General features: G+C 39.3%; 1 protein-coding gene across 1 annotated transcript; it reads right to left on the bottom strand.

Moving 5' to 3' along the window:
• Positions 1-25233: 25233 nt before the first annotated feature.
• AADAT (aminoadipate aminotransferase) lies at positions 25234-42888 on the bottom strand. The gene is made up of 14 exons (XM_050895691.1): positions 42869-42888; positions 41509-41577; positions 39676-39844; positions 38504-38636; positions 37777-37851; positions 36302-36511; positions 35718-35783; positions 34432-34514; positions 33059-33155; positions 32147-32208; positions 29744-29808; positions 28157-28263; positions 27384-27485; positions 25234-26185 (listed from the first exon to the last, which is right to left on the bottom strand). Exons 2-14 carry the CDS (start codon positions 41573-41575, stop codon positions 26144-26146), a joined length of 1278 nt encoding a protein of 425 aa, XP_050751648.1. The 5' UTR covers positions 41576-41577; positions 42869-42888; the 3' UTR covers positions 25234-26143.
• Positions 42889-72089: the final 29201 nt, after the last annotated feature.

Here is a 72089-nt window from a genome sequence, read left to right as displayed (position 1 = left end):
GGGTGTATCCTTGAGCAAATTGCTTAAACTCTTTGCCCTGAGCTACAGTTTGTACACCAGTAAAATGGGGGTAGTAGATTCATAATTAGCTTACAGAGATACTCTCAGGGCGTCATTGCTGGATGTTCTGTCATTTGCATATACTGTGTAAAGTATTATTATTTGGAGTTATTGTACAATTCGTGATAGTTACTGTAGGTAAGATTGTTACTTTTTTTTCAATGTCTCAGTGAAATTAGAGCCACAATTTCTATATATTAATAAATGCAGGTTTCAAAAAGTGCCAGTTTGCAAGAGAATTGTGTTTTGATCTCTTCATACAATGTCTCTTACAGTTTCTGACAGTGTCCTAAAATCCTGCTGTTGAAAATATAGGAAGAAGCAGATAAAACAAGTGTCACAGAAGAAGAGAAGCTAGAGTTGACTTAATCCAAATACCAGCAACTAACATAGTGACTGCTAACATCAAACTGTAATACTGTGCTTGTAAGGAAATGTAGGCAGTAATGTCATTTCACATGTTAAAAACCCCAGGCAAACTTTCCATCTTGCTCCCCTCCATGCCATTGCACTTGATGACACTTTGAGCCTTTGTTCTGTCAAGTCACGATTGACTTGACTCGCTTGTTTAGGATGGCATATAGGCTGATGTCTTATGCTTCAGAATTTATACTTTAATGCAGCAATTTGTTAGTGTCTGAAATGACCCTGGTCTGAAATGAACTGAATAATCAGTCTGAGGGAGCGGGGAAGAAATGGGCAGCACTTCTACTTGCCTGGGACAGTCTCCAACATCTGGAATCAGCAAACACAACAATGGTGTCTCTGAAAGCTGTCTGGTGAGATGCACTAATCGTATATGAGCCAGAGATAGATGGTTCAGCTCTGGAGAAAAGCATATGGAAGCAGTGAAGTATGTCAGGAAAACTGCACTGATTTGTCATGTTGCATTTGCTCCCTTCCCTTGGGCAGATGGGTGATCTTGCTCTGCACCTTCTGAGCAACGGAGCTTGGCACTGCGGACACCCAGTGCTGACTCTGTCCTGCTCATCTCACCTGCACTGTACGCTTTGCATCAAAACAGCTCAGAGAACTTTGCAATAATAATTTGTAGAGCTCGAAGTCGCCAGGCATTAACAATTACGAATTTGCCAGTATTGTAAAAATGAATTTGACTGCTTACAAATAACAAAAATAACCACACATCTGTGAGAGGTTAGAGACGGGTGGCTTTTTGGATGGGCCCATTAGGTAGAGAGAAAGCTAACCATGGACCATTATCTTGCTTTTTGGTACTCAGGCTGGTGTTGGTCAGTGTAAACAAATCCATTGTGTGCCTGGGCTGACTGACTGTGTGAATGGCTACGAGTCCATCGCTACCACATCTGGAACTGCTGAGATCTCCAATGCCTTGGCTCAGCTACTGCTAACCACTTTGATGCTCACACCCAAACATCCCCGGGACTTTCTGACCTACAGGGTGAGAGCCAGTAAGCATTTTCAGAGTATTCCTATGACAGAGGAAAGGAGGGTATGTGTTCTTGTGTGCTGTGTCAGCTGCCTGAGCAGCCTTGAGAGTTCAAACCTACCAAGCAGAGCTTCTAGCTTAGTCCTGAGAGATAGCCAGCCTTGCTAGAATGGTACCACCCCTGAGCTAACAAGCCTTCTCTTTCAGTTTATGCACGTCACCACTCTAATGTAGCTTCACTGCTGCCAGTTTCAAGGCGAACTACCTCTGCTAATTGGGGGATGTGCTCCATCCCCTGTGGCCATCATCTGCTCAATCAGGTTGTAGGGTTCCCAGTGTGAGGCTGCAGATCCCTTTGTGCAGCAACGAGGCATTGCTCCTAGAGGTGAATAATAATTATGATCCACTCTGGATTTTACTCCCTAAGCTCCTAACTGTAAAATGAAGATTTTATCTATGTAGTAGGCATATTGTGAAAATACCTACATCGCGTGTTATCCAGCATACCAATACTATGGTAGTCTCCAACAAGCAGAAGCAATGCTGCTTCTGATTTTGTTCAGGATACCACTTCTTATGTCTTTGTGACTTCAAGTAATTACTGCCATGCAGGACCACATACCAGCTTTAGGCTTTTAAGAGAGTTTTTAATAGCTAATCTCATCACTACCTGGGATATCCTTCCTGTCTCCTGGAATTACACTGATCCAGGCTCAAAGTGAACAGAATTGGCTATAACGTCGTGACAATGTCAGATGTGATTATAGGCTATAAATAACTAACTAAGGGGTTATCACAGACCCTCTAGGCTGGTGGACACAAGAGATCATGGCTAACAGGAGCTGGGAAAGCATATAATTTCTTCATTTAAATGAGTAAAATCCAAAGAGCAAATTTAGAGTAAATGAATGCATTTGTGATGGATGTGCAAGCCAACTCCAGTGGGGACATAAAACCAAAGTTGTTAATTGCATTTCAGTTGCCAGGTGATTGGAAAATGGATGTAAATATTTGACAGTGGTGCAGTGCAACCGCTGCTTAGTGTCAGTTTATATGACTTGGGCACTCATCAGTTGTTTAAAACAAATCATTTGCCTATGAAGGCAAAGTGAGGAGGACTTAACAGGATACAGCAGGATGAAAATTAAGCTTCTCAGTCATCAGATTTAGTTTTCTTCACAACACTCTGTATTGGGTTTGCATGGCAAGGTTTTGGTAGCGGGGAGGGCTGTAGGGGTAGCTTCTGTGAGAAGCTGCTAGAAGCTTCCCCTATGTCCGATAGAGCCAATGCCAGCTGGCTTCAAGACGGACCTGCCGCTGGCCAAGGCCGAGCCCATCAGCGACGGTGGTAGCACCTCTGGGATAATATATTTAAGAAAGGGAAAAAGTTACTGCACAGCAGCAATTGCAGCCGGAGAGAAGAGTGAGAATGTGTGAGAGAAACAACTCCACAGACACCAAGGTTAGAGAAGAAGGAGGGGGAGGAGGTGCTCCAGGCGCCGGAGCAGAGATTCCCCTGCAGCCCGTGGTGAAGACCATGGTGAGGCAGGCTGTCCCCCTGCAGCCCATGGAGGTCCATGGTGGAGCAGATATCCACCTGCAGCCCGTGGAGGACCCCACGCCGGAGCAGGTGGATGTGCCCAAAGGAGGCTGTGACCCTGTGGGAAGCCCCCGCTGGAGCAGGCTCCTGGCAGGACCTGTGGACCCGTGGAGAGAGGAGCCCACCCCGGAGCAGGTTTGCTGGCAGGACTTGTGACCCCGCAGGGGACCCACGCTGGAGCAGTCTGTCCCTGAAGGACTGCACCCTGTGGAAGGGACCCACGCTGGAGCAGTTCATGAAGAACTGCAGCCCGTGGGAAGGACTCACGTTGGAGAAGTTCATGGAGGACTATCTCGCATGGGAGGGACCCCACGCTGGAGCAGAGGAAGAGTGTGAGTCCTCCTCCCCCGAGGAGGAAGGAGCAGCAGAAACAATGTGTGATGAACTGACCGCATGCCTCATTCCCGTCCCCCTGTGCCACTCGGCAGGAGGAGGTGGAGAAAATCAGGAGTGAAGTTAAGCCCCGGAAGAAGGGAGGGGTGGGGGGAAGGTGTTTTAAGATTTGGTTTTATTTCTCATTATCCTGCTCTGATTTGACTAGTAATTAAACTAATTTCCCCAAGTCGAGTCTGTTTTGCCCGTGACGGTAATTGGTGAGTGATCTCCCTGTCCTTATCTCGACCCACGAGCCTTTAGTTTTATTTTCTCTCCCTTGTCCAGCTGAGGAGGGGGAGTGATAGAGCAGCTTTGGTGGGCACCTGGCATCCAGCCAGGGTCAACCCACCACACACTCTCATATTCTTTTCTGACAAGCTTAGGTATAAGGACTATCCCCTCTCTGCCATCTGTGGAGATTATGTCTCCTTGTGTCAGAAGCTTAATCTGAGCCTTACACAGCTTCAGAGAAGTAATTGCAAGTGTTTTGGGCTAGATGCTGACAAATAACCCATACAACTCTTTACAGAAATAACTGAGGGTTTTTCTATTTTGTGGAAGCATCATTCCTGTTCAGTAGTGGAGGAAGAATTAGGTGCCGCTTTGGTTATTGTATGAATGTCTCTTGCCAATACAATAGTGAAGGAGGATGTATTGCAGACCTAGAAAACTCCTGTGAAATCCTTTCTGCTAATTGAAAAGTGATCCACAGTGACTGTAGGATTAGGAATGTTTGTCTAGTTTTGTCCTGGAAAAAAGTAAAAGTCAGTGGCTTGGTTACAAGTGCAATTGATGTTAAAACAAAAATTGAAGACGGAAAGAAAGCTAAGACTAGACTATTGCCAGGATATTTCTTAGACTTTAGAACAGCTGGGTTTTTTTTCTCCACTCTAAAGGTTTTTTTTTCTAGTTTCCTTTTGGGTTTGGCATAATGTTTGTAAATTGCATAATGTTCCCAAGTATTTGTAAAGAAAAAGTAATCAATAAATTAATTTGGGCCTTCCAAAAACCAGCAAGCTCACACCATTTAAAATTCTCTATAGTCTGTGGAAATACATTTTTCATACTTACATGTAAGGTGCAGGCCAGGTTTCACTGGGGCTGAAAGAAGCCCATGAAAATGCTCTTATTGGAGACAGCTTTTTTGAATACGTGAGTGTGGTCACTCAGAAGACCTTCCAGGCTGATGGTGTCCTTATAATATTATATTCATATTTCTTCTAGTGTTTTATATTTTTTAGTGTAAAAACTGTAAAACTGCTAAAAGTTCACACCCTAGTCTTGCTAATCTTGTTATCTCTGTGGTCTTGCTACTTGCTAGTCACGTTACCTCTGCAAAGAATCAGGTAAAATAATTGGTAGAACTGACGTCACGTCAGTACATGAGAGAGATTGGTATAAAGATTCAACCATCCTGGCTTTTATACATGCCTGGGGAGACAAGCATTCTTCTTTGTGGACATTTTCTGTGTTCATCTCATGTAATGGAATCTTATTATATTACATTCCCAGACGAAACAACGTACAAATAATCAATCAGATCCAAATCATTATAATAACCATGTGATTCCCCCTTCCAACCCCTTGAAATTTTACTGTCTTCTGAAAGAAAACATCACTTGACTCACAGCATATTCAGAACAACAAAAATTGACAATACAGGCAAAACTACTTGCGGCATAGTTTTTTTTTTCTGAGTGAATAGTTTTTACTTACCCCTCTCTCTGTGGCTTCTTCCATGATCAGCTGTTGTGTTTTGGAGGCTTCCTTAATTGTAATCCACAAAACCATTCCAGTGGAAGGACAGTTCTACTCTGCCAAGCCTGGCAAAAGAAAAGATATAAAATGAATGTTTTATTGATCCCACAGCTCTCCAACACTGTCATACTGAAAGTAGCTTCAAGATGGGCAAGATTTCATCTACAATACTGTGGGTAATTTACCACACAATTTTTTTACAGCCATGTTTTATGCGATGATCAAGCAATTCTCTCTTTTTCTGGAGCCTGGGCTAGGTTTCCCTTTGTCAATCAATGATCATTCCAAATCAGTGATGTATGCAGTTCAGCATAACTTAATCAATGCTTGTTTTAAATTAAATATTTTTAAAAAATAATTTAAAAAGCATAATTATCCTCTATTACTACCGGATGTATACTAGCACAAAAGGTAAAGAAATGCAGGAATGCTGTCTTCATTTGCACTGGTAATGGTCATGCTAATTTGATCCTTTTCTGTGCAGCATATGTGTATGTATGCAAGGGTGCATGCGTAGACCCTCTGGACACATATTCAGAACCTGGCAATTTGGTACATTGCCCCTTTCCATCATTTCATTATGTGATCTGTGCCTGCTGCTAAATCATTATATTTGCAGCAAATCATGGTACCAGTTTGCCTTGTATTTCACTGTGAAAGCTGTAACTTTGAAACTATGCATCCTCTTGAAAAAATACTCCTTCCAGACAGCCTGTTTGCAGCTAGCACCTCTCAGTGAGAGGCCTGCTAACTTCATTTGCTACTATCTGCTTTTACACAAGTGGTGGGCTGTAGGCTCATTGACAGAGTCAATTTTAGGGAGAATTTTAGGCCCCTAGGTTTTTTTCCTAGCAAGTTTATATAGGCAATGCCTTCTGATTATCAGCATATGCAGCTGTTTGAATAACAATTATTCCCTCAGAGGATTTATTTAATTTTTGTCCATTTTCTGCTCATTGTCAAAGAAGCTAAATAGTGTTTTGTGGAAAGTCCAGCTTACCAGATCAATTTTACATGGCAATTGTTTTTTAAATAAAACAGACAGCATCACAAAACAACTTCCTGGGAACATACATGTCTCGTATAATTACCTTTGAGTAAATTTATGCTGTGAATGTAAATCTGAACTACAGGGTTTTTTTGATGCAGCTAGAAATCTTTCTAAATAGTTTTAATATTTATAGCAGTTCTTAAAAAGGAAAGTCCAGCAGTTTTAGCGAGACATGCCTTGCATAGCTTATTTACCCCACAGACAGTGACTACCTCTACAGTTTATCAGGTGAAAAAATATTTCCCTGAAGGAAATGAACCCACTGTACTCTGTACTATGCAGCTTGTAGACAAGCTCATAGTCTGCAAACCAGTATTCAATTGCCTTTGCAGTGCATTTCAGACACTGCTTATCACACAGACCAACTCTGAGGCAAGCAGCTCGTGGCCCCGAGGCAAACTTTCCTTTCCTGTTCTGAGCACAAGCTGCAGGGGTTTGTGAGTTACTGACCATTTCCTCTACCAAAAGCAGTAATCTGGATTTAAAAAAAAAAAAATAAAATATCTAATTAGCTTATGTTTTATGCTTTGTCTGGAAGTCATAACTTACCTAGGGAGAGATGAATGTAGCAAAGTGCAGTCACCTCTCATCACCAGAGTGACTCCAAAGTTAGGTCCCTCCAGGTGTTTCTCTCTCTGCGAGGCTCCCACTCTTGGCAGTGCTCAGAATATCTTTTGTATCCTCACTAGGCAAAAGATTTCACTGGAATGGCCTCAAGTCGCTGGCCTTTGACAGACAGCAGGACAACCCTTGGCAGAGCCGAGGGTGATTTGCCTTCGGATCCCCGTGATGTTCCTGCAGCAGATGAGTTGCCTGCTTTGTGAGCGCTGCAGTCTGATGGGCTTACACACCTAGCTCCTGCCTGCGCATTGCTCTCTGGTAGCTTCTGATAAAACCACAAGTATCACTTATAATCTGTGATGACCTGGGTGATTTAGGCTCTCTGCTCTTTGCCTCCGTCTATCCCAGTTTTTTGTGCGAGGAGCTCACTGAGGATGTGTGGCAGGGTGTCCCTTTCAGGATGGGCTCCCAGCTGAAATCTCCCTAAGTCTCGTGTTCAGAAAGTTGTGAAAATTTTCCTGGATTTCATCCGTGTGTAGTCCTTAGTGTCTACCTGTTCCTTAGTGTCTGTCTGCACTTCTGTGCAGAAGTGACTTTGTGCTCCAGGTGAAGAGGGGCTTCTCTGCCAGGCTAATTTCTGGTAGCCTGGCAAGATTTTACAGTGAGTGTAACCTGTAAGTTTAAAGCCAGAGATGATTATGCTAATTTAAACCTTTTCTACACAGTTTGGCTCTACGTGTGTGTAAGTGTACATATGCAGACTCTCACTTCCAAAGACAAGTGGAGGCTGCATCACCTCTTTCCCTCATTTGATTATGTGGCTCACCGCTGCTGCTAACGGATTACATTTGCAGCTATTACCAGCTGCTCTTGGTTATAATTTAGTCTTGTTAGATGCTTGCTATGATGTAAGCAGAAAACAAAACAAAAAAAGGCAATTTGTTATCAGATCATAATACTCTTGCCTCATAAAACCTTTCTGATTATTACCTTTAAGTTAGTCAATAATGTGTTCTGATGCTATAATGTAAGTGGAAATGTGACATCCAGAGTAATACAAGACAGTACACGTGCACAGCAGATATTGTCTCATCTCTAAAACATCACTGTATCCCTACTGCAAGAAAAATAAGTTAATTTTCATACAAACTCAAAGAAACTCTCTGATTCTTGTCAAGCTTTGAGCATTTTAATGTGTTTGAAGTTCTTTTGGCACTGCTTCTGCCTTAATAAAAGACACAGTTTTCTGCAAGATAGGCAGATCTGAAAGGCTGTTACTCCTGGCTGTATATTTCCTTCCAAATTAAGGTTACATGTCCTCCTGTAATTAGAGGTTGTTTATGTAAATTTATAAAGTCATGTAATTAACAGGGCCTGCTAAACTAAACTGAGAGCTGGTGCGATCCAGTGTCATTGTGAAATGAGCTCTGAGACGGGAGGTTGGGTCACTGGGTAACACGGTGGGGTAAAGTAGGGTTTGACCTCCAGAGATAAAAGAAAAAAGGCAAAGCTTGAGTTCATAGCAGGTTACCAGGGAAGCTTTTCAGAGTTCAGGCATAAAGCACTGAACTGTGTTTATGTTGGGATCCTAAAGCAGTTTTTAGGCTATGATCAGTTTTGGCTAGGATGAAGGTGAGGAGTCAGACTGAGTAAACCCATGATTTATGCAAACCTAAAAAGTAATCCTAAGCTCCACCATAATGCTAGTTGTAGTTTCTAGCTGGCCTAGAAGAGGTATGGGGCAAAACCATGTCTGGGAAAAAGAAGTGGGGTGCAAAGTCTGGAGCTAGAGTTGGGGCTCGAGCTCGCAGAGCTCCAGGGTAAATGAGAGTGTCTGCAAGGGGAAACTGAGCTGCTGTCCTGTGTTTTGGCTGGCAGGTTGGTGGCAGGCTAGGAAATTCCACTGCGAAAGGATGGAGGTGAGATTGGGATATATGTTGAGTCAAGGCTAAGGTGATGACTTGTTTCAGACTGACTTAAGAAATTCAGTTTCTGAGCCACCTTTTGCTCTGGGGCTTAAATGCAAGGTTGGGGAAAAGATTAATATTACATTTGGGGTACACGCTGGGATTTGCTTCTGCTAGTGCCAGTACATTTTGCTGGCAAGTTGGTTACACAGAGGTGGCCAGACTATGTTGGGTGTCAGTGCCAGTTTGTGTCACCGTGACGTTCATACATGTGGGACTGGACGGTGTCACTAGGTTAGGGGAAATGCTACGCTTGTACTTACTTAGAATTAGAGTGAGTCTGCAAAACAAAGAGTGGAAAAACTCAGATGCAAGCCTGTTTAAACTGATGTGGACTGTCCTGCACAAATGTAAAAATAAAAGTTAGCAATGATGGGTATTTTTCAGGAGGCTGAGCTAGAACTACAGGTAAACAGTCTTCAAATATAATTTTCTTATTTGAATTTGCTTGGATCTTGGCAAACACAGCAGCAGCACAGATGGTACCGATGTGCACTGAGCACACTGACCTTTCAGCCATTTGCCTGTGTGTCAAGCATTGTATCCTTCTGGGCCCTGGGGAGTCCCAGGACGCTGGAAGCAAACCCAAGTAAAAGTATAAAAAAATCAATGCTCTTGATTTCAAAGAACAGCAAAGACATGAGTCAGTCACAGAGACATCATTCCTTACTACCCTCTCTGTCATGTTCAGCCATAATCTCATTGGAAATCGATTTTAAGTGCTATCCTAGATGGAGCTTCTTCTGACTATATTTTTCCCAAGTCCTTTGATTTTTTTTTCATGCAAGCTTTAAAAAAAAGAACAAAGTTGATGGCTGACCAGTGGCAACTGATGAGTTAATTGAATGCCTGGCTTTGGGAGGAAGCAACCAGACAAAAAATGCAGCTAACTATTGCCTGATCACTGGAGAAACTGTCCAGCATGCTGGCATCTGGCAATGGAACCACACAACCCTTGGAGTATAGCTGTTTCTCGTAGTATCATCTAAAACTAAAATAAAAGGCAATGTCAAATTCTGTTGTAAATTGCATGTCTTCTGTAAGTGTAAGTTATGGTAGACTTTGGTCTATAATGCATCATTCTGATTACATGGTGAAGGAAGGTCTGAATCAGAGAACTGAAAGTCAAAAGGTCTAGGTTTCCATCTTTACCACAGGCTTCCTCTGGAACTTTGGACAAGTTGTTATTTTTGTGTCTCAATGTTCCAAACTACAGAATAAAAATATTTAAACTATGAGGTAAATGTACCATTTTTTGTAAAGAGCATCTTAGAAATAAAATGCTTTTTCTGGGTCTGCCAACATGTTGCATGCCTACATCCATCTGGGCTTGTGAGCCCTGGTATGAGATAGTTCACTTTCTTACCTGAAAACAGGTACTTTTCCCTACTTTTGCTCTGATGTTGTGCATAGAGAAAAAGCATCAAAACAAATGCATATAATCTGCAGCAGTTTATATTAGACTGCAGTTTTGCTTCCTTAGAATCTGTTAGGTAGATTTCATCATGTTTTGGGAAGCTAATGAGTCACTGCACTTGTGATGAGTGGATCTTTGTGGGTTAAATTATTATCTTCTATTATGTCATATGCGCATTGCACATTATGTGAAGTAGCTCTGCCTTAATTTGCTCTATCATCAATCATTACAAGTAAAAATTAAATATAGAAGGAGTTATCATGCACATGGAGTGTAAGGTTTTATCGACAGACTGAGAGGTGATGCCTATTTGGTGTTTGCCTTTGCTAAGTAATATAAAGCCTGCTTGCCAATGATGAGCCCCAAAGGAATCACAAATCTACAGATTTGTTTTTTTAAAGTATAATCAGTAAGAGGCCACTCTGTGGTCACTCATAGGTGAATCGAGAAAGAACAGTACTTGATTCCTCAAGGACTTGTCAGGGAGAAGGACTATCAAAATCAGCCAGGCTACTTAGAAGTATGGCAAAGGGCATACTGCTCAGGCGTGTGGTGTCAGGGAGAGAAGGAAGATGTTCTTAGACCTGTGTGGTGAAGCACTGCTTCTCCACTGATCTCGACTATCTAACTAGAGGTTTGCTTTATACAGCACATGACATTCCAGCTTTAGAACATTTTTTCAGCAAAGACTACTGAAGACTTGAGGCTCTTTGTTCATTTGAATAGTACAGAAATCATGAACATGTTCTGGAAGTTGGTAATATGAGAAAACATTTTGAAGTTGTGCTTGCCCAGCAGAGATGGTTTTGGAAAAAAAACTAAACCTGACCCCTTTACCATCAATGTTCATGGAAAGAAACGATAGCGTCTTAGGCTTTCAATATTAATTTAAAAATAGCCTAGATGGCACAAAAATAGCCTGGATGGCTTTTCTGAGATAGTGTAAGAAGGCAACCTCTTTGACTTTGTATCTCTGTGGAGGATTGGGTGAAGCTTAGAAGAACCTCACTGTGCTGAGCACAGTGTGGGTCTGTGGGAGCAGAGCTCCAGGGAAGCTGAATTTTAAGGCAAGTTCAGTGATGAGTCTATGGAAATTCTCCTTCTCCAGCTAGCTTGGCCAACTTCACCTGCTGGGATCTTTGAGGAAGGGAGTGGTGCATTCAGCATCCCTTACAGTGCGTGTTACTGACCCCCCACTGTCAAGTGCACTGCTGGGGCTACAGGAAGCCCTCAAGGAGAGCGTTGTGTCAACCAGCAGAATTGTCAAGGCAGCCTGATAGGATCAACACCCACCACCTACTTTTCTCTGCATAGGTCCATGCAGCAGTTATATTTTCCAAACATAACCACCAGTGAGTTTAAGCAGCCCTTGAGTTTGCGTATATATGATTGTATATGTTTCACTCTTGCAATAGTGTAAGTGGGTTTTGTGGGCTCAGATTTGACCACTGCTGAATGACAGCTTGGGTGGCCTCTAACTGTCAAAATATATTTAAAGCAAAGGATTCTTTCAATATGTTTTACTATTTGCATGTTTTAACTGGGGCAGATGAAAATACATTGCTCCTTGTGAAAGAAAAATTGTTCATGACAGGAATACTAAAAACCACAAGCAAGTACTTACCTATTCCTACTGAAGAATATAATATGGGTCACCCTCTGTCATAAGGAAATCAAAGTCTTGCAAGCAAAAAGGAAACTGTATTTAAAAAGGAGCTATATTCTACATTTCCTTCATATCACCGAAGCATACTGACAGAGGAGAAGTAGTGTGATCCATGACAGTGCAACAAGAACCAATGGAATCAAATTATATTGCTCCCGGAGCTATTTTATTCCTCTCACCATAGAGTCACTAGGGAAACTGAGGAATGGTTATGGGGTGGGCAAACTGGAGGGTTTTCTAACACCTGCACGTGCAGAACCAGTATTTTTCTCTCTGAGTTATATTCCAGTTATATTCCCCCGTAGGAGGGACAGAAAAGAAACTGAAGTCTGATCAAAGTTACATTACAAAATTGTCATTGACAAAAGGTGCCTTTCATTTACACAGACTTATCGCTGCAAGTTTTCTGTGACTCAGCAAACTGAGGGGTTTGGCTGTCAGAATAAAATAGTCTCTTGTGGCACAACGCCAGAGTTCAGTGTGCTTTCACTTAGTGTTATCAGAAACTGAAAGTCAATAAAATTTGTAGCAGCAAAATTTTCCAGCAACATCCACGACCTTGCTGGAGAAAGTTGTGCATTCAGCAGTGCCAGCAACCATCTCTCATTGTTCAGAGGTTGAGTCCTCGCTGTGGTTTGTACCTAGACTACCTTTTGTACGGGAGGAAAAGGATGCAGTTTCATGACATTTTAAATTCTAGTCTTATGACATGGTGCAATTTAAACTAGATTATACATTATAAAACCACTATGTACTGAACTGGTCTCTCCATCTTGCTTTATCAAGAAGTGCAAGGCAACAGCTCTCCATAAGAACTTCAAAAAGGGATAATTTTCCTTTCTGTTGGGGGAAGTAAGAAAAAGCTTCAGGGGGCAGAAATCTGGCTTATTTTTCTAGACACACTGTGTATTGCTTTCTAGCTGGAATAAGTTCCATTTCTTTATTATGAGCCCAGTCCTTAGGTTCATGAAGGCATTTGCTAAATTTTCTGAAAATATTCTGGAGAATTAAAACTGGAATGTAAATTCAAGAAATACTATTCACAGGTTGCACAGCCTAGAGAGTGTACACCTTTTCACTTCAACAGTCTGATGAAACAGACCCTGCATGGCCTCGCTTCGGGCTTCACGACATTGGCTATGGCTCACTGATGGGGTTTCTAAAGCTTACCATCATCTGGATGCTCTGTGCTCTCAGTATTCTGTTCTTTTTCTGTCTCTTCTCAATAGGATGATTCCTCTCTCTTGTTAATAGGATGATAACTCCTTCTTTTTCGATTAATCTAATACATTGCTCACAAATCAATTAGTGAAAAACGTCATACCTGTTTCTGCTGTAGAAATACTGCAATGGATGCTAGTGTTCTGCTCTATGTTTTCGGAACCTTTCCCATAAAGCATTTAATTATGTATTCTCTTTCCCTGATTATCTTCACCCTTATCTTGATAATTTTTTTCGGCTGCTTCATCTGTCTGTGTAAACTAGATAGCAAAATGGCATAATCCTTGGGCTGGCAACAGTGTTATATGTTGTTAAGTGACCACTTGTTTTGTAAATGTTGAACCTGGGTCCCGAAATGCATTCTGATTAAAAACCGTGCTGTTAGATATTAACAGATGATACTTGCCAGAGTTTGGCATTAAAAAGCAGACAAAGACAAGAATTAAAAAAGCACCAACTGCTTGTAAATTCACTTGAAAAGCCCCTGGAATAAGGTGGTCCCTTAAGTAGGTGAGCACATAATTTCAGTGAATAATAAAGGCAATTAGTACACAAGTGCAAAACCACCTTCCTTAAGTTATAGCTGTTGCAGTAATTGACTGATTTACCACCTCAAACCAAAGCAAGCCAGACCTGGTTTGATACTGTCTGGTGGAGAAAATAAAATCTTATTTTGCAGATAAGATTGAGTGAAAAAATAGGCCCCCAGAACATGATATAAATATGAACACCTTCTCCTGAACGACATTATCAGATGCATCTGTTCACCCAGGACTGTTCATATTCAGCAGCACTATGCCCGCTTGGTCCATCTGGTCTAGAGATGTGCTCTGAAGGAAGATTATACAGAATAAATGGGATCTGTGCTACCACTAAATACATAACAAGAGAACAACAGTACTTCAGAATTAAGATATTGCAATAGTTTTCTTAAGATGCACCTTAATTTGAGATAATTTGCTCTATAGAATGAGTTGTAAAAATAACGTGTGAGCTATAAAAATAAATTTAAAGGAATTAAAGTATATTGTTCTTTGACAGCATAAATACTGTTTTTTCTTATCTGCTGTTCTTTGCAATACCTCTTCAGATCAGACACTTTCTGAAGACTTGTTTTCTTCTTACACAGCCAGGAACAAACTATGTGAGAACTGAATTCTGTATTTGTGATTGCAGTGGGATTGGGCAGATTCAAGACAAGGGAAATTTTGAGCCTGTAATTAAAACATGCAAGACAAAAAATAAAAGTTTCTTAGAAATACTGTTAAGCAATTCCCGATGTAATTTTCATTTTTAAATGACAGGTAATATTCCAAACAGCAGATGTTTGGAGACCTCCCCATTGGGAAGTTTACATCTAAATCCATGTTTATTGTTACTTTGTCTTTTATGTAACTAATGCCGGTTTCAGCAATGGAAAAGGAAAATTCTGTATAGTAATACAAACACATCACTTACCTACATGCTTCAAGAAGCCTCATTTTCATGTCTGAAGAAGTTGGGATAATGGTACCCAAGAAAGAAGTACCATTATTACTGCTTAATAATTTGAGCGCTGCTTTGTCAGTTAGTGATCTTGTCTACATTTTGAATGGTAGGACAGCAGTTCTGTGGGCTAAGCTCTATCTAAATATTATCACCTGGAGACTTGCTAAAATGTTTTATCTTTCTGCTTCTTTGCTGGCGTGGTGAATGACATTTTAGTTTGAAACCACTCATTGCTTTCCAGCCCATTTTATCTTTTAATGTGAACACCCCAAGGCTCTACATATTCATGCTCTTCTAACACAGGTCTTGTGGACCGTGTGCTTAATGCTGTAAGACTTAACAGAAAAAGCTTTGCTCCTTTAAAATTTTCCTTTACTGGCACAATATTGTTTCCACATGTCCTGCCATTTTGACAGCTCTGTAACCCTGCTCCTGTTGAACCTCATGCAAGAAAGTGGAGCTGGCATGCATAAAAAGGAAAGGCATTTCTTTGTTATTTGCACGTTGGCGCTCCTCTATGTCAAAGTGCCAAGATATGCTCTGAGATCTGCATTCGTAGAACTGTGCTGATAACAAGAGCGTTGGGATCAGTTAAAAGGCCCAATTTTATTTTTAATAAATCTCAACTAAGTAGAAAAGTGAACTCTTTAGGCCTGCTGTAAAAAGGTGCCTTTAATTGCAAAGGTGACTGGTTGAGCATATGGACTTAACAATGTGACTGGAATAGAGTTGCACCTGTGAGAAGAATAATACAGAGTGCTGGGAACCACAGCTGTCTGCACATTGTAGAGTTATTTCCTGGTCGCTATTCTGGAGCAGCGCTTATCCAGGAGGAAAAATAGCAGACGTATCAGGCCCTCAGCTTCCACTAACAGAAATATTGGTGCCTAAGACATGAAGGGAAAAATGAAGTTGTAAATGAGCTAGTTGTATTGACACCAAACCCACAATTTTAATCGGCTTTCATTAACCATGAAAACAAAAAATATTGCAATAATTTCTAAAAACTTCCATTAGGCTGGCACTAATACACATCTCTAACACGAGATCCACTGTGCCACGAAACAACAAAAATGTAATGTCATGAAAAGAACTATGGAAGATGAGATTCTTCTCACAGAGCTTTTGACTGCTAAAATATAGTCCTCTATAATGAAGCGAGTCACTGTCTACAGAAGGAAAAGGAACCTTAGAAATACGATTCATCTGACCAATTTTAAACCTCAGCTATAGAGAAGATGAATTGCATTGACTGATGTGAATAATTCAGATGCAGATATGTACATTGTGGCCTTTGTAAATTGGCATTTGTGTAGATGGGTTCCCAGAGCTGCATCTAGTAAAAACGCCAGTTTAAAAACCTTTGTAAATATTAATAACTTAATTTTCCCTCATAATTACTGTTAATGTATTGATGATTTTTTCCCTATTTCCTGCCCTATGCTTCAAATAGAATTGAAATGAAAAAACTATAGGACCAGTTCTTGCAACGGCTCTAATCAGGGAGATGTTTTTAGGAGGCGCTTATGAGGGGGTCTACAAATGACAGGCACTGTGATTCGGTGACACTGCTGATGCTCTGTCACGGTGAGACTTCTAGAGCAAATGCCGCTTTAAAATCAATCTGCTTAAGAATGTGAGAACCACTATGGCAAGTTAAAAGGCATTGAAAGGAGCAGGAAATCCAGGTCAAGCCCTTTGACAATGCTCTGCCCACTTGGCAACACCATTCCGATTTTTTTCCCTTCAGTACATGGCCAACATGTTGTTCCAATGCAGCTATTCATTCCATCCATATTCAGCTGCAGTTAGAAAGGGGAAATGAGATATTGTATATAGACTCTGCATGATAATGTAGCCATTGGCTGAAGCTGAGCACACAGAAGCCAAGCCAAGACTAGGAAAAGCTTGAACTTACTTAGCAGTAAACTGACTTGGTGCCTGTGCACGAATTGAGGATTACTTCTAAATCTTGTCCCTAGATTTTAGTTCTCACTGTCACTAACTTCCTACACAATAATCTGTCCTGCCTGAATTGTCCTTGCTAAAAACAGAGAGACAAGCTAACATAAACACCTGTATTACCACTAGTTTAGACCAATGGTTTTTAGTCCAGTATAATGTCTCTGACAACGGCCAAAGCAAGAGCATAAGAAATGGGGAAATATTTAGTGATCCTTTGAGCTCCTCCCTCATTCAGGCAATCATTGGATTAGGAACTCCTGATCTGGACCATGCAGATCATTGTGTTTAATAGTCTTTTATGGACCTGTTCCCAATGGTTGTGTTTAATCCCTTTTTCAGACCCATCTGTATGTTTGGCCTGCACAAAGTCCTGTGTAATGTTATGGTGCATGTAATGCTTTTCCTGTTTAATCAGCATCCACTGATTAAATCCCCTCTACTTCTTCTCCTATGAGAACAGTGCACAACCACTCCCTATGCATTTTGCCTGTGCTGTTGCTGGTTTTATAAATCTGTCTTGCATACCTTCAATCTCTTTCCAAACTGCAGTGCCTGGCCCATTTTATACACTCTTCAGGGAAGCTGTTTCATATCCCTGTATGCTTTCTAATGCTGTGATGCTGGCTGCATGTATAAAAAAGTTCTGATATTCTGAATGAAGAGTGCTGCATAAGAAAGAGCAAGAGAACAGGTTTTGTTGCAGGTTTCGGTTTTTGGCAGGGACAAAACAATTGTGTAGCTCATTCATCACAGTATATTGTATCTTCTGTGCTCTGTGAATCTGTTACTGGTAGCAAGCTGTGGCAGCTATTAAATTTCTAGTTTGAAGGTAATCATGTTAGCAAAGCTATTAGAAGAATTCTATTACAGCCTGGGGAAAAAACAGAGTAAGCAGTATTTTCAATGAGATTCTTCGAAGTGTCAGTAGTTACATAGTCATATATGATTCTTTTGGCCTGATGTTTATCATCCTTAATATATAAATAAATTTTGGAGAAGTGAAATATTTTTGTCCCTCAAGAAAGAAGGCCATTTCACAATCAGAAAGTGTGGTTAGCACTGTGAATGAGTATTAGAAACATTTCTAACAGAGTAAGTCTCTCTCAATGATTTGTATATGGCTTTGGGGAAGATTTCTTCTTGTCTGTTATCACTGGACTTTTCTCATATGCTTTGTCCCACTCTCCTTTCCTTCTCTGCTGTTGGACTTTTCTCCAGTGTTATCCTTCTTGCTTCATTTGTCCTGAGCATCACCAATACTTTATTTTGAACAGTGAGAGAAAGGTCAGAGCATGCTACTAAGCTGTTTGCAAAGATCTTTTCCACTGTTATTAGACCTCAGAGGCAATGTGTGGGTGTACATGTGGTCATGGCATTGCAACATTTCATTCAGGAAGCTCACAAGAACGTGGCTAAGATTTCCTCTTGCCCTCACAATTCTGAGTCATGAAACTTTTATATGGGATTTCATTAAACAGGACATCAAAACCATGTAATTGTCTTAGGAATTTTAGTTCCATTTTAAAAACTAACTTGGTCATTCAGGAGTCTAATTTACAAAAATAATCAGTAGGACTTCACCTTCCTAAATGCTTTACTCTGAAAATCAGTTTTACTTTTAAAAACAGTTAGGGGAATGTAGGAACTTTTTACCCCATCCCACCTTCATGGCTTGGTACCACAGCTAAGGAATTCCAAATCATTTTTCTGAACGCCATTTTTACAAAATAGCCCAAGGCCTAAACTGCCAGGATGCAAAACAGGCATATCCTATGGCCTTTTAAAATAAAATGCTACTGACATCGGATGTCTATGTTGTTTATGATAATATAATAATCATAAAAGGCTCAAATGTGATTTCCTTATTTCTGACACCAGACAGCAAAGAGTGATTTGCCAGTACAGCAACTATTTCCATTGGTATTTCCCACCCGCTCTCTTATCTACTTCACAAAACCTTCCTGTCTAAAAGGGAAATTTCATGTTTCCCTGCTTAGGATAGGTTTTGAGAAGACTATGGAGACTCTTTTGAAAACTCATTAATTAGGAGAGCAGCTCCAGACTTCTGAAATAGATCCTTTTTATCCCTTACTTTTGGCTTTAGGGAATTAGCTGAATTCATACAAGTGACATGAATGGAGAGAATGCCATGTAATGAAGGGCTCTTTAATCCGATAGATGATTCTGGTGGGTTTTCCATCATTTTAAGCCTTGAAACCAAGATAGGATATCTTTCTCAGAGATAATGAAAATGCGTGGCCTTCATTATAAAGCTGATGATGATTTCCTCTGGCTTTGAAACTCATGAGTCACTGGGATTCTTGTTCATAGCAAACACCACTTGCGAACATGACTGATATCCACAGAGTTCAATCCCTGAATCATCTGTGCATGTTGCTTTCTAAAAGTCCTCTCTGGACAGCTATTATGTGCAAACTAATTTAACATCTAAGGGTTATCGCAGAATTGCTAGGGAGCGAATTAAATGTGGCCATAGAAGATTGCCATTGTGATAGGCTTCATAAAAATACTATTGCTGAGTAACCTAATTCATCTTGAGAGTAAAAATAAGGAGTTCCTAAAGGTATCAAACAGAAAAATTTAAACAGAGTAGCACAAAGTAGTTAGTTTCCTGATAAATATGACTAGTTCCTAATTTATGTGACTGGTAATAAGTAACAATAACTAAATAAAAAGAAATAAAAAGGATAAAAAAAGGAAAACATTTTATTATGCCAATTAGGAAGCAGAAACAAATAACACTCTTATTCATTTGGCATGAGTGCTGTTACCTGAAGATATTGGCCATATTATATTCGTGATAGTTACCCTTCTGAGGTACATCTCCCCAGAGTCAGTGCTGGTCTCCTATAGTGATGCTGGCTGCTTTAAATGAAAAAGTGTTTGGGTCAGACTTGCCGCCAGCCAGGGATTAATTGTGGATGGGATTATGTATGATGTGACCTACAACAAATGCAGAGAATAAGGTAATAGCATATTCGGTCATCAAATTAATAAAAGATAAAAAAAATTGTGGCAATTGTAAGAAAATAATTGGCCTTGATTACTGAAAAAATGTTACCTGGGGAGCCTGTGGAGGGAATGATTAGAGAGATCCATGAAAAGAGCTGAACAAAGAAGTCCAGATGAAAAAAAAATGCACTGAGATGCAAGTGTGGGTTAAATACTTGAAGTGGAAAAGATATGAAAAAATTGGATACTGAATAATGTATCTGTAAGAATCAAGGCTGTTCTCTTTTGGTTTAGGTTTGTGATAAAGTATGTCCTTTCTTAGGTATTTCTAAAGGGCTTTTTGCTGTTTCCTTTCATGTTTGTGGGATGCCTAAAATGTTTAGAGTTTAACTGGCTGTGCCCATGCTAAGACAGTAACTCTTCTCAGTCTTCGTCAGAGATGCAGGAACTAGCTTATTTGCTTATTAAATAATGTCTTCCAAGTTCTTGGAACTGTGTTGAAAATAGTATTTTCCATAGTCCACCAAGAAAACCGAACTGGTGTTTCCATCCCTCCTCTTTATTGTTTTGGGGGAGAGGCAGACAGTGAGAGAGTGTATTAAATTATACATTGTCTAATTGAAAGAGGATTCCATATAAGGCAATAAAATAATTTGATCTTGTCAGAAAAGCTTCTTTATCAACCCAGAAAAACAGAAACAGAAGTCATCAATACAGATTGTTGTGGTTTAACCCCAGAAGGCAACTAAGCACCATGCAGCCGCTTGCTCACTCCCCCCACCCAGTAGGATGGGGGAGAGAATCGAAAAAAAAAAGAACTCGTGGGTTGAGATAAAGACAGTTTAATAGGACAGAAAGGAAGAAAAATAATGATAATGATAATGATAATGATAATAATAAAATGACAATAATAATACTAAAAGAATTAGGCTGTACAAAACAAGTGATGCACAATGCAATTGCTCACCACTCACCGACCGATGCCCAGTTAGTTCCCGAGCAGCGATCCGCCCCTCCCAGCCAACTCCCCCCAGTTTATATACTGGGCTTGACATCATATGGTAAGGAATATCCCTTTGGCCAGTTTGGGTCAGCAGTCCTGGCGGTGTCCCCTCCCAGCTTCTTGTGCCCCTCCAGCCTTCTTGCTGTTGGGCACGAGAAGCTGAAAAATGCTTGACTTAGTATAAACGCTACTTAGCTACAACTAAAACCATCAGTGTGTTATCGACATTATTTTCCTCCTAAATCCAAAACACAGCACTATACCAGCTACTAGGAAGAAAATTAACTCTATCCCAGCCGAAACCAGGACACAGATGTAACTCCAAAAACTTCTCCTGGAATAACTAGGCTAGCACTAGTGCCACTTCATAAACATAACTAGCAGCGGTATGGGGATTAGTTTTCCCAGTTAAATTTTGTTTAATATTGGCTTTCATTAGATGCAATTTAAATTTTAATTTAAAGACATGAAAAAAAAGTGAAATGTAAAAAAACAAAGTAAAGAAATTTAGTGTTTCAAATTGTTCCTGCATTCTGGCGGCTACAAAATGGAGGCGAACAAGCCATGTTCATGATTGCTAAAATCAAACTTTGCTGTCAGTCTCATAGCAAGAGGTGTTCTGCCTTCTGCTCAATTTTCATGGCTAAATAACAACAGAAAAGCTAATGTTATATCAGTTAAACTGGGTATTCTCTTAGGAGCCAAAATGGATAGGTTTTTCCTGAAGTGGTTTTATATGCAGATAAACTGGTGATAATTCATGCTGATGACACAAATAAGCAGATTTCTGGATTCAAATGATGTAATAAGCGGAAAAAAGAACAGAAAAGACTTCTCATTTCTGCAAAACCAATAGTTTGTTTTTATATTCTCGGATTCTGGGTTTACACAAATGGTTTTATTCTCCTTCCTGAAAGAGACACTGCAGCAGTTGCTCCCCCAGGGTTCTGCTGATCTGGCATGCATTTACATGCTGAAATGAGCAGTGTACAAAAGCTGCGACCTTGTCCTTTAGTGCTGTTGCCCACCACTAATTCAGGATGTGCCCGCATGATCTTCTGGTGCTTATTCCAGTACTATGGAGCCACACAGATGGTCCACCATGTTCTTAGAGGCTACAGGCTGGTGGTGATGTGCACCGAAAAGATCGGGTTTCCTGTCTGCTAATGCACCTGGATACCAGGAGGGTTTTAGGGCTGGCGTCTCAAGCTGGATCTGGTTAGAAATTCCCGCATACAATAAGCAGGAGCCAAAATCCTGGGCCACGCCAATGGTATTCTACCTCTGCTAATGCCTGATTTTTTTTAGGAAAGTGCAGGAAAATATTTTTAATCTTTTGAACTTTTTAGGTTCAAAGTTCATTTTTAGCCAAACGTAGAGAAAGTTCAAAGTTCTATGTAAATCAAGGAACAGAAATACCTTCATGTTAATTTTTTCCAGGTCACATCACAGCATATTCATTTGCCATATCAATCCAGATCTGATTTAATATAAGTTGAAAATAAAAAGAAAATATAATTTTGAAGGTATTCTCCAAATTCTGTACAGCTAGCAGGGAATCTTCTAGCAGCAGTCAGATTTGTTAACACATTGCTGGGATATTCATTCTCGGAAAGAATCAGCAAGACCTTTATCCTTCTCCCATGGTGATATCTGAGCTTTGCAGGGTTACACAACAGCTTCCACAGCTATTATGAGAAAAGTGAGGTACTGGTATTCCTGGTAGCAATGTTAGAAGAATGAAAATGTATGTTTTTTTTGTATTCGCAGGGTGCTTTTCATTCAGAATGATTACAGTTCAAACACTGCAATTGTTCTGTTCCCATCTAAGACACAGTCTACAGTGGGCTGCTCAAAAACTGTTATTAAATAATAAAGAAAACAAGACAGATGAGGGCATGCACCAGTACAGCTCAATGGAGTTCTTTTAAATATTTGCCCCAGTGTACCACAATCCAGATTGCAAAGGCAGAACTGAAAGTACTGCAGATCTGTAGGCCACAAGGTTTTAAAATACAAGGCTCCACACAGAGCAAATGATTTTTAAAGGATGAAGTCTAAAACAAAACTTGCATTCAGAATTTAGGGGACAACCCCCCAAAACTAAACCAAGTGTTTTCCACAAAAACTGTAAATTCTTGGACGCCACCACTGACGCTCAGGGACTGACATTCAATTAGATGAAATAATTCTCTCCATGCTCATAGTGTAATGTATTGTATACACACATATGTTCTCTCTTCTAATGAATTCCCCGTAAAAATCTTTTTTTCTCAATTATTCATTAATCACAGCTGTGCTGAAGGGCTCTCATTTGAAAGTAAAGGGGGATATTTCCTTCAGATCAATGACCTGTGTGAACCTAAAATTTGTAAATGTATTTTATGCAGAAGTTCAGGAATTATGTTGAAGTTGTTATAGTATTTCCATTCTCCCAGGGAAGAACTGCTCCCCCTTGCTACATCTGTAAAACTCGCAAAACAGAAGTGGGATGTGTCGCATGAGTCTTAATGTGTGGAACAACGCTCATGTGATGCGCGTAAGGTGGGTTGAGATTTATGTCCCTTGTACAGCAGAATTGTTTGGGTCATGTATAGTGGCTATTTGTCCAGAATTTCTAGGTGTTTTTTGTCTGCCAAAAGCCTGAAAATCCAGTGGAACCAAAGTGTAGGTACAAGAGAATGAGCAGGTAATTGCCCACTCAGAAATAAGTCTGGAGCCCCAGCCTGCCCGGAGCTGCCCACATCAGGCAGCTCTCTACAGCACTGCTGTAAGCTCTTCCCCAACTGCCCATATCCAGGTAGTGTCAGAGGATGTGCTTACCACACCGAGCCCTTTCCTTCCTCTGTATCATCTCTTCCCCAACGGTAGATTGTGTCACTTGCATCAGATGGCTTAAACCCAGCTATGAATGAGAGAGGTTATTTGCTCCTGGATGGATGAAACAGAAAGGTAAAACAAAACTTCCGTTTGCCACATCATTTCTTCCTATGTGAACCTGTTGCCCACCCTCTTCCTTTTGTCTCCAAGTGCCTTCCTCCAGGAACATTTAATCACAGCGAATGTTCTCTCCCAGGAGACCAGAAACTGCTTTAAGAGGTTCAGGGAAACAGTATGTGCATATAACATTTCACTGCCATTGTTCAATTTGCACTGTTCAGGATATTAATTTAATTCTAGATGCTTCACCACAGTCAGGGAAAAAACAAACTCTCTCTCAATTAAATTAGCTGATAGCAAAAACATCTAATGTGCAGCAGATGGAATTGCATTTTGCTTACATTTAACTAAATTAACATTTAGATATCTGAAAATCAAGAGGTGTATTATTCAACACATCACGAATATAAAGCTTGCTTAATAATGATATTTTGATTATGTTTTTCTAACTCAGGTCTGGCTGAATGACAATATGACAATAGTATTTGACAATGAGAATAGCATTTGCCTGACAACTAAAAATCAGTCTTAAATGAAGTTTACATTTATTCCTCTGTAAAAATATATTATTTTAACAGACACATCAATTCATTCTGTTGTATAAAATGATTTTCTGAATTGAACCCAAGATAAAAATTGGCTTACTGATAGCAAAGTCAGAGCTTTCAAAATTTCTACACGTGGTTAAGAAACTGAGTTGCAACGTGAAAACTTGCTGTTAAGCAGCACTGCACAGAAGGCGCTGCTCGATTGGACCCCCCGTTAGCACCATCAAACGGTGTAAAAAGGGACAAGCTTGTCTTCAAAGACAGCGTTGGCACCCTGAGAGCAGCTTTGGGCCTGCGGGCTCTCCCCGCACGATGTCACCCCGTGGGTCCTGGCAGCCCAGGCCCAGCCCGACTCCGTGGCGGGGCTGACCCCATCCACTGCACCAGCTTGCCCGCCTGCCCACCAGCGGCAGCCCCACTCCTGCTGCTGACAGGGAGGATCGGAGGGGAACCTGGAGATGCGGGTTGGGTTGCAGATGAGGTGTGGTGGGACAACAGACCCAGCCTCACGTTTGCAGAAGGAGGGCAGGAGTGACAGACAAGTTGGGACCATACCAAGTACTTTGAATGGGTCTGAGAGGAAAGGTGTCACGCACTAATATCAAATTGGAGGAAATTAGTCTGAAAATCACGTGGACTTTACTAACAGTCACAGTAATCTGGGAAGAGGGGAAAGGACTGAGCTTAGATATGCTGCTCAAGAAGCTGCAAAGTGCAGAGATGGCTTGGATGTGTGACTGAATTAAAAGGCTTGAGATAGAGATAAAAAGCAATGCTGGGCTGAAGGCACTGGAATGGTCCTGATGATAGGAGAGATGCTGGGAGAGGCACACATCTGTGCTAGTTTATGATGACACATGCTATTTATAACTAGGGGGAAAAGAGGGAATGAAAGTTATTCTTAGTACTAAAACCATGACCTTTGTGAAACTTCCAATTAAGCAAGGTTGTGCCTGACCCTTATTTGATTGGGTTACCTGAGCTGCTGAAGGATTGGCTGGATCCTTGAACACGTATTTTTACTTTGAAATTCTGAACACTTGCACATAAAGAAACAACCATCTGCTATCGGTGGAAAACCACAGCGCTTTCATCCAACCAGTAAATAAAACTTAAGTCGCTAAGCAAAATGGGAAGCCTTGGAGAATTTGTACAGTTAAAACTTTCTGAAGGTTTTGTACATGTTGCCAAGTATCAAATGTTTGGGATGATAATGACCAAGGGATTAGAGATCAAAACATTTCTTTATTTTTTCATTTTGTTTGCTTTGTACATCTGGCAGTGTCAGGGTATTGTCCATTCCACTACATCCCCTGTTCAGTTACTTACGCTCTCCGTTCAAAACCACGTCTGATTGATTGATTAACTAAGAGCAGAGACCAGTTCTGTTAGCACATCCACATGCCTTTGCAAACCAGAGATTTTGTAACACAGGCACAGAGTAATTATTCACAGACTGAAGTGGAAGCCAGCAATCAGAAAACCTTTTACAAATTAGAGAATAAGCTGCAAAACCCATGCAAATTGCAAGGGACCTTAGGCCAAATAGTTTTATTTGTAATCATAGCCTAATTTTGCTGGATCCGTTTCAATTTTTTAACATCCTTACATCAGTTTTATCTGACAAAACTTTAATAAACTTAAATACTGATCTTCAAATCTTCAAAACCAGATGCCATACAGCAGGACAAGAAGGAAAGTGACACACAAAAACAATTCCAACATAAGGTGTTGGAGGAATGTATCAGTTAGGATTAAGTAACAGTGGCTAAGGCCACCTCAGGTGCAACTTCCTAAGTAAGTAACTGATTTCCCTGTTTCCCAACCCAAATGGAAAACAAAAGCCAGAACAAAAATCAATTCAAATCTAACAAAACCATGGATTTGATGGGAAACAGAACATTTTGGTTTTGAGTATTTTAAATGTTTCTGAATTGGAATAAATTTAGTAACGCAATGTCCTGTCAAAAAAATTAAGCAAATTGTTTTTCACTCTTTCATTTTTTGCTTTTTTAGCTGAAACAATCTAAGGAAATATCCACTGTATTGTGCTTTCTTTTAAAGTGTTCTGATGAAATCCAAATGTTAATAAATATTTTCTGGAGACAATTTTGATTGCTGCAAGAGCTCTATTTAGCTTTTTCACAAAGCTTCTTTTATGAGGTCAGCCAGTCTCTTGAAGGCCTGCAACGACACAAATATGGTTCACGTTTATATTCCAGCATTACTTAAATAGGCAACACACCAAACCTGTAAAGCTACTAAAAATAGCCTAACCATATACAACATATACAAACTCAATATTTTATACTGCAAAATTCTGCTGATATTCTCTGTTTTCCTTTTATAACAACATATATGGGCTTTGACTGGACAAAGCTTTCGCTTCTCTGGTAGAAAATAAAAGGCAGAGTTTTCTGAAACAGAAAAATGCATATATTGATGTTCAAAGGTTATTTGGAGTTCAGATACAACTAAACAGTTGTACTTTTAATACAACTAGTGATCCCTGGAAGAGTATCGTCTCTTTTAGCTTAATATAAGGGCCTAGAGGCTCCAAAGGTGAAAGAAAGGGAAGAACAGTTGAGTGGGGAAGCATATAAAAGATACAATTTGACTGTCAATAGTATGGTTATGAATTACTTTTACAGAGAAGAAGGAAGAAGTAGAAGAAATACAGAAGAAGAAATAGAAAGGCAATAGAAGCGCTTATGTGTTACAAACCTTCACAACTGAATGAAAATACAATACAAGTACTGAACTGTTTCAAGCACCTGAATCAAATGAGTATTAAATCTGCAGAAATAAATGTCTATCTTTCTTCCCACTGACTTTACAGATACAGCCAAATAACATCCAAAATGTTCCTAAAATACATAGAAGATTAGTTCCTCAGAAATGAAATACAACATATATGTCAATTGTATGAAAGAAAAACAATATTCTTTCTTATAAAGGATTGACAACACACACACACACAAAAGAAAACAGGTAATTCAATCTCAGGAATGAGAAGTCTGGAAAATAAGACACGTGATGCCTGCTAATGCTAAAGCAAATAGCAAAACTTACTCTGACTTCAGTAAAGCCTTTATGAATAATGTCTGGGAGGATTAAGTGTGAGACTCTACACGTATGAGATACACAGAAAAATTTTAAGTGGTCCTAAAAATTTGATACCTTTCAGGTCGTTTGGATATGAGTATCTTGCCTAAGAAACAGATAATACTGCTTCAAAAGTACTGCTTAATCACCTAAGTACTAAAAAACCTAGACTAACATTCAAGAAAACACATAAGGAGAAATAAGTAAAAATAAGGGAGCATTATTATGTGAGAAAATGTCTTGATAAGAATGTTAAAAAAAAAAAAAATTCACTTACCAGATCCATCTGGGCTGGAGAAGACAGAGAGAAAGAGGCTCTGACATAAGAACTAGGCTCTGAACTATCGATATTGAATGCTCCTCCAGGAACCAGTAACACCTAAGAAAAATTGATTAGCCACCCAGTTATCACTACTTCTACAGTTTTAAAACACTATGTTAAATTAAATTTGAGAAGGCTTACTGCTGAAACACTGGTATCAGAACATGGTGTAATATATTTCTTCTCTTCAAAATGAGAAGCCAAAAATATGCAACTTGGAATCAGACTTTTCATAACAAAATCAAAGGGATCTTAAGTTTTGGTTACCTAGGCTGGTGGGTTACCAGGTCTGGCTTATCATCACAACGTTTAGAAGCACCAGTGAGGTGGGATGTAGTTTACTTAGTACACAGTGCTGGCTCTTATAAATTGTAGCAACAAAATCACACTTAATTTCTCTTATTAAAAAGATATAGTTGACAGCCATCATTCATATAGGTACATATATTAATATTATATATATGTTGTATACATGACATTGTACTATATATTATAATGGTTTAAATTTAAGTAACCTGATTAAATATCAACATCTGAATATAGACTTGAAAATATTCTATTAATGAGTCACTATGAGACAATGCCTGACTTGCAGACTCAATGATGGTGCACAGCAAGTTCCCCTGCTTTTTTATGTGTGCGCACATGTGCGGATAGATATGGTAAATTTATTTTATCCTTCCCTCATTTCATTTTAACATCATAAGGCATTAAACCATAGGTCATACTTCTTTCTGCAAAGCTTTTTCCATTATCAGCTGCTGTGTATCAGAAACACCCTTAATTTTGATCCATAAGAACATGCCAGCAGCAGGAGGGTACCATTCCGCCAAGTCTGGAGGGAGAGAGAGAGAAAAGAAGGGAATCAAGAAAGAAACTTTTGCTCCACCTTTAACTGATACATCGTAGACTCAGTGATGTTGTAGATTTGTTGCTCCAATGAACTCAAAGGGAATGTAGGCTACAGAGCCAGGATGCCACTTGCCAAATTTAAAGTACTACTAATCAAATCTGTGTGGGCTTACTGCACTTGTGCTGGTATCCTCAATACTTTTTGTGAAAGTGATTGCTTTGAATTACAGAAATCCCAAACATTAACAAACTATATTTGTTGATTACTTTCAGATAAAATAAACAATCTAAAATAATTTTTCTGATGCAGTTTCTCTTAATACCACATTGACTATCAATATGATTCAAAGTGTAGCAAAGAGCAAAACCGTTTTCCTTTAAGTTACAATGATTGTATTTTTTTCCCCAAAGAAAAGGAGAGCCTAGGAGTTATGAGGAGAATGGGAAGGCTTAGAGAGGATTTATGTCTTAAATTATATTTGCAGATTTACTGTATACCTTTTGTTTACCTAGAATTCTTTATCTGGTTTTGGACATATTTTTGAAGAAACTATTTATTTGAATTGACATCTTCTCTAGCTCTTCCTTGATGTATTTAACCATTACATATCTACAAAATAAAGGTCTGTCTTCCATAATATTACAGCTCCTATTACCAGAAAACATGAAGACCCTGTAGTCTTTTACATGAATATATTCTTACAATACACTTTAAGGTAGCCCAGTGCTATTACACTGTTTTGATACTTGTGGAGTTAGGACAAAGAGCGCCTGCCTAGGTCAACAACCCATGGTTGTTTAAAGCCACGTAGCAAAAGAAGAAATACTTCATATCTAAAAACGTGGAATTAGCAAGAGTAAGTACATTAATGATTGTATGGTGCCCAAGTACCCATGTCCCACAGAAGTATCATCTCAGATAGGTGGGCAGTTCTTAAGCAGTTATTGCTGATTCCACTTTGACTAAAAGGAGTGAGTCACTAACTGTAATTGCATTATTGTCGATCAAATTCTTTCTATGCTCTGTGATTAACCACAAAAGGGGACATTTGAAATAGATTTCTGACAAAAAAATGATTATCAGTACTGCTATATTGATTGTTTATGTCTTCTTTTAAATTAAGGCTACTAAATCTGGCTATTTCAGACAGAGATTTTAGGGATTTTAAACATAAAAAGTATAAGAACATAGTGGAGTGAAATATATCCTCTTTGTAAAACTGCTTTGTACGGTAATGTGGTGAGCTTTTTTCTCATCACCATCTCCTTGTCCCACAAGAAAAGCATGAAAACAGCAGCACTAGATAATTTGTCCTACGCTTAATATTTAAGGTCATTGATTTGCTTATAGCGCTTATCTGTCACTTCAGTCAAGAGATGAACTTCAGTGATTTTTCTTGAACACAAAGATGATAAATAGCTAGAAAAACATTTAAGTAATTAGCCATGTTGCACTCACTGACCTTTTAACCACTTGTCAGCTGCAATGAGCATTGCATCCCGCTGGGTCCTGTAGAACTCCACCACTCTGAAAGTAAATTATCAATTCAAAGTCATGATCTCATAGAGCTTCAGAGTCCATTCGTTTCCAAAGGTAGAAACAAAGCTTTTCTACTTGAACAACCTAAGTGCACATTTAATGGAAATATGAGCATATCCTAGATGGGCACAATACAGTATACTGTGTGTATAAAACTTCGTATATGTATCAGAGAAGTCTTGAATGCTTCAATGTGTCTCCAATAAAGCACTGATCAACCAGACAGAGGAAGTGCCTGTGTGGCTGCTTCTTAAGCTTTACATATGTCATGGAAACTCTTTATATATTATATCCATTTTGTCTGTTGTATCAGTGGATACAAGTCCTGTTAGCAACATTTACCGCACAAAACAGGCATACTGAAGACAATTAAGGACTTACACATATGCAAAAGCACAGACTCGGTATTTGTGCATCTGGGTTGAATTTGTGTAATAGGTACACATGGAAATGTTATTTAACAAGGTAAAAAGCAAATCATATGATAAACCTGTCATGACTATTTGACAGCTTCCCCTTTTCGAAACTTTTGAACCTATCATCTCCTTCACACTTTATGTAAAACTTCCAAATAATTCAATCTCTTACTTGGAAAACTGACCCTAACCCAAGTTTCAACATGGAGAAGTCTTGTGCAGTGGCTTTTGTTGACATAAAATGAGAAGCTGTGCAATGGGAGACACAAGAGATATGCCTGATACAGAGTTCATAAATCAGATGCAAATGTGTTCCCATCTCTGTAGAGAAAACATACTTAGTAATTTGCATAATTTTACATTTAGATCTTTTTTTTATACTCTCTGAACCAATAGGTTTGATTTCTGGATGTACTTTATTACACCTGATGATAGACAAACACCAACACCACCAAAAGCTTATATAGCTTTGGGACTCAGCCTATACCAATTGCTACATTCTGCATGAAATGGTAAATCTCACTTACACAGTTTTTACCACATCACAAATTCTGTTGCAAGTATTTTGCCTTTCTGTTATCATTTTAATTTCATGTTGGAATGAAATTACAAGTGTTAGTAAAACAAGACTTCCACAAAAATGTAGCTGCTCCAAACAACAGGCTAGCTCCTACTCCAAAGCATGATCTAACAAGTCAACCTTGTCCAAATGAAATCACCTGGAAGAGATTGCAGTCAGCTGTTGGGCCTCATCAATAAGTCACCTGACAACTGAGTCTAGAAGGTTATAAAGGGTTGCGGTTACCCTACTACAGCACTATTTTCATTAGCTCAAGAGGAAGAACAGCTTTCTGACTTGAGCAAGGATGCCTTTTGGCCTACAAGAAGGTGGTAAGTGAAGAGATGCGTTTAGGATGTATTTTCTGAACTGCTGAAAGTTGAGCTAAAGTGCAAACCAAGTTTTCCTGCAAAACAAAACCTATCTTTATGTTCCTAACTGTTAAAACAAGGCAAAGCTAGGGTTGGTGTGTCTGCTTTGTTTTTTTTTAAATACTGGTGTTCACAGTATGGACAACAGGCAGGTGCTCAGGGGACAGAAGTGGCTGTTACAGTGAGATATAAGAACTTTTTCCATGCTTTGCTCACATTCCTGTTACAGGCCTCTGCAGAGTGTAGCACGCTCCCACTGAAGTAGGAAGCTTGGGGTTCTAATGGCATCCAAGTATGGCATCTGAAATGAAGCACAGATACTCAAGAGAAACTATGCTCCTCCAGCATAATAAATGAAAAACAAATGTCTGTCAGTCAGCATGTAGGAAATGCCTTGCTGAGTTAGACTTCAGCCCAGCGCTCTGTCTCCAAGAATGGTGATAAAAGCAATGTTTAGTGAGTGTAGGTGAACCTCATTGCTCTCTGTAGGTCTTTCCATCAGCATCCACAATCATTAGATTAAGGATCTTAGAGGGTGAATTCCTGCTGAGTTAGTGAGGCAAGAACTCCCTTTATAGAAGCTATGCTGACTCTTTCTCAATAGATTATGGGCTCAGTGATCTTAGCCTTTGCTACAGACCCTACTGCTTTAGCAGGGATGAAAACTTTATTCACTGACACGGAGCTCCCAGAATCCTCTCGGGTGCCCTTCAGATGGGAGCTGCATAATGACTGTGCCAGTGGACTGGCAGATTGTTGGTCTGTAGTGGTAGGTTACATGCCCTGACCTGCATGTCTGCAACTTCACAGAGCTCCTTCAGGACTCTTGTGTGAATACTGTCAGTCTTGGTGACCTGGCTTATCCATTTGGCCTCATACTGATGCACTTCCTCTGACCTGTTTACTGCAAAGAATGTTTTAGGTAGGTAACAAAAAGCAGAATGACAGATGATGGGATTCAGCATATGACATGACCCTACCTGTCTATATGCTCCAAGAAACCCTTTTCTCCCCATTGCTGAAGCAGCTGTGATATCATAATCTAAGGAAATAAAACACATCATCAATACTGTATTTTAAACAGGATTGTTCTGCAATCATCAAAAGATATATAGCCTGATGCATTATTCAAAATTCCACACAGGCAAGAAATTGCATGCGGGGTCTCTTGGAGCCCTTTATAAACAGAGGTGGCAACAGCAACAGGCCATTGTAGTCTGTGTTACTGCTGTCTCCAAGGATCATGGCAGTGTTTGGAAGTTGGGGTGGGGGGAGGGAAAAATGGATGGAGAGCTAAATATGGTAATCAGGGAGAAAGAGGAAGGCAATCTATATTGCTTTACCTTCCTGCCCATATCAGCCTCTCTGCTTTAATACTGCCTCTATGATGAACTAATGGAGCTGGAAGATGGAAGCCATATTTAGATGTGCTCAATGTCTCCTTTCCTTATTAGTAACCATAAAGGGGCTGTAGCTGGCAGCCTGCTGTGTAATGTCTGTGTGGGCTGCCAGTATTGTTCTAATTGCAAAGCAGAATGAAAACCAGAAAAAAACCTAAGTGCTTCTTCCAATGTATGCTTCATGTTGAGGTTTTTCAAGTGAACCTACTAGCAAGAGATATAAAGTATTTTAAATCTTGATTCTTGAAATCTGAGGGTTAAGGGCATATTAGCTGTGCTTTCCATGCACTGAGACACCCTCTAGCTCTGGTTGTAATTTCTATGGTGGTCTCTCTTCCTTTGGCAGAATTGACAATGTATGTGCTTATTATAAACAAAACTGCAAAAGTGCAGAGCACCTGTGAAAGTGCAAAGCTGTTCGTTTGTGGTTTCTTATGACTTGGAATACGTTATCTTTTCTACATACAATTCAGTTGGCAGTTTGGTACTTGCCTGTGTGAAAGTGCTGGTGTGCATTGTTGAAACCTGAATGTGTAGAATAACTCTGTCGATAAGAGGCTTGGGACCTGTCAGAAAACCTATTCTTAACCTAGGAAAAAAAAAAGGAAAAAGTTACTACAGAAATGCAGTGTGCTAATACTTTGTGTGAGTTATGGTTTAACTTAAAACTGGGAAAACGTGTAACCATTTCATCGATATTGTAAGGATCTTTTAGGCATTTAAGTTTATCTATATCTTAATACTGCCCTAAGCCCCAGGCTTATGCAACTTATGAGCTGAGTATCAAAGTCATGAAACAAAAATGTTTAAAGGTTTTTAATGCTTATAGTAGCTTCTTAGTTCTGAGACTTCAGGACATATCCCACATTTGTAAACCTTCCTCTGCAACCATAAAGATTACGTGAATCCAAGGGAAGGAAAGATACATTTTCACATAATGAAAAATCATGAATGCTCAGGCGTTATGAAAAACAGATGGGAAGTGGCAAACAGTTTTACTCTTTCACTCCCTTTCAGTACTACAGAATAAACGGCATTTAGACTGATAAACTAGATTCTTATTCGTGCTTCAATTCTTATGACCCATCTTTACAGATTGGCTGAAGTTTTTCTTCGAAGAAAAATAGAACCAGTAAGCTCATATGCATCTTTGACAAAGATAAAATTGCATCATGCCTTTTTGCAGTGTCACTTCTGAAAGTGTAATCACACTTAGCATCATGCTGTCTCCTCACTTTCTCAGGGATGGGGTTATAATCCACTAGCTGCCAGTGCAGAATTCACATTACTTTCATATAACTATTAGGATAATAAACAAAAGCAAGTTAATCAAATATGTTGACTTGTGTGAAATGGAAAACAGCCAGCTTAGTTTTTCAGGCAGGTGGAAACAACCTGAAAGAACTGTAAGGCTAGAAGACGAGAGATCAGTATAACCCTATGAATAGTTTGTAGAGAATGATGTCATCATACCTCTTCTGTATTACAAGTTCAGGGAGTCTGCAGGAATGGTAAGACATAGAAGGAGAAATGGAAAAAGAGAAAAGCTCCTAGGAGTTCCAGGAACAGAGCTGGACTCCAGCATCTGTCTTTCTGCCTAGATGGTGTCTGCAAGAATGGGCTGCCTGGGGAGAGTGGCTTAACTATCAGTATCAGAAAAAGAAACAGAATCTGGAGTTAAATGACTGCCAAGAGATGACATGAAAAGTGAGCGGACTGAGAAAAGCTGTGGATCTAAAAGTACATCCCAGAAATGGATAGGTATTAGATGAAAAAACACTGACATGTCTGATCAGTTTGTATGAAGTGTTAGTCTTGTGCCTTAACTGAACAGGCAATGCTGAGCAGTCTGAAGCTGGCCTTACCCAGATGAGAGAATTTTAGAGAAAGAGTCAGTCCTGATTACTCGGCCATCCACATCCATTGAGAGGAAAGTTGGAGCCCATGGCTTGGAAGAAAAATAAAAAATAAAATTCAAGGTGCTAGTAAGGATTATGATGGAATTATTTTCTTTACTATGAAGACATAATTTCTTAAAGAAATATTTTGATAGTAAATATTTTACAGATGTGCATTCCAAGGAAAAAAAACGCAGTAACTTGCTGACAAGTGATTGCTTAGGCTAGCTGTCTGAGATGTGATTACAATATTCTATGAAAGTAATCAAGAAACCAGCCTTTTTATTTTTTGATGCTTAGCCCACTGTTCAGCATACAAGTGTTCAGTTCAAGTTTTGGTATGATGCCATAAGTAGGAGAGAGAAATAATGATTTCTCTGGCAAGATTTTTTTATGGAGTAAACAGATAGTGGAATTTCTAAGATGGTGCCCTGTACCTTTTAGCTTTATCTTAAAAAAGGAAATCAGAAGATATGACCAAATTTTGATGATCTGAGTTCAGCACACTTTTTCCTTATCAAGAATTCTACTTTTACACCTTCTCCCCTTACACTCTCTAACAAAGCTATGCAATACTATTTAATAAGTGAAGCAGTTTTATTGCCTCCTCCCATAAAAACATATTTCAAATAGAAAATACTGAACTTTAATTTCTACCAATGTTTCACTGCTTTATAGGACAGCTTTTATTCCTGAAGTTAGGTACTTTTGCACACTATGCAACTGTAGATCCATGTGTGAAGACAGGTTAACACTTGATTGTTACTTGAAAATTTACATGAAGGAGGGAAGCTGCCTATCCAGTACTACTTCCTGTGGCACCTGGGAGAATTCTCTTGGGTTCTCCAAAAGGCAAAGGGGTAAAAATGGGATACAGTAGATTGGGAGTAGGTGGTCTTCTACTGAACGAAAGAAGAGACTGGGCTGAAAGGAACATTAAGAGGCTGCTATTTTCAAGTGCTGCTTCAGTGGCATACTCGTTTTGCTCTGGAGGCAGAGTTTTTGCCATTTTCTGACTACTGAAGGAAATTCTGTCCTGTATAAGGCTTGAGGAATTTGAACCACTGATTAACAGGACTGATGCAATAAAATGCCACAAAGGGGACAACAACTGAAAGTAGCATAGACTGTGAGGCCTACAACTACCTTGGTAGGACATGAAGGAGGAGCATGCAGGAACATCCATGGCTCAAACCTTAGTTCTCTCCTGGACCAGACAAGAAGGCGTTACTAAGGAGTATGGAAGACGTTACCTTTTCAAACTGAAGAAAGTAGTAAGGATCATCTTCTATTATGAGGAAATCATATTTTCTTGCAAGCTAAAGAAATGAATAAAAAGTAAAGATTAATTCAAATGTGAAGACACTGTAAATTCAGTCCTTCCTATACCCTAGGCCTATTACCAGGACCATATTATGATCCTATGGATTGCTCATTCACTGTATACAAAGCCCTATCAAGAGAAGCTTTCAAATGCCTAATTTAGACATCAAGCAATTATAAGAGTAAACATGGTACCTGCAGTACAAGGACACATGTATGTAACTGTTCCGTGTAGTGTTCAAACTGTGCAGCAAACTTGCAGTAAGTCCAGTTTGAAGCCCATGGCAAAGATACCAGCCAGCAATGGGCTACTATTGCAAAAACAATTTATCTAAGGCATAGTTCACCTCTGAAGAGTTGTCATGAAAGAGGTTCTGCTAGAAACAAGTTCTAGGAGGAATGTCTACTGGACCAATAATGGGCCCAAATACCACACATGGGGTATCCTCAACTGAAATGAGACGGGTATTTATCCATTTCCACCTACAAGGTTCACAAGGCCCCAGCTACATACCTGGTAAATCTCCTTCTTGCGCTCTGTGGTGAGAGAGTTTCCAGTTGGGTTGCAGCCATTCGGAATAGTGTACAGAAATTTGGGGAGGTGGCGGCTACGATTTTTTACATCTTCTGAGCTCCAAGTAGATAGAATTTCTTTTAGAGCTTTTGGAATAATGCCATGTTGGTCACTAGGAACATTAATTATGTTACAACCCAAAGGTCTCAGCTGTTGATAGGAGGAACAAAACTGTCACAATCCCATAATTCAAAGGTCTTCCTTTTGTCATTGGCATTGTAAAACTTCATTGACACAAAGTTTTGCTGACTTGATAGCTATCTCAAACTCCATTTGCTCATGATTCAAATGAAAGTTTGCCTGAATTTGCTGTGAAGCTTGACAAACTTGCCACATTACTCTTTATTTGCCCTGTTAAGCCAACTGAGAAGAAATAGGTAGCTCCTATGTCCAATTGCTGCTCTTCTCTGGGAAATCACACGTGGTTTTGCAAGCAGAAAGGGATTTTGTGAATTTGAACTGTGTTCTCTCAGGACTCCTCATGCTCTCACCACAGATAGTAAGTTCATAGCACCTTCATTTCCTACTGACAATTTACACTCTACTTCAGTGGAAGTGCCAGAACTATAAGCTACTCCTCACTGACAGAGGGCAAAGAATCTGTTCTTAATAGATGTATTCAGCAATACAAAGGAGAATGAAATGATGCTACTGCACTGACATGTTGACAGCAGTATGAAAAAATATAGGTAAAATACCAACAAAAAAGCATGCTGTCTCCTCTCTGTGGAATTTCAATTTGTACCATGTAGCGCTCTGCATTTTTAAGTAATTTTTCAAAATATATTACTAACAAAGTATATTTGATTAGAGAAGATATATTCAAACTTAGCACAGCAAACAATAACAAAATTCCTTTTGATGCAAGGAGAGACTAGACTGAAATCGTGGTGTATTATCTATTCTAACCCTTCTTACAGTTCTTATGCATTTTGAGCTGACATTACTGATTAAGTTATTTTTCAAAAGTAAACTTTGTTATTTTTGTACAGTTCTTACTAATTCACATCTTCATACTCATATATGGATGTTTCAGGCCTATTCCAACTTTATACTATGTATAGCTATGATATAATCAGACCATGAAATACTTCAGGTGAATGTGCTGACATGTTAAAATACCCACTTGTTATAAATTTGCTTCAACCTGACTAGGTTGTCATGGCTTTATTTCCAATCCCAAATATGACATTAGCCCTTAAATGAACTAGGATTTGGAAGAGGAACTTCTGTCCTGGGAATAGCTTTTATAGAACTTTTAGCAGAAAAGCTTCTATGAATTAATATTCATGAACTTAACTGGACTAACACTAAAAACTTGATTCTTTAGATGTATAAGCTTGCAGATCAGGTACTAAATTGCTGTTTACTTCAAATGTAACATTCACAATCTTTTGTAGGTAAAGAGTACTTACAGCTGCTAGTGTCCCAGAGTATGTAGGTGCATCCAAAAGGATGTTGTCCCCAGGATTAATGAGCATTTCAAACACCTGTAAAAGAAAAGAGTCTATTTTAGAAAGATTGTGCAATTCTTGTACACATGCTTCATACTTCTGACTTCTTAGTGGGATTAAAAATCTTGATTAGATATTGGTAATTCCCTGACCATTTATTATGTTGTCTGTGAGAAAAGTAATAAACAGATGAATAATCTGCTTTAGAGCCATATGAAGCTAGGTAATCAGCTAGAGAATACCAATTTGAAATGGAAAGGCAGTGCTCTATTATACAATAGAAACAGTGCTTCAGTTACAGAAAGGATCAACTAAGCAGCAGTGAGAGGACTGGAAAGGCTAATTATTTAAGGAAGTCTAACATAATTAGAATTGAGTTATGGTAAAGCAAATAATGCACCTATGTACTTATTACTGCACTACTTGAGTAACATGAAATGTTACCTTATAGCATATTTTCTGACAGGCTCTTTGGTTTACCCGAACATTCATGCAGTCCTGACAGATTAGACTGCCACACCAGTTTTATTTCAGTTCTATTATCCTGTGTTGACAATACTGAGACATATATTTAACAAAGTAGCCTGCATATAGTTATACAGTGGCACTTAATGCTCAGTATAACTGAACTGATGGAATAAACACTTCTGAAAGAAATGCTTTTAACATATGAAGTTTTCAGTCTTACTTTACATAAGCCTTCCTGGCTGCCAGTTGTGACACACACTTCCATTTGTCCTTGCTCAGGACTGTAGTTGGCTGTGGGGGGATTATGTAGATTCCGCTGGAAATCCTTTAGCCAAGACAACAGCTCTGGAATGCTGAAACATAAATAAAATAACGTGTATCTAACATCTTATATAGGCCGAAGCTAGGCTGTTCCTCTAAATCACTGCCAAATATAGCACACAGTCCTGAGTCTGATTTCAGCTGTCACAGAGATACACTTAGATGCTGATTTTATGACTGCCTTATCAAATGATGAAAACAAGATAAATGTTTCTTATGGAAAAGCAGAAAGATGGGCATCTGTGGTCCATACACCAAATTATCATACTGAAATCTGGGCGCAAATGATATGCCAAGGGTGGAATAGGGGTGGAGGCTGAACAATATCCACTCCTAGGAGTGATCTTTCCATACTCAAATGTGGCAATGTGACAAAGCTTGCAATACTGCTAGTAATAGGGTGCAGATAATCTGAGACAGATTTTTCAAAAAATGTCTTAAGATCTTCTAGGATGTTCATAAATGGCTGGGTTCATTTAAATACTAAGAAAAATCTTAACTTCACTGATTAATGGCCTGTGTGCCTCTGTAGGTACCTAAATATTTTTGCAAACCTGTCACAAGCCTGACTCAGTGCTGTCTGCTCGGGAGTTCACATGAGTGCTAAAGTAACTTAATGATATGCAATTTTTGTACTAAAAATGACAATACTATAAATACCTCCAACTACCACAAGTAGTACATACTGACTTTAATATATGGTACCAAATGAAAGCAAAACAAATACTCGAGAATGTGGAAACTATTGGAATGCAGTATCTTTTAATGAGTATCTTACTGCAAAACACAAAATGATTCCTCCTAGTGATTTGGGAGTCTGGATTCTCAAATACTAACAGCCAGGAAATGCTCTGGCTTGAGAATTACTAGTGTTAGGGGTTTTTTTCAAATTACACATCTGCTCAAAACTTTCCACTTAAACCAAAATGTAAATAGTGAGGCAAATTGAAAGAAGTTAAACCTGTTTTTGTAAAACAGGTTTTAAAAACAAAGGTGAATTAATGCAATAATGAAGGATTTTATGATCCTTTGATTCTGGTATCTTGAAGTGCAGGCAGCTGTGATGGATACCCTGCTGAGGCCGAGTACTGGAGAGCTCTCTTCATCAGATCTTCCCCAATCTCAACAGCAGTTCCATGTCCAATGGCAACAGTAGCCCTCTTAAATGGAAAAACATTAGGGTTTGGTGCCCCTCCAGCCAGAGAGATGAGAGATGGAGGAGACTTCTGCATCAATTCAGCTAGAGCAAAAGGAAAATACCTTGGTTACAATTTGATTACTGCAACACTGATCATATCCTTTAGTCAGTATATAGTAATGGTCCAGAGAAGTTTGTTCCACTTCTCACTTTTTTTAACTGTCATGAATTCAAAAGGATGGTAATTCTTTTTAAACTCACCTTTCTGCTTGGATTAAATAGGTGTTGGTGGGGAGGGAGACATGGGCAGGACAGACCAAAACAAAATATCATCTTTGTTTTAAAATATAAGATAAAAAAGCTATTTATAATTTCTGGACTGTTCTACTATTATAAAAACTTTTTCTGACTTGATGTCTTTTAAGCTTCAAGAATTTAAAATCTTAATGATCTTCTGTTTAGACTGACTTGGAATGATTGACTTTGTTTTTTGTTCAGTCTCACTTTAGCTGGTGTGGCAGTAGTGCAGCTACGCTGATAGTTACATATATGATTATAGCTTTTCCATAAGGGAGTGGAAATGTTTCTCGCAGCCCAGCTTTAGTGGCAGAGGCACTGTATAAATAATTCAGTATAAAGAAAATGTTAACTCTTGCTTTAAAATCAGTTTCACAATCATTCAGATCCAATCTATGCAGTGCAGACTGGACCTTAATCCGGCAAGGGCACTTGATTGCATTAAATCTATGAGCTCACAATATGGCATTCATGCTGGCTTGACAGTTTTACATCAGATATGAGAGGACAGATGACCAGGTCTGGCTTAAAGCCTCCTGTTATCGCGTTTATTCTCCACTACTTATTAGCAAACTTGAACATGGGGAGTTAATTCTTATCAGTTCAATATGGGTCATGTCTGTGACTTTTGGTCTGGTAAAGAGATTTACTTTGTCATCAAAACTGCAGCCTCAATGTGTCTTTCTGCACAGGCTCTGCTACTTAGTATTTGTGTTATGATGCGTATCAATGTATCACTTGAAAAAGTATAGAGACTGACTAGAGTGCATTAGTTGACTTAGCTGTACCTGTGTGAAGCATTTTAAGCAGAACAGCAAATGCCAACGCCTTACCAAGAGAAAAAATTGACCCCTGAAGGCTTAACTAGTGATGTGTGTCTCATGCTCTGATTCAGTCAGGTCCATGTATGTTTCAGCTGAGTAAACAAGTAGGTAGTTAACCTTTTCTGTCTGTCACACAGAAGACTATGTAACATGGTAGCCTAAAGATAGTGCAATACGGAAAAGGAAAGTGTAGTAACATCAAGGGGGTGGTGGTGAGGAATTTATGGACATTAACAGGATACACGAAAGCTAGGTGGAAAGAAACGTTATGCTGGGACTGAATTTCAAGTTATTAGCGGTTGCTTGTTCCTGGACAACCAGTGTAGATTCAGTAGCAAACTGTGCCAAAAGCCCTGCTTCAGAGGGAGTAGCAGAGATTTTTCAGACACATGTTGAAGTGACAATGCTGTTTCTTCCGCTGGATGGGTTTCTGAAATGGTTCAAGGCTATTAACTTTATTCTTCTTTATACCTGCTTGACATCTCAACTTGACAAAGTCAAAGAAGTTAACTGGCCTTGCTTGTCAGGTTACAGCATGGTTTTCTTTCAAGCCTTTTCAAGTTTTTAGACATGATACCCCAGCAAAGTCCAGAACGTAGAATAATACCCTACCAGAGAACCTAGAAAGAACGGGCATATACTCACTCAGAAGTCGTATCGGAGATGCTTTTCTTGCTGCACTCACAGTGGTGATGAACCGAGAGTAATTCATATCTATGGGGAAAGAGCAATTAGTTGGACATGAAGCTAGAAAAGTGAACAGGAACCCCAGTGCTTTTGGTATGTGCATCTCCCACAAGTAATGCTTCCAATTTGTCGTCTCTATAGATGCACTCTATCACAAATTAAATGTCAACTTATTCATGTTAAAATCAGTGCTGGAATTTATTTTCCTTTTTGAATTAAAGGAAAAGTTTTCTACCTCATACTCATGGGTTCTGTCACAGCCTCGCAATGACACTGGCACAGCGAGATTAGGCCAGATGCTGCTGTTCTGATAAACACAAATAGCAGTACAGCTTTGATCTGGAGAATTTGTTGGTGTGCCAGTGAACAGGAAAAAGCCCTTTTCCCTGCCCTTTACTGCCAGCGGTGGAGTTTTAAAGGCAGATTACAAATGTGAAGATCTGACAGATCTTAAATGACCATCAGCTCTTTTTTTTTTTTTAGGAGAATCCAGCTTTATTTAGCTGTATTAAGTATTGCATTTAAAGTGCTTTAATGATTGCAAGCCATCATTGAGTCATAACACTTGTCAAGTTAGAGGTGTTTTTTTAGGAAGGGTAACTAAGAATGTCTTTCAAAATGCTTCAGATGAGTTTTTTGCCCCCTTTGCCCTGGTGCCCATAGAGATTCAGTGGATAGTGAACTGCAGTCCTGCAGGAAGCCTCAAGGCCTGTTCTCACAGGAAAGCTATCTCCTTCATAAGGAAGAGGAAGCACAGGAATGAAATGAAGGACAAAGAGACCCTGTCATTTTGACTACCACTTCCAAGTGTGCTTCTGAATTCACAGAAAATAATCCTCCAGTAACCACGGCAATACGCATGTGCTGGCAGTTATTAAAAATGATCTGTCGAGCAAGGCTGCTTTAAAAAAAAACCCTCATGCTTTCTAAAAATACCGTTCTTAACTTTCCTCACCCTCAAGCGCGTTTCCCCCAGCAGCAGCACACCAAGGCCCTGCCGTCGCGGTGTTGGCTATATACAAAGGCCGGCTCCGGCTGTGTTTTAGGGGATAGCCGAGGCAGCGCTTTGCCGCCGAGCCCCCCCGCCCCGAGGCGACTCCCGAGACACCCCACCGCTGCCCCCCATCCCGGAGGGGACACGCCGCGGGGACGGAGCCCCCAGGGCCGCCCCGAGCGACGCGATCCGAGCCGACCGCCTTCCTTCGCCCGTTCGCTGCGGGTACTTGCCCCGCCGTGGGCCGCACCGCCCCCTCCCGAGGCCCCCTCACGGCGAAGGGGACGGTGGCGGCCGTTGGCCGGGCCGCGCGCGCGCACCTACCGGCAGGACGGCGCGGAGCCGGCGGCGGCGGCGGCCGGAGAGGGCAGCGGCGGCTTCCCGCGCTGCTGGGCATGTGCGGGCCCGCCCGCTCCGTGGCCGCGCGGACGGGCGCTGGGGCGGCCCTTGGGCGTCGGGCGGGGCGGTGAGCGCCCTCCGCGGCGGCTGCCTCAGCGCTTCGGGGAGGCTGTGGCCTGGGCAGCGGGCCGCGGCCGGGCCTGGCCGGCGCAGCTGCCTGCGAGCTGCGGGGGGAGCGGGGCCGGCAGCTGGTCCGGTAGCTGCAGGCACCGCGGCCGTGGAGGCAGCTCGGCTGCGTTTCGCTGAGCGGGTTTGGACGCCGATCCTGTGTAGATTCGTGCAAAAGTCGTAAAACGCACGGCTCCCCCATCGGTTCCTTCCGTGTAATGTCCTAAAAACAAGGCTGAGGCTCGATAGGCGTGGGGAGAGGGGAGGTAGCCGGGCAGAGGGCACCGCAGCCGGCTGGGTAGTGCCGGGCTGCAGCGTGGGCCTGCCGCAAGAGACGGGGTGAAGCAAAGGTTGGCGGTGGGGGAAAACTGAGGAGAATGTGAGGCCTCTTGTCGTTTTCCTTCCATCTGGAAGGATGGACTAGTGGACCTGGCGTGTTTGGTCAATACATCAGTTTTTGAATAAAATTACTAGCTTATAAATCGCTAAAAAGGCAGCACCGTGGAGCAGGAGAACCAAACACGGTGTTGTCTTGCAGACCTCACTAGGGCGGCGATAACGGAGTAACTGGAGCTATCGTTTTCCTTATGCTCTAAGCTTCATAAAGCAGCAGCGCAGCCAGTCTGTGCTCCCACCACTCGTTGGGGCTTGCTCTTCTGGAGCCGCACGGGACGAAGGAACTTGCTTCGGTTAAAGCGCAGCAGAACCGTTCCCGTTTTTCAACTGAATTATCCTCTAATCCACTTCATCATGTTTTCACTAAAGCCTCTGCTGATGAACGGAAGCAGGATTTAGATCAAAATTTGAAGTGGGACAGCTGAAAGTAAATTTTTTTCACAGATGAGCAGGATCAGTGCAAGGAAAAGCAGGATCAATTGTGTTGTGACATGTCCCCTCCTCTCTGGGTGCCACGTGCTGTTGTTCGTGCAACATGCGTGACCATAGCTGCTGCTACTTGGAAAGGTCCAGAGACACAGTGTCATTTTTCTAGTCATGGCTTTGGACTTCAGCACTTCAGGGCTGCCATGGTCCTTGCTCCTGAGTGCAAAATAGAAGAGAGGGGTCTAGGTATAAAGTAGTCTGAAAAACCAGTGCAAAGACACATGAAATCAGGCATGCTTTGCAACATGTAGGTCTTCCTAGTTAGCTTGGAGGCAGAACAGTAAAAATGCTGGAACGGGCGAGCACTGGAGCATTTCTAGGCTTTAAATCAGTCAATCACCAGGCTTTAAGGTGCCCAGTGCTTAAATCACTTTTTAACTGGCACCTTCCAAAACCTGCTCAAGGCAAAGCTGAGGTATGGGAGTGAAATGGTTCTAGAAAAAAAAGAGGAGGCACCATAACAGGATACCTTTTTTCCTCTTTTATTTGAGTGACTTTGTGCAGTGTTTGGATCTGCTGAAAGGCTCCATAATTAGATGGAGTGGATTGAAATAGAAATGGAGTTCCTTCCTAGTTTGTGATGTAGGTGAGGAAGGATTGTTTGCTTAGTTGGTATGTGAACGCTGTTACACTGAAAATCAAATTTTGTTACTAACTTTCATGGCCTGAAGAATTTCAGATTTAGGTAATTGCCTTCTAATAGTGTAATGTACAGACAAAAATAAAAGATGGGTATATAAATATGAAATAACCTGGAGAATGACAACCTATAAGAAAATGACTGGGTATATTGACTGTGTCCTCAAGCAGCCACAAATGGAGAGATACCAAACTTCTGTGGGGAGCTGGCTGTGAAAACACTGATTGAATCTGAGCTGCTTTTTGTGTAATCTTGTTTTTTCATTTCCACGCTGTCAGCGTTGCAGTTCGTGGCACAGACCAAAGCCCAGAGAAGTCAAAAGAAAGGTTTCCATTGATTTCTGTGGGCTTTGTCTGGTCTCTTAGCTAATTACGGTGTCATCCTGTTGAAACAAATTAAAAAAAGAAATTAGAAAGTGTACAAATGTTTGGATGCTTATCCCCCGCTGGATTCATATGGCAGATCTCTGCATCACTGTTTATATTCCTTAGCAACCATAAGTCGAGTGTTCTATTTTCCTACTGTGTAAGAATAGTTATTTCCTTGCTGTCTTTGTGTATTACGTGCACACTTAGAACAATGTCTGTTTGGTGCAAGTCTTAGATAATTCATGAAGCATTCGTAAGGCCCAGGTATGGTTGTTTCTAATGGGAAATATCTCCTGTCATCTGAAAATGTACTCTACCTCTCTCCAAAATCTCTACGTGCTGAGGCTAAGCTAGGTCCAGTTTTATTAAAAAAAACAACCAACAAACAGAACAAAAACCCTAAAGCAATTTGACTTAAGAGAACAAGGAGATTAGGCAAATAATGCTCCTGCACTATTTCCTTATCCCCGAAGGACTTCAGAAATACCAAAACAGTATTCCTTTTAAGAGGACCAAGAGGAGAGCAAAGAATTGAGACAGTAAACACCAAAATTCAACTGAGATGCTGTTTTTGCGACTGTATCAATTTTAGTGTAAAGTGTAAATAACCCTAAGAAGCTGCAATGTAGCCTGGGACACTATAATTTTTATAGTTTTAAAGCGTGTTTATTCTGTACGATTTGTTGAGTGCCCTATTTGAAGTGATAATTTCACAACTATTAAGTGTGAGTCTATGAAAAATATGATACTGTCTACAGAGGACCTAGTCGGGAGTAAAACTACTAGAAGAGTTAAAACCTCAGTCAGTGGTGGTGGTCCAAGCGATGTAAAGGTTGCCTTTGAAAAGCCTGGTTTGTGGGCTCGCACCGGCTCCCGTTGACCATAAGATGGCGCATACGCACTTCGTTTCCGGATAGTGAACTCAAACTAAATAAAAATTTCAGATAAAATCATATCGGCATATTTTATTTGACTGTAATTGCTTCACCGCAGGCAGTTTCTGAAACTCGGAATTGAGTCCCACCTGAACAGCTTGGCTATCTGCATTTCAATTAATGGGTTAAATTTCAGCTGATAATGCTTATTACTAGTTGGAGACAACAGAATTAAGAAGTGGCGCTGTCAAAATAGCGTTACGATGTGAAGGTGGAAATTTTAACGTGACGAATTGGAATGGCTGCCCATGAGAAAATCACATAAGACCAGAAAATGGGTAAGTGTGAGATCAGCCATTTCAATCATCAGAAAGAAATTGTTACTGCCAAGGGCTGCCTTTCACAGGAAAAATGCTGACTTTGGCAGTACCTTTGTGTTTGCAGAACAGCCTGTGTGCAGCAAACCATCACAGGTGTGCAGCAGCCACGAAGATCAGGAAGATCTCAGCAGTGCAGAACAGTATGAATCTAGGATGTGAACATCCACTGACACAGTTACTGTAAAGCTCAGAGGTACCTCTTTTTCCTGGGGGAAGCTACAACTGCTAGGAGAGTGCTGGGGGTGTGTCTAAGAGAGGATTAGTGGAAGAGATGTGATGTTAGATGTCCTTTGGCTTGCAGATTACTGGAGTAATTTCCTGACTCTCTTGTCTGTCTTCACTGTAAGCTCTTGGGAAAGTAACTCTTATTATTTCTTTATGTAGTGCCTTTTTCAGTGAGACCCTGATCTTGCTGGCCCCTAATCAGAGCTACTGCAAAACAAGTAGAATGCTGTCACTTGCTCCGCTCCCTCTCTTTTGAGGGAACTGCATAGTAAAATCTGTTTATAGTGTCTTTATCCAAGGTTTTAGAACTTAATGCATGCCAAAAATGGGAGAGGGCTTAGGGAACAGTGAAGAAAGATTCTCAAACAGTTACAAATCCTGCTGCCTATCCAAATAAAATTAAACAGCAGCCTAGGCTCACCTGTATGCTGTTCGTGCTTATTGACCACCTCAGAGTTAGGAGGATATTCTTGGGTCAGTGTTCTCTCTGCTGGTGCTCATTTTCTTACGTCCCCCCCCCCCCCCCCTTTTTTTTTTAATGGCTGGCTCCTTATTATGCTTCAGAGACCGTCAGATGAAAGTAACGGGACATCTATGGTATTCATAATATTCATAGTAGCTGTCAAATGATACTGTCTTAGAGTGAAAGACTTACGGTTCTGCAGAGTGACAGCTGTGGCTTGTATATGTCTGAAGCAGCCCTCTGCTTGAAAGGTGGTTTCACCCAGATATGTAGCAGTCTTATTCTCTGATTGACAACCTTTTTTTTTTTTTTTTTTCTTTTAGTGTACCAGGGCTGTCATCATTGCTTCCATCTTCACCTTTTTCCAATCAAGGACAGAGGAAAGCACGATATCTAGAAAAAAACCACACTTTTCTAGATATTCTAGTATAAACTCTAGAAAAGCTGACTTTCACAGTAACGTATTCCTCAAAAGCAGCTGCTTGTTCCAGAATGTGTTCCTTTGATAGGATGTCTAATACAATGAAATGTTTTCCTTAGACATGTGTCAGACATTCCTGTACTCTAAAAAAAAAAAACAAAAAAAACCCAGGAGTGATATTTTTCAGATCAGTTTGCCCATGCTATAGAAACTGAAATTGGATGGAGCAAAGATCAATAATGTATCCAGTTAATACACTAACGTATAAATGAAATGAATCATAAGAAATGAAAAGACTTCTCCTGACAATCTTGAGATAAATGCTGTTCCATAATACCTCAGTCTTGTCAAATTGAATTTATATTACAGGCAAACAGTTGCTGACACGTGAACTCTATTGTGTAAATCTCCCAGGAAGTGGGTACTCGCTATTATTTGCAACATATGTTATTCCCTGGGCTTAGCCTTTATTACCAATTTTCATTTAGTGCAGGCAAAAGAGCTTTTCTCCCCTGCCTTGTACGTTAGCTTTTCTCCCCTGCCTTGTATGTTCTTCTGTTCCTAGCAAGGTCACATCTTTTAGTCTGATGCAAGAGTGGCATGGGAAAAGGAATGATCCTAAAGACAGAATGAGATCATGGAAAAGTGAAATTGTTGCTTCATTTTTGTCATTGCCCGGAGAAAACATGTTTCTCAGGTGTGCTGACAACTGGTACTAGAGATGTGTTGTGTTTCTTTGTGTGTTTTGAAGTTTGTCTATTCTATTCAACATGGACTAATTTGCTGGTTTTGCGTCTAGTCTTCTTCAAACTGCTGAAGATGCCTTTTTGTTGTTAATTCTTGATTAGAATTTGGCCTCTTGTCATGAGAGTATGTTTATCTTGACTTTGGGCATTTATCTATTAAATTTTAATTTCTGGGCCTTGCTTCTATAAACATAAAAAATAATTCAGACTATTCCTCTGTATCCTACTGCACGCCAAATTTTACATTCAGCAGTTGCGATAGAATTATGCTTCTGTTCCATTAGGTTTTGTTCTTCTTAAGAGCTAAGTTTCTTCAGTTCATGTTCAAATTACATCTGTAGTAAAAAGAAAATGTCACTTCTGAGAACAGATGTCTATACGTGTTATCAGAGCGGGGTGTGGATAAGCAGGATCCTCATATCAATCAGTCTTATGGTGGTTATCTGCCTGCAGTCATTACATGGCTCCAGAGATGATACAGAATTCCTAAAGCAGCCTGAAGGTGCTTCTGTCACTCTGAATATACAGGGAACCTGGGGAGATTGCCTGATGTAGCTATCGCCTTTGAAGCGTGCAAGTTCTCTCCTGTGTTATGTACCCCATAATATCCATTCTTAGCTTCATATACTTTACAATTATTGCATGTAACTAGGATGCTTTAAAAATCTTGGAAAAATTTTTGGAAAAGCATATTTTATATTTGTAGAGACGTACTAAATGGACCAACTCCATCTCCTGCTTAACTTCACTAGTGGCTATTGTTCTAGTATGTTTATTTTGACATATTGTATTACTGTGTTTGGCATATCATACTTACCTTGCTGTTGGCCAATGCCTTTGATATTCAAACCTAAAATAGATGAGAAGCTGCGGAGTCTGTCTTTCGATGTAAAAAGTTTCTGTAATGTTGACAAGTCAATCTCTAATGAAGGTTAAATGTTCTTCAACATACTTGAAGAAAGAAAAAAAAAGACTAGACAGGAATGGGGAGAACGGAGAAGGTGAGTGCCATCCATTTATAGGAGTGCTTCAGGGATACTCTGTGTATATATATTTTTTTTTTCCCTCAGACCATCTCTAGTTTTGTCCTCCTTTTCTCTCTCATATTTGAGAATATTGTCTCTGTCAGAATATGCTCAAAGCACTGGGTTTCTATTCTGTGGACAATTGCTACATGTGGCTGCTCCTTTCCTAATGAAATTTCTAAATGCACCATTGTCCTGATAATGCTAATCTGTTAATTCAGGTTGAAGCAAGGTCTGTTTTAATTATGGCATCTTTTTCTATTCTGTAATCCTTATTCAAACAAATGCTGAGCCCTGCAATTCCAAGAGTGAAATATATGCATTGTTGCTCAGATTCTTGGGCTTCTATCCTTGCAGGTAGTCAAGGTGATCCTTTTTCGTGAAGTATATTCACATTTGCCTGAATTCTGCAGTGCTGCAGGATCTATGGGCATAATCTCAATTTTTTTCTTCCTTTTCCTTTCAGACTCTTCATTCCTCAGTCCTTTGTTTCTCTGTCCTGCTTTTCTCTTGTACCTATAGCTCTGTCGTTCGTTCCTTGAACTTCCTTCTCATTTTGCTTTCTTTTGTATCATGTTCTTTCATATTACATGGAACAGCTCCCTAGTTAAAGCAAATCCAATTTCTTCTCTCATTTCAGAAGAGATCCTTAACCAACCTGTTTGGGTTATAACCAGGGTACATTTTGTTGTCTATATGCTACTTGGTACCAAATGTGACCAGATGAACTTTTCCTTAGGCAGTGACAAACTGTTTTGCTGCTGCTATGTCTAATGCTGTAATGTACAATGTAACTTTCATAGGACACCCAGAATGATGTATTATCTGTTGGAATAATAGGACAGATGGAAGCAAAATCATGAGTTCTACAGGTTTGGTAGATCTTTGAAATGCTCCTTCAGTGGTGATGGATACAGATTGAATAAGGTTATATTAATTCATCATCAAATAATAAAAAGAAAGTTCTAGGAGGGATAGTTTTATCTTGTTTTTAAGTAGCACAGTTAGTTTCTTCTGATGTTGAACTCTTCACTCTCACTTTGTAAAACAGCTTTATTCCTGTGTCAAGTGTGTCTTGATTGTGCTATCATTGTTTAATGTATTTTGTACTTCAGTGTTTGTGTCCCAGACAAGTTCCTCATCCTTTTTCCTTCTGGCTTATCTGGGGCATGATTCAAAATCCTCAAAGAGACAGCCTCAGCCAAGTTCATTTTTATGATCTTGATTTGTAAAGCACACTAGCTTTCTGTGTTTTTTCATACAGCACTAAATTTAAAAAATGATAAACAGTTCTGCAAGCACCAACAATCCGTGGACTTGTACCTCTCTGTCAGCATATTCAGAGGAAGCAATTGCATTCAGAGAAAGAATGATAAAATTGACTGTATCATATACACTATGAACAGCATTTTAATGGCATTTTAGCATTCATCAAAAGCTCTTAGCTCTGCAGTTGCTTTTGTTTTGCTCCCTGTTTGCATTCACGCTATAAATCACTGCTTTTAAAATGGATTTAGAAAGTGCTTTTCTAACACTGTCAGCAATTAAACTGTGAAAGTTAATTCCTCAGGAATTAAGTTATATAAATTAGTCTGATTAATTAGTAAAACTAAGGCAGAGATTGGTATAAGTAAGATGAACTGTAGAATGATGGAAGTAAACATAGAAAACAAGAATATTCACAAGGCAAATTCAATAGATGGCATAATAAACCAGTTCATTTTCATGTATAGATTATGTCTGAATTTCCTTCATTTCTCTGAAGCACTGAGTACAGGTAACTGTTTATACAACCAGGCCGTGTTTTTAGGGTAATTCTGGCTAATGCCATGTCTGTTGTGTCATGGAGCTGGGGGCAAAGACAGAGGGAATAGTCTGTTGCCGAGGCTTATAGGTAGATGATCTTGTGCTGCAATATTGCCTATAAATGATTAGCTGTGTTTGTGAGAGTGTCCTTGGGATCCCAGGAATTATGAATCAAAATTCTAAGCCACATATGAGTTTAGAGAAGTTCCTTGTTTCTGTGGTGTGCAGGAATTCTTAGGAGGGATTATCACATGGATGTGAGACTGATGGTTGGAAAGATTGATGCATGTTCTGGGATTCCCTGAAGCAGCTGGAGTCAGGATCTGAATAAATATGCTTTCACTGTTAGGATAGTTGCATATTGCCAGTGCAGGGACTTCAGGCTGAAACTTGCAGTAACTTTTTAGAAAACTGCACTTGTGTTAACATGCTTACCTTGTGCCTAACTTAACCAGATGCCAGCTTTGCTCTGACTAGACCTACCATAGGCAGATGTAGGGATGATACAAATATTTAAAAATATTATTTAGACAACTAATCACCTTATTGAATGTTCTTGGAATTTGCCCATGCGTTCTTGACATCTATCATGTTCTACTGTATAGCGTATTACCCATGAGTCTCAGGTATTTATGATTTTTTTAAAGTCAGTAGAAAACTAAACTGTCAGACTGAAGGAGCTTTGAAGTTTTCTCCGCTTTATGCTGCAAGAAAACCATGATTCCAAAAGGGAAGCATGTGTCCAATTCCTGGCTATCTGTTTATGAAAGACTGTTGAGGTGCTGTGCTGGATATTTGCTGTTGGACCTTAGACTTGTCAAGCTTGGTAAAATATCAGGATTTTTATTCTTTTTGCTGTCTTGATAGACAGTGTTGCAGCTTCTGAGGCTACCAGTGCTACCTCGCATTTTGAGGATTTCCTATCAGATGGCATGCTTGAGCCTTCTCCAGCTGTCAGTCACCTTGATGGTTCTGACTTCTATGACATGAGTCTCTTCACAAGAAAGCATCTAGAGGTGGTGAAATACTCTTGAGAAGATTCTGTAGCTGAGCTTCACTTTGGGAAGGAAGAAGAATACTGTATATACAAGGCTGTGAGCCTGTAAGCGTGGAAGGAATGAGGCTCAAATGGCAGAGTGAGTCATAGGTGAGGAGCCATAAACGTCTCCTTTTAGACATCTGGGTTGTGGCCAACAGTGAGTGGAAATAAATGTGAGTGCTGGAGGTGAGGAATATAATGTATGAGATGTCTTTACGTTTGTTTCTTAAATGAGTTCCACTGTCAAATGCTTTCAAATATTTTTCTCTCTCAAAATGAAAATTAACATCTGTTTCAAAATAGAAATATTACCATACATTGATTTGTTTATGAGAAGACATCATATACCCTGTCTTCAAACTTATTTATTTAGATGTTGCTGGAGTTTTCTAAAGGTTTTTTGAATTACCAAATTGAAGCATTGTTTTTACTAGACTTCCTCTGTAATCTAGCAGTATTGTGTCAAGTGAAGTCTTTAATTTGGATAAAGCTGCATCAAAATTTTGGACTTGGTTTTGTACCATATGAAACTGAAAATTTTAATATGCCCCACCCCCCAAATCCCACTTCTTGGTTTGATGTCTTTCTATAGTTTATTTAGTTTAATATTAAATGACTACAGATTTTGATATACTTTGGGTTTGCTTGCTTTTAGTAGACAAATGAAAGGGAAAGATTTTGTCATGTAATATTTCAGCATGATTCTAGACATTTACAGATATGCTTGGATATCCCCGAGACAACCTGAAAGCCTGACCAGTTCTCCTAATTATTCTTTGTCTCTTGCAGTGATGAGCATACTCTGTAATTCTGGGACTGCATATAAAGTAAATCTTGCAGAAAGCAGCAGAAAGGCCTTGAAATCCATGGGGTATTCAAGTCTGTATGGGCTTAATGAGAGAGCTTAAAGCCTGAAACTGTGCTGTGGAGGGCTGGACAGTTCAGAGGGAAGCTGTCCAGCTGAGCACGCCTGCTTACTTAGCAAAAGCTGTTGTATTGAAGCAGAAGTGGGAAAAGTCTTAACTTTACTGGCATATTCCTTATATCCCCATGCATCTTTGGTTATTTCCCAATTTACAGAATGCCTGGAAGAATGCAATATTCCGTAATAACCTGTTCTTTAAAAACTTTTTTGCATAGCTGGTCACTTCAGCAGTTTTTCTTCAGCTTCAAAGGATACCTTTTGAAGCTGTGAAATGCATAAGCCAACTAATAGGATTTCCACCCCTGCTCTAAGGAACCGATATGACTAACCTTGGTGGAAGCAGTTCTTTTAGTGTTCCAATTGCCTTTCCTTAAGGGAATCTTCCTATAGTTTAAGGCAGAAGCTTCTTTCCTCAACCTGCAAATAACAGTTTCAAGGCAGAGAACATTATGGTGCTTAAATATTCAGAGAGCTGAGGTCTAATCTACCCATTTTCTCCCTGTAATTTGTATCCACAGCATTTCATCGCACCAGAAGAAATTGCAGAAAATGCAAATTCAAGCCTCTTGACTATCTGTATTTTCCATATGAGTGCATAGGTGGAAGAGTGCTGAGATTTGCATTGGAAACTAAATTCCAAGTTAAAAATCAGTTGTCATTGGAAGAATCTGCTTTGAAAATTTGATCTGATAACTCATGAAGATTTTTGGTTGCTAAATAGTATGCATACAGACTGTGGGAATAATCTGTTTTTCTAGGTTTGATGAGAATCACTTGTAAACTGATTACGGATATGAAGGCGCTTGCGTCAGGGTGAATGAATTTAGAAACTGATTGTATTTTGAGCATTTTAGACGAGACTAGCACAACAGTGCATAAAGTGATTTTTCCGCTGTTGCCCTGTCAGTTGGTTACTTTGTTTTTCTATTTTTCAGTGTCCCTAGAAGATGGGCCAGCTATAATCCTATATATTTTATAAGCTATGTTAGCCTCTCTGCTTTCCACAGAGAAATTCTTATTTGCCTGATTGTCAATTGACTTTTCTCTATCCAGGTATAATCTTGGTTTTACAAGTTCCTGCAAAACTGGCAGTAAGCTTTCAATAAATAAAATTGTTAAAATGATGGCTTACCTAATGTCTGTTGCTATGTGGAGAATCCAATATTATATGAAAGATTTTGAGATTTGAGTGAAGTATAACAGTATTTTGAAAATTTCCAAAAGAGGATAAACTCCCTCACCTTGATTGAAATATTGTTTATAGCTCATTTTGCAAACTCTTCCCCATCTGCTCTGGAGATATTTCAGACTTTTCCCCTCAAAAATACACCATTGACAAAACTGGTGTTTGTTTTGTGAAACTTTAACTTTGATAAAACTGCCTCTCTTGACAAAGACCCTCTCAAAGTTTTGCCATTTATCTCTGTTGCATTTGTCTGCCTTATGGGCTGACTTTCCTAGCAATGTCTTGGTTTAGGAAAAGTCACCTAAGAAGCTGTTGTTCTGACGAGGTTTTGGAATTGTCTGAACAGTTTTCCCTCCTCCCTTTATGCTGATACTGACTTTACTGTATCTGGTAGTTTAAATTTAACACAACTTGAGTAACATTTCTTTTCATCTCTCTGGACTGGTTTACGTTGCTTTCATTCACCAGGTAATTGTTGGCTGTAGTGTGGTCATAGACATGATATTTGTCAGCTCCCAGACTAGACTGAACTGGAAGTGCTGAGTTTTCAGGTTTGAAGCTCTCTTGCTATTTTATAAATTGTACTGTAGTCCATGCAAGAGTAAATTTAAAAGATCCTGTAAGCTGCTTCATCTTCAGAACTTGTCAAAGATCTGAAGTGATGGCTTTATGTCACTTCTTTGCCTAGGAGAGAATGGTGTCTGCAGTAGCTAGAACAACAGAGAGTACACAGAGTACAAAATATTAGTTGTAATGCATACGCTAACTTCTTGTTTTGCATTTGTTGTGGTATCTGAAGTACCAGGCACTGATGACTATTGATGACAGCATGCCAGAGGCTGGATGTCAGTTCTTGTGTTCAAGGCATGCTTTGTAATTCATTTTCTGTCTAAATTTTTGAGGCCTCCTCCTGTATTTGAGGTCTTTCATATAAGATATGAGTAATAATCCTACAGGAATAATTAGAATATGCCTAAACTGCAAAGGCTGAATTTCATAGCTGTTTGGACTAGAGTGTTTGCTTCCAATTATAAAGCATAAAATGAGAAGGCTCAGTTTTTAGACTCGAGAAATTGGAGTTATTTATCATTGAGTTCTCTCATCCCTGACTTCAGTGAAGAAGTGTGGTTCAGTGGAACAGAAAACAAATAATTTTTTTAAGGTAATATTTGAAACAGATTAACATAGGCTTTACATGCACATAAAAGCTTCCTCCCACCTTATTTTCTTCTCTAGCTTTTTTGTGAACAGTTAAAACTGAATTTCAGAGGTAGAACTTGCACAAAAAATAGTAAATGGAGGAGAAAACATTCTTTTATTATACTTTACATCCAGATCACACTTCTCTTCATGTCATCTGAAGATGCAGCTGTTCTTTCAGATAGTTGATTCATGTCACCCACAATTAAAATGTCCTTGCTATTTAAAAAATGCTTCTCAGCATGTCTAAAAAGGTTGTCGTAACAATGACTTGTTCACAGTGAAAGGCTCTTAATGCTTTATAGAAGACTGATGCAATGACTTGATTAGAAAAATCTGTTTTTATCTGATTTCAGATGAAGTCATATATTTTCTTGTATCTTGACAGTTAGTTTAAAACCAGATCTTCCTGATTTGGAGCCAGAAGTGGTAAGTTACACTGTATTTGTGATTCCTGGGTTATACAACGTATTTACAAATATATTCATACTGATCTCGTTCATCATTGCCATTTCTATCAAACACTGCATTTCTTGCACCAAATGCATTGCTTCACTTGTTACAGGTACTCAGGGTTATGCAGTCCAAACTTTCTAAACTCCAGATCTTTGATTATTCACAAAGAAAGTTGCATTCTTTCTGATATTACTGACTCCTTTGAGGAAAGCAACATCATGAGGCTTGTTCTTGCTTACTTAGTAATGGTTGGGCATTTCTAAAATACCGAAAAAAAAAAAAACCCCCAAACTTCTGTTCATTCAAGTTGATGAAAAGATTGAGTTGTCACAACTCTTAACATCATAATAAAGTATTAGCAACACAATTTTAAACTTCTTGCTGCCTTCTGGAATTCACTATCCCAAACTGGACACGTAGGTATCCTGTACAATGTGTGGGGAGGGTTCCCCTGCTTGTGAGTATGGGAACCTGGTGTACAAACTTCTGACTAAATGACTAACGGCTGTATTTCTGTCCTTGGTACTTGTTAGGATCCTCACCTTGCAGGGCTGCCTAGCTCCAGATTGTGGCAGCTGCTGTTGGCTGTAGTTCAAAACCCACACTTCTTTCCGGGAAGCTGCCTGGCAAGCAGTGGTTAGACCACTTGCTGGAATACTGGAGAACAGAATCCCGTTCCCTTTCTGGAAAGGAAACAGACTGGATGTCTGTTATTGTTTGTGGATAGAGGGTTGTATAGATACTTGTTCGGTGAAACAAAAGGATGCTCTTGAACCCAACTTGCTGCCCTAATCAGTAGGACCGTGGTGTGTACTTCTAGGATTAGACTCACAGAAGCTGTTATTCCCTTCTGTGCTGCAACAGCTTCAACTGAAGAGTTTTGCGTTTTGTAGCAATTGGTAGCTAAGAAAGATCCCTGCAAGTTGGACTGTTGTAGCAGATGAGTAGCTAGACCACCTGCCAGCCATACTTGCATGGTTTTTTGTGTTTGAACTGTTTCAAAGCATAATTTACAACTAAAGGTTGTGAATTTCAAGTGGGGAAGGCCACCTTTTTTTGCAATGCAAAAGCAAGACATCTGAATTGCACTGCTAGGTGGGTTTAGGGTACAGGTGTCTATTTTGCTTTTTCTATGGTCTGGTCAATGTGAGGAGATTTGTTAATCCTTCCTATGTATCTGTAATTACCACCTGTGTTATTAAGGGAGAAACAGAAAAAGCCCTCAGGGCTTGTGCGATTTGTTGCAGTTTCCAGATGCTTAAAAATTGAGTACCACAGCTGTAAGCATTGCTATGTCTAGGGCCTTTAAAAAGACCAAAGTACCTAAATTCAATTAACATTTGATCTGGTGCACCTGTGCCACTTAAGCCTGAAGATTTTTTCCTACTTCAAAAGGGCTAAGCCATTCATCCCTTTCCCGTTATCTGTTCTGTGCACAGATGTGCTCAGTGTGATTGTCATCGTATTCCTTAGAGATGGCTGCAAGTCAGTGTGGCAAAGGGTTTATGACATTGATGTGAGTTTTACATGAGGACTTCTAACAGTCGAGTGCTCTTGCTACTCTTTGAATCCCAATGACTCTACCATTTTCATGTGGGACATGGAAGGAAGTTTATTCCTACAAACACTACTGAATAGTCACTATTTATCTTTTCCCTTTCCTTCTCCATCTTCTGCTTGTTGATAAATACATGATGCGCATGTAACTTGACCGTTTTTTGAGGCAGGCATCATGGTGACAAAATCCTCACCCCAATGAAACTGATAGGAATTGGCTTAGGATTTCACATTTAACCCAGCATATGTTTTTAATAATATCCGTTACCTTTGGAAGAATATGCATCTCATGTAGGAAGACCTGTTTACATGCCAATCTTTATGCACATTTTCCACAGCTATTTTTTTCATGTCATTCAAAACCAAGATGCTCATAGTCTCGTTATATTAAATGTCTAAATCAATCACCTGTCTAACTTGTAGTGTGCAATAGCAACAAAAAAGATCCCCGTTCATGCGAGCAATACTTTGATGCATAATACAGGTTGCTGCGGGCAAAAGGAATTTGCACTGTAGAGGAGTGAATGTGGTATGGTCATGAAAACAATGGAGATGCTTCTCCTCCTTCAGAGAGTGCTTTCTATAAAATACAAAATAAATCAGCCTGAATTTAGTCAAGCTTGTCTCACCACATCCTAGGGTGGCAGTTTCCTGGTCTCCTGTGCTTCTTGTCTGTCACAAGATTAAGGAAGGAATGAAGAAGGACAGGAGAAACATAAAATCAACATCTAGCAGGACAATTAGCAATCTATTCAGAGCTCATCACTGTATAAATTAAGATCCATTACATTTTGCTACTGTCTTTAATTTAATGAGGGTAGCAGCTGCTCTGCTACTTCTTATAGGAGTCACAATATTACAACACTATGCAGAGGGGCTTTGTTTATTTTTATCAGCACAGAAGGCGGCAGTATATTCAGCAAGTAGTATTTCAGGGGAAAAAACTGCCTGTATTAAGAGACTTCAATTATTCCCCTAGCTCCATATTACTTCCTCCTGTATGTCTTCACTAGTCTTCATTATTCAAAAATTCATTTTACCATTAAATTATAAGAAAATATTTTCTACAGATAATGGAATTAAAGAGAAGCCAGGGACAAGTCAATAAACCATTATGAGAATCACAAACATAATAATTTCACAAAAATGATATTTAGCCTACTCAGAGCTACAGTTGTGTTGCTGTGGTTTGAGGAGGCTAATGATTTAGCAGTTATCTTACTTTTGGTTTTAGAGGACAGTAGCTTAACATTTCCAGTTGATTTTTAAGTCCTCCGAAAAAGGGGTTCAGGCTGGTCAGACTGAGTCTAAGGTGACTAGACTTTGTTAATTCTCAATTGTTCGCAAAGAGACAAGTTCCTTCCGGTAATGATTTAAAGTGCTTAAACACAAGTTTTGTTCTGAATTGACTCCTAGGGAAGGACACACTGTCTCGCCATAAACAGAGCCATGTAAGCATTTCTAAATGCTCCACAAGTGAGTTTTGAAACCTTAAGTTTCAGAGGCTCATGTAGCTTAGTGCTGAGATTCCTAACTTTGACATCAAGAGTATCAGAGTTATCAGGGGAATAAAACTAATAGAGTGTAACTGGGGGAATAATTGGGTTTTAGGGTTCTGATAATGTGCGACTTTGACTGGGGGTATTTGGATCAAATGGAAACTTTCCTCCAAAGTCAGAATGAAAAACAAATTACTGTGTGATGTTGACTTCAGTGTTTAATTAACGTGAAGTTTAAGGATTTTTTTTTGATGCCAGATGTTTCTCAATGTGTATTTTATATATATATATTAAAATATTATACATATATAATAAAACCTAAAGGTTAGGGAAGTATGGCACTTTAAAAATGCTGGAATGTTCTTATAAAGGTTTTTATAGTATGAAAAATTCAATGTAATTGACAAATTTGCAAAGCATTTTCTGTTGCAGTGCATGCTTTGCTAAAAGCTTGGCTAATTTTTTTTACATTGTCTAATGTTTTATTAGGTCTCTGTGTCTCAATCTTAGTCTTTAGTGTATATGTAGTGCCAAAATAGTGTAGATATATTTCTATACTGTGAAAGAAAGGCATATTCATCTAATATCAGCTTATTTCATTTGTATACATGATTGGTTATAAAATGTATCAAGTGAGCCATTTCTATCTAACATGAAGATTGTATAGGACGCAGCTGAGGAGTGACTACTTCAAGAAGAGCTGGATCCACAAGCTTAGAATAATAAAAAGAGAAAGTCCATTTGGCTGGCTGCTGTATCAGAAAGATGTACTCCGAAATGGGCAGAAATTGTAAAGATAGGAGTTATAATATTGCATTTGTGTGCCTTAAGGCTTTCAGCCTGCCCCCCTTGCCCTGTTGCAGGTATTGTTTCTGCTTGGAAAGGTTACAATGAATTATTTGAGTTCACTCAAATGAGTAGTTTCTTATCTCAAAAGAAGCCACCTGTGGGGACTGGTGGAAGCGGAGGGGCTGGGTCTAGGCTATGGTTTGCATGGTCCAGAGAAGCCCAGATGCAGGCTGTCTTGGGCAGATGGTTTGAGGCTGAGAGTTTTGTTGCTTTCCCCTGTTTTGTGTACTTCTGTTGAAGTAAAAACCCACAAAAGGAGGTGAATTATCAATTCAACATGGGGTTGTTAAAGATGCAGCTTCCTCTGAGGCCTAAAATCTATTTCTTTACTTTACAGACCATAGGCATCCTGGAAGAGCAGGTTTGTTGGCTAACATGCTTTTCAGTCCCAATTCCCCCAGTCTCTCACTTTGGGGATGTGGCTGGTTAATACTGTTTCTTCTCATCTGCATGCTCGTGTTTCTTTCCTGTGAAAGGGTGAGGGCAGGAGCAGTGTGTGAAGTAGGGTCTGAGTGCAGAGAAACTCTCCAAGGTCCTACCCTAGGATTGTAGTCAGAAGGAAATGAATGGTGTGAAAATTTGTTCTTCGATATGTAGGAACTCTATCATTGTGGATGGGACTATGTTTTGGATAAAGTTAAGATAGCTAATTGAACATAGAGGTAAAATACTCTGGTGTCTATCATCAAGGAAGGAAATTGCTTCAATATTAAATGACAAAATGCATACCTAACTAGAACATAATAGGAATTAAATGTTTTTAACTTGATCAAAACTCAATCATTGGATACATTTCCATTTGCTTCTCATACGTAATGCAAGTAGCTGTTTTGATCACTTGTTTAACTGTATCTTTTTAAGTCCAAGATGGACAATAATACGGACTGTCTGACCCCGGAGTAGCTTCAATCTCCTCTTGAAAATAAGTCTCTTCTGTTCTATACCACTGTCTTGACCATAATAGCACTTGTATTCAGATCATAGTCCTTGTAGCTAATCACACTATCAAGTGAGTCTCTTCTGTCCCTGAAATTAAAATGTCAGCATACTCCAAGCCCTCTTCTCCTACTTGAATTACAAATAGTTTGATTCTTGAATCTGTCCTTTCTCTTTTAAATCTGTGGGTTTTTAAATGTGGCTTTATATTGTGGGACTACACCTCCTGAAAAGTGTCATCAGACTTGAGGCATATCCTGAAATTTCTGAAGGCAAGTAGTTTACAAAATGTAAGGCAGAGCAACCTTGCCTTTGTAACAGGAAAAAAGTATATAATAAGTTTTGAATTAGTATAATTCTGTTTGCCTGTATAATACATACAGTTCCATTTACATACTTTGTATTATGATCATACTTGCTTGCTTGACCAGGAAAGGACTTCATGCATGGATTTTGCAAGTCTTATGGATTCCTTCTGAATTTTTGGAGAGTTCCAAAAATAAGAATGTCATGTATAAAATTAATTTGATGTGACTTAAATATTTACCTTAAACATGGTTTTTCCTTAAATATTTTTGAAATCATGCAGGGATCTGCATGTTATCCTTTGTTAATTTTGGTTGTAAGAGAATTAAATCATTAAAAACAGTGAGCTTTGCACTGCACTGTTAAAAGTTAACAGGAGGTTTGTAGTTTATAGCAATGGGCTTGCAGGAATAGTAGTCACCTCAGTACTTTTAAATAGGGTCCTAATTACAGATAGAAACAGATTGACTGTGTAGAAACCTTCATCTCTGCTGGAGTAGAACATCAGTGCCTATTCATTTTGCTAGATAACCATCCTCCCACCCTGTCTTCTTATATCAGTGTAACAATAGCATTGCAGAGAAGGATTGCATTTCTGGCCAGTGAAATTCGCCAGGGAGTTCCTATCTTTTTAAAATAATGAAATTAAGGACAAATTTTACTAAAGAAGCAGCTGTTAAAACACTTTTTCCTGGGTGGCGAGAGAGAGGGAACTAGCTTCAGGCATTCTTTGTGCTATTCTCTGAAGGCTGCTTATCTGTACAATGTTGTGTCTACTTTCCTGGAGCTGTGAAGAAAATTTCTCTTTCAAAGAGTTTGCAATCTAATGCCCTAATCCTGCATTGGAATTCAAGGAACAGAAGACTGCAGACTTTTTTCATATTGCTTTGGTAAGTGTCTGTGTAGATGCCTGTATAGGTCAGGCTTTCCACACTGATCACAGTATAAGGCAGGGAGGTGGGAAACGGAAGAAATATTACTGCTTTTAAATGTGATGCTTTTTTCAACACTGCAAGTAGCATTGTGGCTTTTTCCTTCACAGTTCCTTCCACTAGACAGGGGGTTGATGATTTGGCTTTGCAGTTCCCCCTGAAGGTGGGATGGTTCAAAATTAGGTAAATAGCTACAAAATTTGTGACAAATTTCACATCGTTGTGTAAAAACATGGAACCTGACCCTATACTTAATGGTATGTACTTATATAGCGACTATGTTCTTTGAAATATTGGTGCTCCAAGAAGGACCTACCTGTTTTAGGTGACCACATGAAGGTTCCATGGTTTTGATCAGCTTTACCAAGCAGCTGACATTTGTTAGTCCTCAGAGTGACTACTGAGGAAAGGCTGCATTGTGTGCTTTAAACCAGAAATCCAATATGTGACTTCTCGTCAAAGACTTGCAGCAAAAATGGCTAGTCATTTCATTTTATTTCTTGGCATTAAGTAGTTCCAGAAGTTAAGTATTAGTGAAATCTGCAGTTTATTTCCAATTACAAGAAATAAGAGCTGTGGTCACAGTGGAAAGAAATAGTTAAACAGGTTAAGCAAAGTTCTTAAAACAAGAATTGAAATTGGCTGACATACTAGTGGGAGATGTATTTGGTTCTTCACCTTGAACTTACTAGTATTTTCCTGACTTGTAGGTGAATGAGAATAACAGATATTAAAAAAAAAAAGGGAAGAAGACGAAAAAGATTTACATTATATGCCACTGATATATTTGACTCAGCTGCTTGGGAAGAAATTTTAACCAAAAAAGCAGAAGTCAGTGAAAGATCTTTCTGACATAATGTAATTCTGTTACTGTTCAATAACATTACTTACACAAGTAAGTCCCACTCAGCTGAAGCATCTTGCAGTCAATTTGGGTAACAAAGCTGTGCTTTTTAAAAAAATGAGTTAATTTGGTGACATTTAAAATGCTGTTCCTGTTATGACTAAGAATTTCAGTGATGACACTGTGACACTAGTGTTTCCCTGGATATTTTTGAGTAATGCTGTTAACACAAATGTTGACTGAATCTTTGAATATGATGTGAAAGGTACTGTAACGTACATGGTGAGACTGTGTATACCCATTATTTGATTTATAGCTTATATTGCACATATTGGTAACTTTGGCCCTGGAAGGAAAAGTCTGTTTGTCAAGGAGTGGGGAAAAATGCTCAGTTTCCCCATATAACCTTGGAAAACTTCATTTAGGCTGTTGTGACACAGAGTAACTATTTATGCTTAATGTAAAAGTATATGTGAATGTTACTTAGCTTTCAGATACCTGACATTCAAGGTAGATTTTAAAGCTTGTCTGTTATGTTTCGATAAACCTTCTGACCTGCTGCTCTCTAACCATTAGATTTACCCAAGGGCATACTTGCTACTGCTTTTCTTCTGTTTCTCCTACGTGAACAAATTGGCACAATGTATGAATAACCTCAGCCATGCAGAAATAAAGATAGAGACCTGCTTTGCTCTTCACTCTCTCTCCCCCTGGGCAAATCAGATACTGAGATGCTCACCATAATTTTTATATACGTGTAGGGAAAATGCATGAAGAAATACTGCTAGAAGGATAACAACTCAAGCATGATAAACCACTGAAAGCCAAACAATTCTCTTCCAGCGACACCTACTTTCCCCTCCCCATTTTAATTTCTGAAGAAGCTAAACGATGAAAAGACTATGTTGTCCCCCTTCGCGTATCACATTAACATGGGGAAGATGGTGTCTGTGTTGATTTGCCTTTCAGTGCTCTTTGTAAAACAACTATAAAGAGTAAGCCCATCAGAAAAGAAAACACACCTTCTCTGATGGACCGTGCTTAACAATTGCTTATTATAGGAGCTTTTGAGGAAAGTGTCTTTACCTGTAATAATTAATTTAGTTGTGTAGTACTTATAATGCAACTCATAAGGAAAAAAGGCATGGATTTCACAAGTTTTTGATCTGAGACTTAATAGTTCTTGTAACTTCTATCAGCTATGAGTAGAGACAGTGTTATTCTTGGCCCAAATATGTTATCCTTGCACAAGTTTTATAGAGGGTCTCTGTAGACGTTCAATCATTCGTATCCGTTTTTCTTGAATTTTAGTACATTATTTACTTCACTGAACTGCTGTGGCGGTAAGTCTCATGAATTTATTTTACAGGACATAAAAATACAGCCCTTTTTACATCTCTAGTATATATTGTAATTTTGTTTCACTAATTGAGATTGTACAACACCCTAGCTGGCCACCATTTACACAGTGAGGGTCAATAGGTTTTCCACTATTTTCTATCTGTATGTTGTGGGTGTAGAGTCATTGTTTGGCATCACTATGAAGCGTAACGAGTTTGAAGTAGACACATCTTTTCAGAACAAAGTTTTGGGTTTTCTTTCCCTTTGGTAAGCTGAAATTCTACATTGTTATGCTTTGATTTTTTTTTTTTTTTTTTTTTTTTGGTTACAGTTAGTTTCTAAAATACCTGTATTCCATAAATCTTCATAGGTAATCTGGGCATGTTACTGAAATATAGTCTAAGATAATACATATTAATCCTACAGTAAAAATTCTGTCTGCAAGCTTACAGAGCTAGAAGCACCATGATATCTACTTGATATGTGCATGAGGAATGGTAAGATTAAACTAGAAAACCCTGTAACAGAGTTAGGGAACTGTCTTGGTTTCAGAGCCTTAAATCTCAGCACCTGAAATGTGAGTGAATTCCAATATTTCTGTAGATTTATCAAGTTCTATGTATCAGCGTACATGAAAGTAGATACGTGCCAAGACATAAATTTGCTTTAAAATGTTGTTTTTGAGGAAATGGTTGTCAGCTAGAGTTGAGTTCAACAGCAGTGTCATATCTCTGATTGTTTTGCCTTTTAAATTGCTAAGTTTTTACCAATCTGACCACTTATTCAGGATAACATGTGTTACAAGTGAAAAAAAAAACCCGAAACATTTTATATGTAGATTAGGGAAGATAGGGGCCCAACTGATTAAATTACATTCCAGTAAAGTGAACTTAGACATTTAAGGGGGTCACTTTGGATAAGTCATTTTAGAAGCCTTAACTCTTGAATAAGGTGGTTATTTTAGGTAAAAAACCAGGCATACTTTGATACTGATTACAGGTTATCCCTTATTTATCTGTTCATTAATAGCAATCACTTTGAGTGATACAGGACACAAATTGAAAGACTGTTCTCTTAAGAGTCTCTATGCAACCAGGCTGTTTTTGGAAGCTTCGCTATATATCATCACCCTGACATTGTACATATCAGGAGTGACAAGTCCAGCAATATTGTTTGGACAAATAATGTTATTTGACAGTAAACTTCTATCTTTCTCAAGAACTCCCCTTCCCAACAAAGCTTTCAGTGTTCACTTGCCTAAGAATGATGAAGGTTCCTATGGTCACAGTCGGTGTAAAAAGCCTACGATGTTAATATCTGCTACTTACCTATATTTGGTTTGTGACATACCCAGTACTACCAATGATGTCCATCATTAGGGATACAAATATTGAGTGATGCATGTTCTGCTCTATATATGGAGTCCAACTCAGGTGGAAATGCACATGGAAGCATCAAAAGCGTGGCAGTTGTGCATTAATTTGGCACCGCTTGTCAGTCAGTTCTGTTGATGGGCCCCTCGTAGTCAGCGCTTATGGTTCGCAATCAGTGTGTGTAGATTCCCCCCCCCCCCCCCCCCCCGACTCATTCCACATTTACAAATCTCTGTCACTGCTACTAAGTGATTCTACACACATACATCAATTTGTTCTGAGGTAGGACAGATACGTATGCTGTTGTTCCACATATCTATACCAATTCATGTCTGTGTCCATTGTTTATAGATCTATGTACAGGGGTAGAAGCAGCAGGTGTGTATGTGCTTGTAAAGGGAGCAGGCAAGAAAAGCAGCTGAGGTAGTAGGATACATATGTGGGGAGGGGGTGGTTAGGAAAGGAAAGGTAAGACGATGATGGAATAGGTCATGGCACACTTGCCCTTGACCCATCAGCTGTTGCTTGTCCCTTCAAACTTAAGCAGAGTTATCCAGGGGCCGAGGAGAAATGGCTATATTAGCCAGTCTGTATCCCTGTCAAAGTGAAAATGCTTGCTGCAGCACACTTTTAAAACTTTTATCTGTGATAGCATGAAACATGAAGCGGTTTCACGGTATAATTATTTCACTGATGGAACATCTCAATAAAGAAGTTCTTATCAAAATTTCTCTTTTCTGGTCTTCATCATTTTACTTCTAATCCTTGTGTGTCACACTAGATAGATCTCCTCCACCTTAGAGTCACATCTATCAAATATTCATGGATACTCATGCTTGGTCTTCACTGTTAGTTAGCAAAGATCCATGTGTTTAACTCTTAATCTTTCCCCATAAATCAGTTTCTCAGTCTTATCATTCGTGTTACTCTTCACAGCCTGGTGGTGAATATTACCAGAGCTGCACACAGCATTTTAAGTGGGATCACAGCAGTAGAAGTAATGATTATTGCTTTTCTGCAGTGTGGTTTCATCTCCTGTGATCACCAGGAAGGCTTTATAAACCACCAGTAGCACATCCTTTATCTTAGGTGTTTCTTCCTTCTTTGTCTAGTCGGATTCTTTGGTTTTGCTTCTATTTAGCTGAAGTTTAACCACATGCATCTTAGCAGGAAACAAAATTTTTTTCTTTGAGCTGCATCTGTGCATAAGTGATTGCACTAATAGTGATCCCCAGCCCACAGCTCTGAGGTGACACATTGACTGCAAGATCCTAAGGTGTTCCTTACAGCAACAAAGAACTAGCACTTTTATTGTTCAAAATGGCATTAAATCCCCCCAAATCAAAGTATTCCATATCTAGTTTCAAGAGACAATGCTGTTGTTATCAGCTGGGAAAGTTTTCCTGTAGATTTTGCAGCTTATGAATGAGAAATACTATATTATTGTTTGTTGGTTTTATTATAGTAGTGCATTGGTGTGATTTATAGTTAGAAGAAACTCACTTAGGCTTTCAGTGCACTACCTTTAACTCTGTGTTTCTTCTGTTTGTTTTAAATGGGTCATTTTCCTCCTTAAAAGCTTACTATTAAAATATTTGTAAACTTGGATTCCATAATGGCCCTATTTTTATCAATACATATCTGAAAATGTGAAGAAATAAGCAATCTGGTTGTTTGCTATTTCTCAGTTAGTTGTATGCCAAAGATGACAGCCACTTCACTAGTAATTTTAATGTGCTCCGGGTGTTCAGAATTGTTGTGGCTGTGATAATTTTGCATGGCATTATGCTGATACAACTGTTGTTGTATCATTCCCACTTTTGTACTGGTAAAAATACTGGTATTTGCAGATATAAATCTTAGAAGCAGTCATTCCTGCTTGAGTAACATTCCAGGGCAAGTAAAGAATGACTCCATTTGAAATGCATCGTCAATTTGCTTAGGACGTATTTTGCAGCTGATCGTTTGTGCTTTTAACCTTGACATTGCAATGGAGAGAAGAACTCCAGGCCATATTCACAGCAGCTCCATCACTCATGAAGTCAGTCAGTTAAGATACAACCTCCTCTTTGCACACTGCTTTTCACTTTTAATGCTCAACAAATGTCCTATCTTTTAAAATATTTAACAGTTTTCTTTTGATAACACTTTGCAGTGCACAAAAACTTGTATTGGTAGTCTTTTTTACCTTTCTTTAGGTGTTTTGGTACGTTTGTCACTAATGCCCAGTTTTTAACAAGGGCAAGGAGTAAAATTGTAAAACATTAGGGGCAAAGAGTGAATCTTTGAAAACTTGTTTCTGGCTTGAACAGATCAAAATCTCTACTGAAAAGCAGGGAGCAGAGAATGCTTATTTGGTCAAAGAAGAGGTGTATACTCTGAATTACTGTTGGAATAAAATACATGTCTTTCTGCAGACCTTGCTTTCAGGAAGGAAAACTATTCCTTTTCAGAAATCTCATAAATCATGTGCATATTAGCAAAGCTAGCATGCTGCAAAGAAAAGATGAAATACTCAAAGAAGAGCCATAGTGCTATAGAATGTAGAGTGCTGCTACATTATTAATAGTGCTCTAGAAATTGTTGAAGTATCACAGTACAATTGTTTAGTGTTGGGAAGAACTGTTTGTAGCATGTGTTTGAGAGAATTATTTAATGGAAGAAGGAGGCTGTGTTTTTGCCTGCTACTCAAGCCTTACATGTACCATATAGTGAGAAATTTAATGAGAAAGTACTTTCTAGAGTAAACTGCTTCATAACTACAAGAATGATGTATAGAAATATGCCAGTTTCGCTATCTAGACCATATAAAATTGACACAGTGCCTTTGGGAACTTTTTTCTCATACGGTATGCAGTCTTTTTCCGAGCTCCACACTGCTGACTCTGAAAGATGCAGTTTCCAGCTCTGTCTTCAGCAGTTTAAACAGAAGGGCTTGGGCCTGACCTTTGAGAGTGATTGCCTTTCTCTTGTCATCTTATGAGTGGGATTGTTAAAGATAGATTCTTTTCAATAAAAAAAGGGAAGAGTTGACAGGCAGGGGATTCTCAGTGTTACAGGATTCTGTGCCTGCCTGCCTTGGTGTAAAGCTTTGACCTTTCAGACATGCTGCTAAAGCATGGGGGGTGTTCTGTTATTGTTTTTCAGATAGCCAGCCCTCAGCTCACACATTTATTCCACAGCAGGAGTATGCATGAAGGTATTTCTGTAAGTGCTGGTTCAGTCAGTTCCTTTGAATGTGATGTTAAAGTTCTCAATTCTGGTTCTTGGCTTCACTGCAGCTCACAGCTACAATTGTAAAGAAACTCCTAATCAGCTGTATGCTGAACTAGATCGGTGCAAGTGGCATCTGTCAAAGTTTTGGCACTGAATCTCTGGCAAATCTTTATCTTCAAAGTGCACAAACGATGGAGACAAAAGCTGTATATTTGTCTTAGTGGCCTGTTGCTGTGTTATAGCAAGTCTTGGCTGCAGATCATGTGTGTGCTTGAGATTTTGAGTATTGATGTGTCAATTTTTTGACATGGGGAAGGTGTCAGCTTCAGAAGTGATTGCATTGTTTTGGTTGAAATAAAAAAAAAAAAATCTTTTATCCATTCAGACAAGATTGCAGACTTCAACCTGAGCAGTTAAAGTATGTGCAAAGTTATAAGCAACTGAAAAAAAATCTTATGATGAAGGGAAAGGAAGATCTTAAATATTGTCTTTGTAAGTCTGTTCTGTGTGAAAACAAACTTCAAGCAATAATCAAGGACACTATTACCTTGAAAGCTGGCAGAGTTTTACCAGAAGCTCATGGCTTGGCAACATGAATGTCTATTGCTGGCACCATTCTCTTGTGAGATGCTCACACAAATGCTGATAAGCAGTGCTGGTTAGGAGACAGGATGGAAGAAGTCTTATGTAGTGGTGTACAGGTACAGCTGGGATCTAAACTTTGTTTACTTATTTTAAAAAAAAAAACATATCTGTGAAGGGAATAGCTTACTCTGTGTAAATATCCAAGGAGCTGGGACAATCCATTTGCTGACAGTTGCTGAATTTGAAAGTTACCACCTGTTAACAGTACAACAATGCCTAAATATTGCATCCATTTTTTCTTGTAAGACATTGAGCCTCTGTAGAAAATCTTGACTCTTCAGTAGCATGTGGTGAAGATGAGTAGGAGTTCATCTGGCTGTCTAAATGTGGAAAAACATGCTGGCCTGCTCATTCTTCTTGATCTAGCCTTAGCATTAAAAGAAATTTGCTTTGCATTATGAAGCTTGCTGATGTCAGAAGGAAAAAAAAATTACACCCAGATGGCATAATGCTAAATAGAGCTGAGTACGAAGTGTGCATATAGAAAGAGGCCAGTCGGTTTTTGCTGATCCTTTATAAGTGTGAGGAGGAAGAAAAATATTTCCTTTTCAATTCATCTTCCTTAAAGAGACCCAAACTGTGTATATGTTATAGCTGAGCGGAAACCTGCATGACAAAAGCCTCTCACTACTTTTAACAGGACAGTTCTGTCATTAGTTCTCAGATTTCCCATCTCCATCATGTTTTAAAACTAGCTGTTATCTGGAAACTTAATTTCATAGGTAAACAAAGATCAACGCTCTAAAGATGGGAAAAAAAGATTAGTTGATCGCTAGTAATTGCTCTTGTTTTGTTAAAATCTTCAAGTGAGCAAAAAATTTTTATGTACATTTGAGTAGGTTGGTTACTAATTCAGCTAGAAAGGGACAAATGTGTCCAAATTCGTAGTCACGCATTATTTCTAGTCAGGTTACTACTAGAAGACTTGTTTTTGAGTAAGAACTGTTGATGCCCATAAAATGAAACTTGTAAAAGATTCAAGGAAGAAAAGCTTTAATGTTATGTATTTCTCACCTTTAAAGCGGGAACACCAGGTGCTTTTTCTGTTTTCATCAGTAATAGTTTCCTTCAAACAAATTGGAAACAAAAACCTAGGCAAGCTAAAATGTCTTATATGGAGCTAAGTTTGATTTCTTTTATACCATTTACACTTATTCCAGGATAATTTTAGGTTAGATTCTGGCTTCTATACATATTAAGGATACAAAATAAAAATCAAGCCTATGTTTTTTGTTCAGCTACATGCTGGTCATGTAGCTCTTATTTTGCAGGCTTCTACATGCAGTAGTGCTATGCATCAGTGCTCTCACTCTTTGCTGGGAGTTTATGAAGTTACATGTCCATAGCAAGAGCTACAGTTGTTTTTTTAATTTGTCTAAGAAAGGTGAAATTTCAGACATACACTTTAATTCCTCTGCAGTAAAATTACATCCTTGACTAACAGGCTTTTTGCTGTATAAACTTTCAGTTATCCTGTTGATTAAAATTGCCCTGAAATATTTTGTATGTAAGGTCACTGCTTGTAAAGGTCATAGCTTCTTAATAAGAGATGTTTTATCTTTACCAGACATGAAACCCCCCCACCTTTGCACTGCTTTATCAGAATCTTCTTAGTGTGCCTCTTTTTGGCTCTTTTTATCACTCTGGTGTGATATGGATCTTTCTGGTGATACATATGTGCATATACTTGTGTTATATATGTGCTATTTTTTCATAGAGTACCTGGTATCAAGGTGGTTGTGGTCTGAGACTTCCCCTGCTCCCACCCCAAAGAAGGTACTGAATCTCAGTCCATGTCAAACATTTATTTTAAAGGATGAGAGGAGGACGAAGCCTCTGCACAAATGAAGATGACAAAAGATCTTTCATACATCCTATATATCAGCTTTTTGGCTTTATTTGGTGTTTTATAATGTATCTGAAAGTTGGGGGAGTGAACAGAAGCAAAAAGGTGAACTTCACAGGGTGTGTGTAAACTGGAAGGATTCAAAGAGGTTCTCCCTCCATTTCTTTGTCTAAAATCTAGCTGCACCCCTTATATTCACCAAGTTGCATTGTTACAGCATTCTGTGGGTGGCAACCTTTTCAAAAGCACTAGGAAAAAAATGTGGGAATAAGATTTATCCCATGTCTCCCTTTTCAGTAGCCACAGATAGTATCATTGCTCTCTAAGCTTCCTCCAGGCAATAAAGGTCTATGCTAATTCTCACTCAGTAGAAAACCTTTAAAATACCACTGTTCTAGTAACTCTCCTGACTTTTTTACTCAGAATTGATCCCAAAGAAACAAAAACAGAACAAAAGGAATAGGCTGAACATCACACTCCAGTGCTCTTTTAAATCAGAAGACAAGCAAAAAGCCAGAAAAGTCTGGTTTTGTCTAGTGTAGCATTTGCATCTGCAAAATTCATTTAGGCCTGGAGACAGATGATGCAATAACCCCTTTTATCACCATTGATTGCTTTTTATTAAGAATAGTCCAAGCAGCGATACAAGAATTGCTTCCTAGAGCTTTTAAAGTAATGACAGCTGACTTTTACAGGTGTTAATTCAGTTTGCTGTAGCATTTAGCATCCTTAAGTGTTCTGGTACTTTTCCATCAAAATTTTTTTTTGAGTTATTAAGTTTTGCCTCCTCCCTACCCCCCCTCCAAAAAAGAAAAAAGTGATAGTGTTTAGAGAATGGCATGTACAATGCGTTACCTAGGTTCATTTTGAAACCCGCTCACTCTGCTGTAGGATGGAATATGACTCTAAGGAAATATTCTGTATAATACAGTGGAGAAAAATAGATTTTGTTGTGACCTTTAAGTTGAGCTTTTCTGTTCTGAACCACATTATTTTGCTAAATGCAAGGGAACTGGAGCCAGCCTGTGACCTTTTGTTATCATGCAGCTTTGAGAAA

Source organism: Gymnogyps californianus, chromosome 4 (assembly GCF_018139145.2).
Source record: "Gymnogyps californianus isolate 813 chromosome 4, ASM1813914v2, whole genome shotgun sequence".
Lineage (NCBI taxonomy): Eukaryota > Metazoa > Chordata > Aves > Accipitriformes > Cathartidae > Gymnogyps > Gymnogyps californianus.
This window is presented reverse-complemented; position numbering and strand designations above follow the sequence as displayed.

Excerpts from the sequence above, each read along its gene's own strand:
- AADAT (XM_050895691.1), bottom strand. The coding sequence starts at position 41,575 with ATGAATTACTCTCGGTTCATCACCACTGTGAGTGCAGCAAGAAAAGCA. Across the intron at positions 37,852-38,503 it reads GCCAGGAAGGCTTATGTAAA|GTGTTTGAAATGCTCATTAA; the intron begins GTAAGACTGAAA and ends TTTCTTTTACAG. Across the intron at positions 35,784-36,301 it reads GCAAGAAGGAGATTTACCAG|CTTGCAAGAAAATATGATTT; the intron begins GTATGTAGCTGG and ends TCATTTCTTTAG.